The 72,089-nt window shown below is 32.8% G+C and overlaps 2 protein-coding genes across 2 annotated transcripts in view; both read left to right on the forward strand.

The window, feature by feature from the left end:
- Nucleotides 1-3,675, forward strand: part of LOC139494838 (uncharacterized) — a 5,116-nt gene extending 1,441 nt beyond the window's left edge. The window contains exons 2-3 of the mRNA XM_071283003.1: nt 435-632; nt 1,397-3,675. Of these exons, the coding sequence (XP_071139104.1) occupies nt 435-632; nt 1,397-3,576 (2,378 nt within the window). The 3' untranslated portion in view covers nt 3,577-3,675. The remainder of the gene's footprint in view (nt 1-434; nt 633-1,396) is intronic.
- Nucleotides 3,676-11,194: 7,519 nt separating this feature from the next.
- On the forward strand, nt 11,195-18,776 carry LOC139495552 (uncharacterized). Its single transcript, XM_071283820.1, has 4 exons — nt 11,195-11,661; nt 12,701-12,815; nt 13,412-13,633; nt 18,286-18,776. The coding sequence occupies exons 1-4, from the start codon at nt 11,368-11,370 to the stop codon at nt 18,501-18,503; spliced, it is 849 nt and encodes a 282-aa protein (XP_071139921.1). The 5' UTR covers nt 11,195-11,367; the 3' UTR covers nt 18,504-18,776.
- Nucleotides 18,777-72,089: the final 53,313 nt, after the last annotated feature.

Below are 72,089 nucleotides of genomic sequence, written 5' to 3' on the forward strand. Positions count from 1 at the left end.
TTGAGGATGAACACTTTCATTTTTTACCAAAAAACATCTGAAAAGAGACATTTTTTGGATATTTGATAGATTTTTCATATTTAAGCTTGAATCGGAGCGTTTTCATTGACTAAATCAGTTAAAATCTTTTACATAACTAATTGATTTAACTGAAATAGACATTTAAGTGTTAAACAAATCTTTCGTTAGATGAACCTGAAAAAGAACCTACTCCTTTACTTCTATTGTATGTTAAACATTATATAAATCTTAAGAATAGAATTATAATGCCAGTGTCTGATTGTACTTGTTTAGCATTATAACTATTTTGATCTGAGCGTCACTGATGAGTGTTATGTAGTCGAAACGTGCGTCTGGCGTACTAAATAATCCTGGTTTTTAAGAAAACTAATTTTTGCTGTTTGTATCAATACCTGATTATAATCCGATTTTAGCTCCAGCAAACCAATTGTGTTATGATGAAGAAGATGACAGTGTTTGGCTGTTTGAAATACTTGATAGTATTGGGGCAAATGACGATTATAGAAAGACTATTCAACGTGAAAGCATAAAACAGGAGATTCTTGAAACTTTTGGTGGATATTTAACATGTTATTACATGGGAGGTACATTTGAAGGTGCAGTTACACCAGGTAAATATATAAATGGATAATGCTTACATACCATGTTTTTTTTCTGATACTTGCCAAATATCAATAGAACTGGTTTGTTAAAAAGAGAATATCAAATGGCCTTTACAATATCACATCCGTACCAATTTAATCTCAAGAGATCGACTTGTTATTTTGGTTGTGGGTTGATAAAGTGTGTGCTTTTGAAAAGGCCATATCATAACACTGTTGTATATACCTCACATATATATTTTTGTGACATGACGTCTCACATATAGGGGTTCAGTAAATCTGACTGGTATTGATACCTTCACCACGGATGGCTGATATAGCACGATTGCAGTTAACTGTGTTACACATACAATGCATTTGTATTTACTACTAGGTATATGTTAATCAGTGTGTTTAAAAAAAAATTCTTAAAAAATTTAGCACATGTCCATTAAAACAAAAAGGACATGCATACGTATAGTTACTAAAGGGTTATATGGTACCAACGGCAAATTTCACATTTTTGAAAGATATTGCCCACTCAAAAGAATTGATGTGTAACTGCAATAAAATCAGACTGAGTTATGAACATCAATTAAGTTTTGGTTAATCTGTAACGTCTACTTTATTAATCATAATGTATTCATGATTTGCTTTGTTTAAATTTGAGGCACCTTTTACGTGATTTCATGATATAATGTTACACCATCGAAATAGATCAACATAAAATGGTATTCGCTTTATTGTAGTAAAACTAATTAGGGTGTTATAACATCGTATCTATACATTTACAGATGAACCGAATGACATCGATGTCATGAAATGTGACGAAATGTTCCCGGTCATCCAGGACATATCAGAAGCTAAAATGAACTGTTGTTCGTTGTTGATAGTACAAGAATTAGATACACCTGATGGATACGTAAAACTACAACTAGTATATAACGGCATACCATGTACATCTACAGACTGGCATCGATTTATTGGCATGCACAAATATTTAAAAATTGATAGATTTGGAAGGATTGTTTTATTTGATTTTTTAATGGAGCCATATAAAGATGATTTATTTTCAAGACCTAAAAACAAGCCTGCTGTGAAGTCTGAAAAGTATTATGATCTTAACATGGATACTGTTATATCTTACCGATGCAAAACGTGGCCAAAAGAGGCACAGGAATGGCTTTCCCGTAAAAGACATCACTGCTGGCCCTCAACAGATATGATCCAAGAGCTTCAAACACTTGGATTTTTTGTTGTTAGAAAAGGTCATCCTTTTTCACCAGAAATAGATGTGGAGTGGAGAATATCTCTTTCGTTACAAGAGCGAAAACTAATGTTCAATTTGACAGATGTCCAACATAAATGTTACATTGTTCTCAAAATGCTTAATCGAGATGTTATAAATTTGGAGTGCATAACTACATACCATTGGAAGACGTGTTTATTCTATGTTATAGAAGAGAGTAGCAGCAATGATTGGGAGAAAAACAAACTATGGCATTGCATTATACGATGTATTAAGCTTATGTTAAGGTGGGTTAAACGTGGGTTTTGTCCTAACTATTTCATTCCAAGAGAAAACTTATTTGATGGCAGGATGAATGCGAGTTGGAGACTTATATCAGTAAACGTACTAGAGGAAATTTTAAATGTAAGATTTGAATGCTTGTTGTTTGTGAAACGAAACAATATAGGTGACTATGTCAGATCACGGGGATCTTCAGACTGGTATAAATGGCTTCAGTTAAACAGTAAAAAGGTGTACAACGAAGCCTTATACTACAAAAACACTGCTACTATTGAAAAGACACTACATGTGTTTAACACAGCAATACTTGAACAACTATTCAACTTGGCCAATGGAAACGTTGTACATTTCGTAAAATGTATTTGGAATGTTCTAGGATGTATTCGGCATGCATGCAGTAGCCCTATTACGGGACATACACACTACGAAACTAAACAGTCATTATCATTACTTTTACCCTATATGTACACTTGTTTGGCTAGTAATGTATCTGCAATGGCTATTCATAATCAAAATTGTCAAGTCCGTGATTTCCTTTTATTCGGGTCTTTTATATACTTCAGAGGTGGTAAATTATCTGGACACCTGAAGTTTATTTCAGTGTTATATGCAATTGGAAGGTATAAAGATTGTGAATGGTGGTTACATCAATTAGACGAGGAATCTTTAAAATACAGTACATCATTCTGTAATTGTAGATACATCAAAAGTGATTCAACAATGGCATATGAGTATATTATCAATACTTCAAATTTGAAGGTGTTGACATGCGTCTCATTTCTTCCAACCGAAATTGCTATCATTCCGAATGCGTTGATCTTTGAAATGTTCAGACATTTTGGTATCTCTTTAACACACGAAGACAAAACATACGCGTATTGTTGTTGGCATTACAGGGCTGTTGTTGACTGCAACATTTTCTTTTTCTTACTAAAATACGTTACAAAAGAGAAACTAAGATGTTTTCAAGAGTGTGAAAACGCTAGACTCTGCATTGCAATTTTACTTTTTGTTAAAAATGTAAGACATCGCGATGTTGCTAACAACTTGTTGGCTTGGACTTTTCGCTCGAATTATGAAACACCATTAGCGCTAATGTGTTTGGCAAAGTCGTGGGAAATATCTAACTCTTGGGATTTATGTTTTATGATCTTCACGGATGAAATGAAACAAAGACAATACCAATTCAATTCAGCTAAATTACATATGTTAGTTATTCTGTATAGTATATGGTATGCGCGAAAGCCGTCTATCATTCACTTTTGTTTTCAGTGTTTCTCAATGAGTGAAGAAGAGATTCCTAAATGTAGTAGATGTAAAATATCTACGTATTGTTCAAAACAATGTCAAATAGCAAACTGGAAAAAACACAAACGCGTTTGCAAAATTGTAAGAAACTATCATACTGTACAGTGTTTGATATACGTATATACTTCGAACTGATTGCATAGCCATAGCAATGTTTTATAATGATTCAAAACTATTGTTTATTATAAAGTAGATTTCAATATTAAAACAAAAAAACATCGTGTGAAAACAAAACGATTTGAATTCATTATTGCATTTTACAAGTATTGATAACGCTCAATTGACAATCGACTTAAAATGTCTCATAAAGCTTTGTACTAAAAATTGGATAATGTAGACACAATGTCCATGTTAAGATCTAGGCTAATTATAATTTGTGAATAGTAAAACTGGTTCCCAATACAGATATGTTGATACTGGCAGGTTTATATACCTTACACAAAAATTACCCAACAAACTCATTAGGATGAATAAAACATAAGCTTTACATTCAATGTCACCCTTTTGTTGACTGATACCCTGTGTTGGTTTCTCAACATTCTATTGACATGATGTCGTAGTCTGCGGTCCTTTATTTATTAGATTTTATCTTTCTCCCGATTGTAAAATTTGACCGAGTTTTAATTAGCATGTTTTTAAAAACATGCATAGCAGTGAACGCATCTAAAAGTAAAAGCCAAAATAATTGATTGTCACCGAAAATGAACATTAAATGACGGATAAAACTAACGTTTCATTATCATCTAAAGACCATCCGGTCACCTGAGACATACATCCATAATCCGGATAATTAAGTGGGGTTTCAATTGCTCAGTTTTTAGTTTTGATGAATCTGTTATGAGCTTCTTTTTCCTTTCTTTACTTTAGTTTTGACCATAGTTTTGATAGTTTGTATCAACTTTTATGTTTTGAATGTACTCTTATTATATTCAGTCTATCTTTATTTCAATTTTCTCGATAAATGTTAATTGATATTAACATGTGTTTTCCAAGATAAAAACAAAAATACTGAAAAAAAATATTTGATATCCAAACGAAGCATGACCTCCACGTCGACAGCGAACCCGTTACCTGCTTGGCATGGGACACTTTGCTAATCAATTAAGACAAATTTCAATCATGTAACAAAAAGACGAATGTATCGTAAAATGATCGCTCAATCGATCGCGCAATTCCAGATGTATATTGCTTAGAATGATTAGTTTTTAAAATTTCGAATTACCATTTGCATTTTATGCAGTAGCAGAATGTAAATATCAGGAGTCACTTCATTCTTTATTAAAACTATCGACGTCTTAAAACGTTTTTGTTGTCGTGACTTTCAAGAAGTAAAACAACAAAGATACCGAATTCCGAGGAAAGTTCTAAACGAAGAAACTAATAATATGGCAAAATCAAAAGCTCAAACACTTCAAAACGAATGGATAACAACAATCAGTAGACCTTAAAGTGATTGTAACAAGTATTAAAATTGAGAATAAAATGGCGAATATGTCAATGAGACAATAACACAACTAAAGAGATGAGGACGGCCGAAGTCCACTAGTAGGTCGTTAAAAGACCGTAAACACAAATCCATTCGTTTGATGTGTTTGGACTTTTGATTTTTGCCTTTTGATTTTGGTCTTTCCTTTTTGAATTTTCCTCGGAGTTCAGTAATTTTGTGTTTTTACTTTATACATCAATTATTAAAGGTCTAATAACAGTTAATGACATATCAGCTCAAGATCTCAATTATACAGATTGAAGGATTAGTCTTCGTCATATAAAAATCATTTTTTGTCGCAGCCGAGAGATAGGTAGACAGATTTTGATTGTTATGTTTTGCAGACATATTTCCTGGTATCTATGATGAGTTTATTTACAACCACTGGGTCGATGCCACTGCTGTTGGCGTTTTAATTCCCCGACGGTATCACCCGCTCAGTAGTCAATACTTTTGTGTTGACTTCAGTTATCATTAATATGTTCATTATTATAAATTAACTGTAAAAAATATTTTTGGTTATCAATGCTCTTCAACTTCGTACAATATTTTGCTTTTTTTTTAAATTTATTCGAGCGTCAGTAATGAGTCTTTTGAAGTCGAAACGCCCGTCTAGCGTAAATATAAAATTTCAATCCTGGTATCTATGATGAGTTTATTCTGCCTCACCAGTTACAAAATTCACCTGTAAATTAATTTCGAAGACTCGGCTGTGACAAAAAAGGATGGCAACAAAAATGAACCATGCACACTGAAAAGATTCATGTGAAGTGGTACCTCCACCAGAATAATTCTGCATTACGTATAACAAAAAAATCCTGAATATGAAAAATGTAAAACAGCCAAACAAAAACAGTACAAAAGTTGGAGGTACGGAAATTACCTTAAGCCTAATGCTTTTTTTTTAATTTTTAAGCAACACATGGTCCTCTAACTTTGACTAATTTGTTACAGTTAATTCTTGTTCTTGGGATGAGAAGTAGAAAAGGGATCTTAAATTTCGAGATATATATATGCAAGTAGACTCCCATGGTTAGGAATATATGTGTCCTTGCACTGAGCCTCAAACACAGACAAGATAAGAAAATGATCATAAGTACATGACGCAAATCAAAACAAAAATCCTGATAAATTCTGCTGCCCTGTAAATGCATTCTGAATTTTCCAAAGTAAAAGACAAACTAAATTAAACAAAAGATGACTCGCCTTTTTTGTTTGTCTTGCCCGTGTTCATGTTGTCAATATTATCATGCGTGGTTTAAGAATAGCCGATTGGAAGAAACAATATGTATAGTCTAACTTCAAAACTGATGAATGTTTGTCCAACAATGTGAGATGAAACTATCTAATAATAATGCCCTCGCACATCTTATCTAATAACAACACGCTAGAAACAAAGGTGATTTAAATGCTTAAAATATGCATACAAGTGGTCACACATCCTATTTGATAACTACAGACTAACGCAAACGGTTGTAAGTGCTCTAATTATGCATATAAATGGTCATAAAAATGATGCAAGTGTAAACAATCATTCGAGGTTGAATGAAGACAATACAAGACATATTTAGATGTCATAAATGATACTAAAACTCAATACAAACCAGCTATACATACAACATGTCATATCAATACAATTGAAGCACCAACTGCTGTTTAAGCACATCATCATATCCATCGTGTAGTCAAACAATTTTACCAGTCTCCACACAGATAACCTCCGATAATAGAATGTTCTTGTAATTTCCAAGGGATGAACTACATCCATTGGGTAACATTCAATATGTTTGGGTATTTGGGAAATAAGAAATAAAAGCATAAAACTAAATCTTCAAAACAGGCACCACGGAAGAAATTCAACAGAACTCTTGCCTCAACCTTAATGAGTCTGACTCTGGTTAATGCGTGACATTCTTAATGACAATATGCAATACAATGTTATAACCACTTCGAACTATAACATATTGTGCATTGAAAAACAGTTTTTAGTTTCTTTTATATCATTTGAAAACAAATTTCAGAGATAAAGTTAATTTCTCCCTGTACTTTTAATTCCCTTTATCTATGAGCAACATAAATTTTTTTTTTAATTTTATGTTTGATACATGTACAATGACAACGTATAATAAGAGTGCATTTATGTGTTGATTTCGACCATTTAACATATGTCATTAAAAACGTCAATTTTAGTGAGTTAATAATAGAACTCATGGCAGTGTCAAAGTAACAATCAAATTACAAAAAAAACAGCAGACATTAAGAGAGCAACATATAAGCTGCATTGAAGACCTATTGGTGGCCTTCGGTTGTTGTCTGCTCTTTGGTCAGGTTGTTGTCTCTTTGACACATTCCTCATTTATATCTTCAATTTTCTGTACATGAATAAGTTCTTACCTAAACTTCATCTGGTAAAATCAATGAATTACCACATCTTCCTATAACTATTGTCACAGACCCAACTTTATATAACTGTCTTACAACACGCATTTTTCCTTAACATGTCCTGTACCTATATAAAAAAGAAGATGTGGTATGATTGCCAATGAGACAACTGTCTACAAGAGACCAAAATGAAACAGACATTAACAACTAAATGTCATCGTACGGCCTTCACCAATGAGCAAAGCCCATACCGCATAGTCAGATATATAAGGCCGCGATAAGACAATGTAAAACAATTCAAACGAGAAAACTAACGGCCTTATTTATATAACAAAATGACCGAAAAACAAATATGTAACACATAAACAGGGTCCAGATCATGGCAGTTGTTAGCTTATAGTTCTTTTCTGTGAGTGTTACATTGCCGTTTGGGTTTTTGTTGCATTTTAGTGTTTCTGTTGTTTCGTTGTTTTCCTCTTATACTAGTAGTTGATGTTTTTCCCTCGGTTTTAGTTTGTAACGCGGATCTGCTTTCTCTCAATCGAATTATGACTTTCGAACAGCAGTATACTACTGTTGCCGCACTACTACATTGCCCGCCATGCAAATCGACACTCAGTAAAAATGTTAAAATAGAGAATAGGACAAAGTCAGCAAAATTATATATCAAACGACTATTGTAAACTACCTTACTTTCTCAATTCCAGTCTTTTAGGACATCAATTCAATTATGCGGCGATGCTTTTTCGCGATAAACACCCTTGCTAGCGTGAATCTTATATTTACCACAAAAATCGTCACTTTCATTGTCAAATTTTAAAACGGGATTGAATAGAAACTGACTTAACGCAGCTGTACAACTCCAAGATTGTTTATATTTATTCCACGATGACACAGTGTGTCATAGTAAGGTAACCCTTTATGAGTCCCATATACCATATTTTCGACTAAACACCTACTCAGCTATGCATGTGTTTCAATGAATAGGTATCATACCACCCAATATCTAATTCAATACCAAACGCATCATTTTGAAAAGGATTTATATGTGGCATATTGCATTAGAAATTGTTCAATATCTGGTACATGTTTTTTCGCAAACAACTAGATATCGCTTTCAAAGAACTTACAGGCACAAATGTACAGGGGCCAATACTGTTTCAGAACAGATTGTTGTAAACAGGAAAAGAACGTTCATGGAGTCCTTATTAGGAAATTAATTAAAATGCGAGGCAAAAATTGAGGACTCACATTTTATGAACAATTTTTGCTGAATTTAATTAGATCATTAACACATATTTTCGCGTGTCTATATATAAAGAACAATACAAGCCAACTTATTTCAAAATATTATCAACAAATAATAGAACCTGGCAGGAACGATATTTTAGTGTGCTAGTGACCTATTACGATATATATGGGGTTAGTAAATTCCATAGTGGGTGAGAGCAAAGCCCAGTCTACTAACAATTATTTGTGTCCTCACTCTTGAATTAATGGTTTCTTACAGGATGTAATTTCTGAAATTTTAATTGAATCATGACATCACTTGAAACTAAATCTTAATTGACTATGGTTTGTATTTTTTTCTAATTGACTTTAACAGATATACACCAGATAAAAGACTATCCCACAAAAATTGTACCAATTGATTGCAAGTTAATATTCAAAGGTCAAAAGAGACGTTCGTATGTTCCCTAGTATCTCGTTAGAATGTTGAATTGAAATATTTTGCAATTATGACAAGAACCAATTTACCAAAATGTAACTTCTTCGTGAATATTGCAATGTTAATATTAGATGTTCTTTGCTATTTGGAACGGGTTTTTTCTTTTATTATTACGTAAAATTGTAATTATCTTTACTATTGATATAAAACATAAAACGATTTCTTTCTCCATTTGCGTCAGTTTTTGACTTTATACATTTATGTATAAATTTTACTCTATCAAATGATCAACCAATAAAGCATTCGTATATTCTATTGAATAACATCCACGTACCTCACAATGGGGTCGGATTGGGAAGGGGGTCTTTCATTTGATCAATCCTGATATCCCTCGGTGTGATCTACGACAAGAAAAACCTTAAAATATGCATTATCTATAACTTATGGAATGTGGAAATTTTATTTTTGTTATCTCTATATGCCACCTGAACATTCGCCTTGATATCAGTATTACTAGACTAGTAATTACGTAGTACATCAATTCTATACTTATTCAGTGTTTCCGCAGGTTTTGTATAAATAATAAAGATAAATGCATTATATTGTGTATAAATTAAACTATGACATTGTAGTAATGTATTTCTCTTGCAAAGCATCTGACAAGTGCTTTATAAATATATTGATCAGCATAAATGGTTTCGTTGTAACATATTTTTAAGTAATTTTATCATTATCATAATTCCTCCCGCAGAGTATCTATAATTCAGATATATGTTAAAAAGTTACCTCGTTACATAATACGGCAATTACGGTAAAAACACCAAGCATTTATAATGTCTATGTGGTTATATGAATTGGCAATAGTTATTATTTTTCTACAAATTGAAATATTCCAAGGGAATATTGATTACGATGCAAACTGATCTACTAGTTACATCAAGAGTGAATATAAAAAAAGAAGATGTGGTATGATTGCCAATGAAACAACTCTCCACAAGATACCAAAATGACACAGATATTAACAACCATAGGTCACTGTACGGCCTTCCACAATGAGCAAAGCCCATACCGCATAGTCATCTATTAACAACTATAGGTCACCGTACGGCTTTCAACAATGAGCAAACTCATACTGCAAAATCAGCTATCACAACTATAGGTCACAGTACGGCCTTCAACTATGAGCAAAGCCAAAACCGCATAGTCAGCTATTAACAATTATGTGTCATCGTACGGCCTTTAACAATGAGCAAAGCTCGTATCGCATAGTCAGTTATTAACAACTATAGGTCACCGTACGGCTTTCAACAATGAGCAAAGCCCATACCGCATAGTCAGCTATTAACAACTATAGGTCACCGTACGGCTTTCAACAATGAGCAAAGCCCATACCGCATTGTCAGCTATTTCCAACTATAGGTCACAGTACGGCCTTCAACTATGAGCAAAGCCAATCCCGCATAGTCAGCTATTAACAATTATGTGTCATTGTACGGCCTTCAACAATGAGCAAAGCTCGTATCGCATAGTCAGTTATTATCAACTCTAGGTCACCGACGGCCGTCAACAATGAGCAAAACCCATACTGCATAGTCAGCTATTAACAGCCTGAAAGGTTGAAAGGTTGGGAAAGAAAGAAATAAACATAATCTTTAGAGACACACCATTTTGATTTGTTTAGACCAAGTCATGAAGTATCCGATGTTTGGAATTTGCACATAATATATACTTCGAAATTCAAGAAGCGTTTATGTATATGAACTACATATGATCGGCTTCATTTGAATCTCCTTCGCTGTGTAAAGACTAAAAATATTTCTATAATTTGACTCTCAATCTCTACATTTACTAGCTTCTCTAACTTGAATTTTTCTTTTAAATATGTAAAAAAAAATAATAAGATATTGCCATCCTGACCACGAACACCAAAAAAGAGGGGTGAAATATACCAGAGGGACATTCAATAATTTATCATCTAATGATTTTATTGTATAACATATATGACCATTTAAAACGCAATTAAAAGTCCTCACAGTGAGTATATATTATTCAAACATCTGTTCAAAATTACACCGTTTAATTATAAGGCTTTGTTTTTGAAATAAATGCAGTCTCTTATTTACGGCTATCATGTCTCTTTCGAATATATACTACTATTGAAATAAGCAACTATAAAATATTATTTCATAATTAGGTTGATAACCACGCACATAAATTTTCATTACTTTCCGAACTCATATTTATCGGTTCCCTGCCAACAGCATAAATAGAGACTCATTTACTTGTCGACATTGTCAGTGTTATGATATTAGATTAAACACACCCAAAGTATTTTGGAAAAAGTGGGGATAACATTAACTACTGTTCATTGTAATAAAATAGGCTCAATATGTACAGTCCGGTATTTTTGTTAGCTTTCTTAGTTACTTGGACATTATGTGAAATAGTTGTTATCACAAAACAAAAAGATACAATATATAGCGGTCACGTGCTGTTTACGTTATATATGCCGATGTGGTCATTGTGCGCCCAGTTTTGTTCAAGAGTGCAGGTATGCAAATCTATCAACTTTATAGCATCGAATAAAACCTGCCAGATAAATGATGCTGAACCCGGGGAAAGTAAATGTGGACTCATTGAAAGTACAGGGAATAGCTTTGTTGCTGCCTCGACCTTTCCACAGGTAATTTCGATATGAGATCTATCAAAACCGATCATTGCCAAATATTTTCAAAACATTAAAGATAACGAAATATTTTATCTTATAATGCTTATTTCGAAATTAACAATTGAAATTAGTAATTTCTTATTACAAATTAGTTGTTAAAAGTTTGTTGTCATTGACTTGCTCGTATTCATTGTTAACTTATATTAGTTTTTAGATAGACAAGTTTTCAAAAGTTTTTCATATCATCTGTAAATTCAGAAGTTATTGCGATATTTAAGACATCTCAGTGCAAAAAAAGCGACAGTATCAGGTTTAGTGTACTAAATGAATAAACAGCATTTGAAACTTCCCCTTCTAAGTCGAAAATTATACATTTCTAATTAAAGTTCATGTTGCAAATAAACCTGATTATTTGAAGTATAATTTAAAATTGATAACACAATTATGAAATGACTCATAAACGCTATAAGACATTAATTGCCTAAACGTCATTTTGCTGTCTATTCTGCATTTCAGAATATGTCAAACATTGATGTAAAATAGCAATGGTATCGCAAGACAAACGACACAAAGGGGGTTATTGTTTGACATCAATAGGTCAAGTGTTAGAATTTTTAAGTATTTTGTGAACATGATGATTTGTTTGAAATACTAAGGCTTTTCAACCTCAGGCATAGATTACCTTAGCTGTATTTGGCAACACTTTTAGGAATTTTTGATCTCAATGCTCTTCAACTTTGTACTTTATTTGGCTTTTTTTAACTATTTTGGATTCGAGCGTCACTGATGAGTCTTTTGTAGACGAAACGCGCGTCTGGCGTATATACAAATTTAGTCCTGGTATCTATGATGAGTTTATTCAATACATATCTAATTTTTAGATAAACAAAGTCTAAATAAATAATTCAAACATTCCATCATACAAATCTAAAAACGCTTTTGTAATTTCAACAAGAAAAGTTCAACTAGGCTGAAAAAGTTAAAAGCGGAAGACATTTGTTCAAAGTATTGAAATCTGCATGTTCATATAATTGTTTGGTCGACCAATTTTCAGAACCTAGCTGGTCAATGCGAAAAAAATGATTGTTTGTGCAATGAGGCCTGTATGCCACGGGGACGGAAATACTATTGTGTCCCAATACCTATTAAGTTATCTGAATGTAGCACACGTAAGTTAGCTTAATATTTCATTACATTTACATCTACACAAAAAAATCTGATCAACACAATGTGTTCATTCATGAGTTTAAATATCTCAACCCTCCACATTTATTGTTGGAGTGAAATAGCATTTTCCTCGTGTCTTTGCAGCATGTTATAAATAGCTTTTAAAGAATGAAGTTTAATTCATGTGAACCTTATACTGTTGATTACTTATAAATTATGGGATACCAATTTTCATGGGTTTCGATGGTACAGATGAACCACGAATTGAAATGTTCAATGAATTAGAAACTGTCTATTGGTCAGTTATGCACAGATTGGAAAACCACGAAATTCAATATCCACGAAAATACAAATTTGCCTTAATCCACAAAAAAATAATACCCACGATATAAATGTATAACCAAATCATTAATGCTGTATAACAATTTTTGTGTGTCATAACATATTTTACCTGATATCAAAACGAAACGAATTTGAATGATTTAAGCCGAAATTAAATGAACCCTTTAAATTAGAATTCATTAATTACAATAAGTAATAAAAATAATAAAGGCAATTCTAATTGCAGTTTCATAATATGAATTTTATATCAATATAGGAGAAGGATCTCTAATTTCTCATAAGAAGAAAACTGGTCAAAGCACTATTTTCTGTGGTAAGGGATACCTATGCGAACCAGAAGCAGGGGTTGACGGAATTAAACAGCTTGCCAACATCTTTCATACAAAACCGGAACTAGAACCTTTCTGGTGGGTCGATCTCGGACAAGTGTATACGGTACTAAAGGTGGTCAGTACCAATCGGATGCATAGCTGTTGTGGTAAGTAAAAAACTATATTATAAGACAGGCGTGTGTATGACAACTACATATATCCACTGAGATACACCATGAGCTGTTACACATAGAAACGTAAAAGTCTATTCAAGTCAATGTAGTATTAAGCTGTAAACTTCGGTTTATTAAATTAGTAAATTTAGCAACGGTGTATTCCAAAAAAGTACAACTTAATGCAAAAAAAAAGGTTGGCATGTTTGTATAATATACCATCCATTATCCTAGTCAACTTACTATGTACAACCTACCAACCGTTATCCTGGTCATGTATATTATACTATCCGTCATCTTAGTCAATTTACTATGTATAACTTACCATTCGTCATCCTTGTCAACTCACTATGTATAACCTACCATCCGTCATCTAGACAACTCATTTTGCATAATCTACCATCCGTCATCCTAGTCAACTTACTATGCATAACCTACCATCCGTTATCCTGGTCATGTATATTATGCCATCCGTCATCTTAGTCAATTTATTATGTATAAATTACCATTCGTCATCCTTGTCATCTCACTATGTATAACCTACCATTCGTCATCTAGACAACTCACTTTGCATTATCTACCATCCGACATCCTAGTCAACTCACTATGCATAAGCTACTATCCGTTATCCTGGTCATGTATATTATGCCATCCGTCATCTTAGTCAATTTACTATGTATAACTTACCATTCGTCACACTTGTCAACTCACCATGTATAACCTACCATCCGTCATCCCGGTCAACTCACTATGTATAACCTACCATTCGTTATCCTGGTCAACTTAATAGGTATAACCTACCATCCGTCACACCGGTCGACTCACTCTGTATAACCTGCTATCCGTTATCCTGGTCAATTTACTATATATCACCTACTATCCGTCATCCTGGTCAACTTACTATGTATAACCGTCTATCAGTCATCCTGGTCAACTCACAATGTATAACCGACCATCCGTCATCCTAGTGAACTCACTATGTATAACCGACCATCTGTTATCTTTGTCAACTAACTATGTATGACCTACCATCCGTCATCCTAGTGAACTCACAATGTATAATCCACCTTCCATCATCCTAGTCAACTCACTTTACATAATCTACCATCCGACATCCGAGTCAACTCACTATGTATAACCTACCATCCGTTATCCTGGTCATGTATATTATGCCATCCGTCATCTTAGTCAATTTACTATGTTAACTTACCATTCGTCATCCTTGTCAACTCACTATGTATAACCTACCATCCGTCATCTAGACAACTCACTTTTCATAATCTACCATCTGACATCCGAGTAAACTCACTATGCATAACCTACCATCCGTTATCCTGGTCATGTGTATTATGCCATCCGTCATCTTAGTCAATTTACTATGTATTACTTACCATTCGTCACACTTGTCAACTCCCCCTGTATAACCTACCATTCGTCATCCTAGTCAACTCAATATGTATAACCTACCATCCGTCATCCCGGTCAACTCACTATGTATAACAAAATTAACGGTACCAATTTTCTTGCACCAGATGCGCATTTCGACAATACATGTCTCTTCAGTGATGCTCGTTTCCAAAACATTTCAAATCCAAAGCTTATATAAAAGATGAAGAGCTATAATCCAAAAGGTCTAAAAAGTATAGCCAAATCCGTGAAAGGAATCAGAGCTATAACCTACCATTCGTTATCCTGGTCAACTTAATATGTATAACCTACCATCCGTCACACCGGTCGACTCACTCTGTATAACCTGCTATCCGTTATCCTGGTCAATTTACTATATATCACCTACTATCCGTCATCCTGGTCAACTTACTATGTATAACCGTCTATCAGTCATCCTGGTCAACTCACAATGTATAACCGACCATCCGTCATCCTAGTGAACTCACTATGTATAACCGACCATCCGTTATCTTTGTCAACTAACTATGTATGACCTACCATCCGTCATCCTAGTGAACTCACAATGTATAATCCACCTTCCATCATCCTAGTCAACTCACTTTACATAATCTACCATCCGACATCCGAGTCAACTCACTATGCATAACCTACCATCCGTTATCCTGGTCATGTATATTATGCCATCCGTCATCTTAGTCAATTTACTATGTTAACTTACCATTCGTCATCCTTGTCAACTCACTATGTATAACCTACCATCCGTCATCTAGACAACTCACTTTTCATAATCTACCATCCGACATCCGAGTAAACTCACTATGCATAACCTACCATCCGTTATCCTGGTCATGTGTATTATGCCATCCGTCATCTTAGTCAATTTACTATGTATTACTTACCATTCGTCACACTTGTCAACTCCCCCTGTATAACCTACCATTCGTCATCCTAGTCAACTCAATATGTATAACCTACCATCTGTCATCATGGTCAACTCACTCTGTATAACCTACTATCCGTTATCCTGATCAATTTACTATGAATAACCTACTATCCGTCATCCTGGTCAACTTACTATGTATAACCTGCTATCAGTCATCCCGGTCAACTCACAATTTATGACCTACCATCCGTCATCCTAGTGAACTCACTATGTATAACATACCATCCGTAATCCTAGTCAACTAACTATGTATGACCTACCATCCGTCATCCTAGTGAACTCACAATGTATATTATACCATCCATCATTCTAGTCAACTTACTATGTATAATCTACCATCCGTTATCCTGGTCATGTATATTATGCTATCCGTCATCTTAGTCAATTTACTATGTATAATTTACCATTCGTCATCCTTGTCAACTCACTCTGTATAACCTACCATCCGTCATCTAGACAACTCACTTTGCATAATCTACCATCCGTCATCCTAGCCAACTCACTATGCATAACCTACCATCCGTCATCTAGACAACTCACTTTGCATAATCTACCATCCGACATCCTAGTCAACTCACTATGCATAACCTACCATCCGTTATCCTGGTCATGTATATTATGCCATCCGTCATCTTAGTCAATTTACTATGTTAACTTATCATTCGTCATCCTTGTCAACTCACTATGTATAACCTACCATCCGTCATCTAGACAAATCACTTTACATAATCTACCATCCGACATCCGAGTCAACTCACTATGCATAACCTACCATCCGTTATCCTGGTCATGTGTATTATGCCATCCGTCATCTTAGTCAATTTAATATGTATAACTTACCATTCGTCACAGTTGTCAACTCCCAATGTAGAACCTACCATCCGTAATCCCGGTCAACTCATTATGTATAACCTACCATCTGTCATCATGGTCAACTCACTCTGTATAACCTACTATCCGTTATCCTGGTCAATTTACTATGAATAACTACTATCCGTCATCTTGGTCAACTTACTATGTATAACCTGCTATCAGTCATCCCGGTAAACTCACAATTTATGACCTACCATCCGTCATCCTAGTGAACTCACTATGTATAACATAACATCCGTAATCCTAGTCAACTAACTATGTATGACCTACCATCCGTCATCCTAGTGAACTCACAATGTATAATATACCATCCATCATCCTAGTCAACTTACTATGTATAACCTACCATCTGTTATCCTGGTCATGTATATTATGCTATCCGTCATCTTAGTCAATTTACTATGTATAACTTACCATTCGTCATCCTTGTCAACTCACTATGTATAACCTACCATCCGTCATCTAGACAACTCACTTTGCATAATCTACCATCCGACATCCTTGTCAACTCACTATGCATAACCTACCATCCATTATCCTGGTCGTGTATATTATGCCATCCGTCATCTTAGTCAATTTACTATGTATAACTTTCCATTCGTCACACTTGTCAACTCACCATGTATAACCTACCATCCGTCATCCCGGTCAACTCACTATGTATAACCTACCATTCGTCATCCTGGTCAACTCACTATGTATAACCTACCACCCTTTATCCCGGTCAACTCACTATGTATAACCTACCATCCGTCATCCTGGTCAACTCACTATGTATAACCTATCATTGCGTCATCCTGGTCAACTCACTCTGTATAACCTACCATCCGTTATACCGGTCAAATCACTATGTATAACCTACCATCCGTTATCCCGGTTAACTCACTATGTATAACCTACCATCCGTTATCCCGGTCAACTCACTATGTATAACCTACCATTCGTCATCCTGGTCAACTCTCTATTTTTTTATCCTACCATCCGTCATCCTGGTCAACTCACTATGTATAACCTACCATCCTTTATCCCGGTCAACTCAATATGTATAACTTACCATCCGTCATCCTGGTAAACTCACTATGTATAACCTACCATCCGTTATCCTAACTAACTCATTATGTATAACATATTATCTGTCATCCTAGTCATCTCATAATGTGTAGCTTATCATCCGTTATCCTAGTCAACTCACTATGCATAATCGGCCATCCTTTATCCTGGTTATGTATAGTATACCATCCGTCATCCTAGTCAACTCTTTATGTATAACCTTCCATACGTCATCCTAGTCAACTCACTATGTATAACATACCATTCTTCAGTTTCATGTTAAAAAGAATAACTGTTAAACAATTGAAAAATATGGCAACAGTAACATTATAGTTTGTTAAATCAGTACCAATAAGATTCTTTATTGTAGGTGATCGACTCAGAAAAATGCTGATTCATGTCGGGGTAAACTTAGATACATGTAACATGGAGCTATGTGGTCAGTTCATAGGTCCAGCTATTAGTGGACAGGTCATAGTTACACAGTGTAACACATTACCAAAGGGACACATGGTTAAATTAACAAGTGTAAATATCGTTCCAAGGGCATTTCATCTAACAGAAGTTGAAGTGTATGGTGTTGAGTGATATTATTTATGATCAAAATAGATTGTATTTTTAGTTCAATTAAAGATATTCATGATACTGATGGTAACAGCGGGCCTAGATGGCCGAGTGGTCTAAGTAGCTACTACTGTAATAACTAGCCATTCAACACTGAGGTTGTGAGTTCGAACCCTGCTCGTGTGGGTGCACTCGACTCCAATCTTAATTGACTAGGATTTTCATTTTTCCTATCGAAGTCGGTGGTTTTCTCCAGGCACTCTGGCTTCCTCCACCAAAAAAAATCGCCTCCACGAAAAGGCCTAAATGAGGTGATAAAAACACAAAAAATTAGTCAATCTGATGGTAACAAGTAATATATAGTTGTGTTTGTCTTTAAAGGCGGGAACAACATCAGAAATATACCATATAGATTAGACCTATAACGGTTTACTTTTAAAAATTATGGCTTTGATAGAGAGCTGTCTCATTGATAATAAAAAATAATTTAAAGGTGAATGTTGAAAAGGTGAGGTTCAAAATATGTTTGCACAACATCTAAATCATAAACTGTCTACCTTTTTCTCTTGGTTGTTACAAAAAGGATGGCAACCAATATGAACCTTTAACACTGAAAGGCTTCATGTGTAGTGTAGATAGGTATCTTCATCAGAAAATTTCTACATTACGTATAACAAAAAAAAAAATCCTGAAATTAAAAAATGCGGAACAACCACAACAGTTAAATAGTATTGGGTACAGAAATAAGCGTAGTCCTAATGCTTCAGATGAGTAGACCGACTCAGACATTGATTAACTTTATAAACATGTTTTGTAAAGAACGCATGGTCCTCTACCTTTGCCTAATTTGTTACATTCAACTCTAACTATTGTTCTTGGGATGAGTGAAGGAAAGAGAACATAAATTTAGAGATATCTGTATTGCAGTATACTTCCTAGCTTAGGAATATCTCCGTCCTTGCACTGAACCTTAAACAAAGAGTAGCTATATGAGGAATACTCATAACTACCTGAATCAAAACAAAAGCCTGGACCCGTCCTGATAAAATCCGCAGTCCTGTTAATGCATTCTGCATTTTCCTAAGTAAAAGACCAACAAAGTTTACAATTAATGTTCTTGCCCTTATTCATGTTGTCAATAAAAGATGGATGAAAGATACCAAAGGGACAGTCAAACTCATAAATCTAAAATAAACTGACAACGCCATGGCTTAAAATGAAAAAGACAAACAGACAAACAATAGTACACATGACACAACATAGAAAACTAAAAAATAAACAACACGAACCCCACCAAAAACTAGGGGTGATCTCAGGTGCTCCGGAAGGGTAAGCAGATCCTGCTCCACATGTGGCACCTGTCGTGTTGCTTATGTGATAACAAATCCGGTAAATAGTCTAATTTTGTAGGTCACATTCATGAAAGGGAAGGGGATTGTTGTTACGACGTAAGGAACATATCCGATATCATTTGTGAAACGGTTATTCCATAACGGTCAACCAACTCGTGATGGCGTCCGTAAAATTTACGAAGGGATGATTTTAACTTCACCATTTGGAACTCTTGGTTTAATAGCTTCCTTGTGAGCAGCAACCCTCTATCAAGAAATTCATGATAGGAAATGCAAGCACGGGAATTTCGTATTAATTGGGAGATATATACCCCGTATGCAGGTGCTGCTGGAATGTTGCTACTTAGAAATAAACTCATCATAAAAACCAGTATTGAAGTTGTGTATTTGCGTCAGACGTGTATTTCGTCTACAAAAGACTCATCAGTGACGCCCAAATAAAAAAAGTTTAAAAGTACTAATAACGAACGAAGTTGAAGAGCATTGAGAACCAAATGGTGGTTTAAAGAATCGCCAATTGGAATTACAAATATATAAAGCCTTACTTAAAAAATGATGAATGTGTGTCCAACAATCATATGTGAGATGAAGCTAACTAATCAAAATACCCTCACACACTTTATTTAATAACTTCAGACTAAAGACCAAGATGTTGCTAATGCACAAATTATGCACACACGTGGTCATACATCTTATTAAATAAATACAGACTAATGACAAAAGTGATGTTAATGCACAAATTATGCAAACAAGTGGTCACACAACTTATCTAATAAATATAGGCTAAATACAAAGGTGTTGTAAATGCTAAGATTAAGCACATAGGTGGTCATACAAGTGTTGCAAGTATCAACAGTTGCCCGAGGTTGAATGAGGGTCATCAAAGACAGATATAAATGTCATGAATGATAATTCTGTAAAAAAACTCATTACAAGCCATCAATACCTACAACATGTCATGGTAATGCCATTGAAGCACAAACTGCTGTTTCAAGCACAAAATCATATCCATCTTGAAGTCAAACAATTTTTCCAGTTTACGAGGAAGAGTACAACAGGCATATATGTGCATCGTACTGAACATATATGAAATATTTGACACTGACGTAAATCGACCAACAATCAATAGAGCATAGACAAATTTTTGTTTGGTAGATACCCAGGCAGAGTTTTGGGTAACACAGATATATCATTATGCAGAAACCACGACAATGGTGAACAAATAACTAAAGTCAGTCAATAAAGGGAAATGCATGTATTTCTAACGAATTACATGTATTATCCAAGATTCGTACGGTAGGAAATTTAATCGTATACGACACTAAGTCAGTAACCTGAAACATTTTGAAATCCATCGTTCTAATCTATACATAACTTGAGAAACGAAAAAGACCTATGAACCACACCAACAAACGACAACCACTTCATGCATTAAGATGATATTAAGTACAACCAGCTTACTACACATCTTACCTAATATCTTAAAGTTTACCATTAGAAACAATTTTATTTTAAATGTGTGTCTAAGCTTTGTGCATCTTAATACTCTTCCATGTTAGTCCAAAGATGTTATCCGGTTTTTTAATATAAACTGATTTTCTTTATTCTCTTAAATCACATGTTATGTCATGTTGTTTTCCTTCTTTCTTTCTTTCTTTTTTGCTGTCTTTGGTGTCTTACCCATTATCATTATTTACTTATTTTAGTAATAATGAATATTTGAATAATGTGAGAATTTAGTAAAAAATACTAACCAATCACAACCATTAATAATTTAATTTTGGATGTTACGCGTCTTGGAGTGGCTAAAGTTATTTTGTTTATCAGCTCATAGACACAATTTTGTTATATGACCGTGACGTCATCAACGTTTTTTCATGGTATACTTCGGATTAAAATGGAATTGATAATTAGATTATAAGACATGACTGTAATATTTTTCTGTCTATTCGAAATAACATAAAAAAATGTAGTGTACACATTAAAATTACCCACTACGCGGGTTATTCAATGTACAACACATTTTTTATGTTATTTCTTAATAGACAGAAAAAATATTACAGTCATTCCTTAAATATTATTAATTCAAGATGAACTAACCGTGCAATGGCATAGTTAAACTACTAAATTCTTGAAATTGAATATAAACATAATAGCTTCTTTGGGTCACTTTTGGTCATCAGGTTTCGAGACTTTGGAGAGGTAAATTCAGAATGCGTCGGTGTTTAACATGTTTTATGGCATCCGCCCCCTATAACCTGGGACAAATAGATGTAAATATTTTGCATTTGCTACATTTAAGTAGCTTTGTTTCGCCACAAGTAAAGCATTGAAAGTAGAAATCAAGAGTACAATGACATATAGTTGTTCATTTCTGTGTCACTTGGTCTCACGTGGAGAGTTGTCTTATTGGCAATCAAACCATATCTTCTTATATTTATATTTAGCGCATTTTTTTTAGAATTGTTGTTATCTAAATAAAGGCAAAAGTCGTATACCACTGTTGAAGATCTCGTATTTGATTAAAGTTTTTTGTTAACGAAACACGCTTCTTGTTTACTGTTGTTTGTCATTTGATCTTTTTTCCTTTTTTATCCATGACATTGTCAGTTTATTTTTGACTTAAAATAATCTTTCGCCTCTCATTCTCTACCCAAGGAATAGATTAACTTAGCTATATTTGGCAAAATCTTTCGGAATTTAGGGTCCTCAATGCTCTTCAACTTCGTGCTTTGTTTGACCTTTTAATTTTGTTTTATTCGACCGTCATTGGTGACTTTTTTGTAGACAAAGTACGACCTCCAGCAATAAGTTATACCCATATAAAGCAATCAGCTATATTAGGCACCTGCATGCAAAATGGGGAACAATTTTAACCTAAAAAAATAAGCACCTGATTACAGGAAAAAATCTTTAATAGACAGCTACAAACGATAACCACTAAATAACAGAACAGGTCACGGACTCCTGACTTTTAATGTTGTCCTTATAAAAAAATTCCATGTATTCTTTAAAAAAAATTAGCCAGAAATAGAATTTGACCCCGATTATAAAGTTTACTGTAACAAGACAAAAATGTTTTAAGTTGATTTAAAAACATGTGCGAAAGTTAAATAGATCTATCTGTGTCAAAGTTTTATTCTAAAGCGTTGAATTTTACATACCAAATAAGTCAAGATTAAAGATTTTGGCAAAATTGGACATTGTCCAATAATCAATGTAAAGTTACCCATTTTCATTGATTTTTTTAGACGTAAGGAAATAAACTCAGGTACGTTAATTTTCAAGAAAAGGCTTTTCCCCTATCTAGTCACTGTATTAGTTTTGATTCATCATCACGATAACAATAAACCCTAATTTGAAATTTAAGCTAAAAAAAAGGGGCAATTTTAGGGCCTTTTCGAACCTACTTTGTGAACAAAACAAACAGACATGATAGTTAAAAAAAATTTAATAAAAATATAGGGGTACAGCAGTCAACAATGTGTTATAATCTTAATCACTATTAAGACAAACAAATATGTAACAAAAAACACAAAAGCACATAAGTAAAAATGAAAGACAAGAATACAAAAATCATCATAGAACAATAACACAATGACGGGATGCATAAATACAGAGCTACATCAAATGAATACCACCAGACATAAACTAAACAGTAAAATTATTATTTATAAGTAGTACTTTCTTCCACTCTTCTAGAGTAACGGAGAAATAAGTAACAAGGCAAGTCAAAATGAAGAAAAAAGTGTACTTTGCCTCAAATGTGTTTAATTCTCATTAAATAGTGTATATTGTACAAAATGTATGAAAAGAAGATATCAACATTGAAATTGCGAAACTAGTCATTTAAAGCGTCTCAATGTTTGTATATATTTGAATGGAACGAAACAATGGACTATGTCAAAATGGAAGGACCCCGTATTTCTCATTGTATAGAACCCAGTTTTCCAACGACAGCTTTATAAAAAGCAACGTTATATTTAAAAAAAAAAAGAAGATGTGGTATGATTGACAATGAGACAATTCTACACAAGAGATACGTATCTGAACATTTCCGTCAAACGAAATTCAATATTTATTTTATTGTAAAGCAAGCAATTCGTGTTGAAAGGAGTAGGTCCGGTAAGGACCGATTTTGGCCTCAAATTTCAAGTTTATCTTACGAAAGATTTTGACCACTTTTTAAACACTTAAGTGTTTATTTCATTTGAATCAATAAATCTATGTGAAAGATTTTAACTGATATAGTCATTAAAAACAACCCGATTCAAGCTCAAATATGCAAAATCTACCAAATATGCCGAAAAATGTATTTTTTCAGATGATTTTTGTCAAAAATGAAAGTGGCCGCATCCGTGTTCATCCACAACCTTTATATATGTTATGTATTATCATAAAATACAACTTACATTTCAATATTAAGGATGAACACGAATGCGGCCACTTTCGTTTCACACGAAAACTGTCTAAAATTTAACTAAAATGCTAGAATTGTGAAGATTTCAGTAATTTAGCATGACTTAATGGTGCTAGTACCCGATATATGTGCATTGTATTGTCAAAAACAGCCCATATTTATGTAGCAGAAGCATTCTACTGTCCAATAAGTAACTAAACGTTTACATTTTAACAATTTTGTAAAACTGCTATATTTTGGGGCCAAAAAGGGGTCTTACTGAACCTACTCCTTTATTTAAAAAGGAATCTTTCGAAATATGTAATTATTTGTGCATGTATCCCCACCTTGATTTATTGGAATATTTATCAAGAAAATCGCATACAAATGTGTGTCATTCAATTTACAAGGCCGAACAGTTTTTATACACTGTATGAAAACTTAATTCTTAATTTAAGAAAAAAGGTATTCGTTTCTCTCTATTTCGCCGTAAAAGTTTTCGTTTTTTTCACAGCAGAATTATTTTTATGTTTTTTGTCAATAAAGCAGGAATTCATGTGTTTACGGAATCAAAACAATGATACGTTGTCCTCTTAATGAAATCGTTTTCCAACAAGGCATCATACTCCTGTTGAACAATTGATTTTAATTTACGTTATACGGTTTCGCAATTTTTCTATGACAAAACCGGATCCTGCTTTGGTAGATTTTTGGAAGAAACCGGGTCATACACTTTGACCGGGTCTTTCAATGTTGTCATGACCCATTATTTCGTACCCTGAACATAATTACAAATATGGAGATGCACATTAAAACTAGCCATGCAATTTTCCGTCTTAGAATTTTTCTGTCCTTAACTTTCTAGCTTAAGTACAGTTTTCATTTGGGGACACTCACACGAATAAAAATGAAAGCTAATGATGTATAAAAACCTTAATACGTTCTTAACAATGTGACTTTGATAGTCAAGATATTATCTATATTATGGATTGGTAATGTAGGTAGTGTCCTAAGCAAGAACAAGATAACATACATCTGATTATGTTAATTAATGTCAAGCTCCAATCTACTTCTCACATACATATTGCAACAACGATGTGCAAGAACCATCGTTCCATCGGTACGAATCGTATTTCAACAATTCTGCACAATCCTGATTGTAATAATTATTAGGCTGGTTATTGTCCCAGTTCGTGAAATCTACAATTGTGTCATCAGAAATCCATCGCCATGTTCCTTCTTGGATAATATCATGCGCACCAATTCTCAGTTTATCAATGTTTTTCTCTGAAAGATAACATAGATTGATTTTTGTAAAAACAATGAGCTGCAAAGATATGATGCATTAGAAATATCTTATAGTTCCGTAATAAAAACTGTATGTACTACTTCTTGTGATAGTTTTTGGATTATTCGTTAAATCATGGTGTTTATTAACTGGATTTGCACGAGTGTAGCACTATTTGTTCCGATGATATAAGATTTGACCAAAATCAGCCAGTATAAAACATGCATAAATTATATAACATGGCTCCGTGTTGAAGACCGTACTTTGACCTTTAATGGTTTACTTTTACAAATTGTGACTTGGATGGATAGTTGTCTCATTGGCACTTATACCACATCTTCTTATATCTATGTCGTGCGCTCACAATTCAGACGTTGACGTTTGGTGCTGTAAATCATGCTTGTTTTATTTGTTCCTTTGTATCTTCCTATTATCTTGAAAATTATAATTGAACCAGTAACCAGCAAAATTTATCAGCAACACTATGTCTCCAACTAATGTACAAGACTGAATTTGCCAATCGTCTGATTATTGCGGTTCTTCTTATTGAAATAAATAAATAAATAAATAAACATTATTCTTGTCATGTTCTCTAGATCGCTTCATCCGAAGCATAGGCAATTAAGTAAACCAAAGTGTTTTCATGATCTCCAGAGTGTATGAATTACTTGTTGATCTATTATCCTTAGTAATCGCCATGATTGAAAATATAACAAAGGAATAAGGTAAATAATAAAGAAATATAAACATCCTTAGTAACCGCCATGATTGCAAATATAACAAAAGAATAAGGTAAACAATAAAGAAATATAAACATCCTTAGTAACAGCCATGATTGCAAATATAACAAAGGAATAAGGTAAATAATAAAGAAGTATAAACAGTCTCGATCGATTGTAATTTGAATGAAAGGATGCAACAGCAATTCAAGGAATAAAATATTCAAACGTCATTCAGCGGTACACACACTCTTCTCAATCAGATACACAATATACCAAGTTATACATCGATCGTTACGAGTGTATACTAACCAATCATAACATTTTGCAGCCAGAGATTTTCAGATGCATCCTCTATTTTAACCAAGTGAGAACCTTTCATCTGGCAATCAGTCTGAAACGATAAAGTCGCATCAATATGTGTGTCATTTGTTTATCAAAATTGCCACATCAAAGTTTACACTTGCACTATATTTTAAGTATTACACAAGAGATCTTCCAAAACCATTTAAGGAAATGTGTATGCATAATTTAAGGTACATGCACAGCACATCAAGATGAAGGACGTTTTCAGTCCTAAAATTATGATTTTTCAATAATATGGTATAGTTCTTTTTGTAAAAGCACTATTTGTTATACACAGATGAATCATTGTAATTTAAAAAAAAAATAGAAATCAACAAAAAACGCGTAATTGAAATATTACGATAGTGGTATCATATTTGGTAAGAATTGTAAGGATACCCGTACCTTTGCTAATATGCTAGAAATTTAAGCATGTGCATATTCAAGTTAAGATAAATTAACAATTTATCAGTTGCTCTAAACAAAAATATCAGTTGACCTAGAGAACGGTGCATTGCTATAGAAAACCGTAGGGGAAATGTTTACGGTAAATGAGTTTGGTAAAGTTCAAAATAAATAAGGAAATGTGCTAATACTTTCATTGAGACAAAAAGACAAGAGTACTTTATGTACAAGGATGCATAAAAACTTTCTTTAAAAAATGGGAAGATCTCTGTAATAATGATTATCTCAAAAGGTCAGTTTTAAATTCAATTATATATTTTGTGTACAGATATACTAATATATTCTCTTTTATAGCTAAGTTATTTTGATTTCATTAGAATCATACAAAAATTTTTTTAGTAAAAATTCTGCTTTGTGAAATTTGAAATCATGACCAAAACATAAAAGAGTAATTATATTCTCTGTGATTCGGTTACAGCAGAAAAACAAAAACAAATATTCCTACATTTTTCATCTTAAGACTTTAGTTATGTGTAGCCGCTTTCCGCAGTGAACGTCAGGTTTCAATTAGAAAGCATGATATAATATATTGTTGCTGTAAGGATTTGATTTGTTCATCATTGTTCAAGGTAACATTTGTGTTGTAGTAAATGTTAAGATAAGGAAATTTGAAGCCATCTGAAATGAAAAAGGCCGTTTTTAAAATTGAGAATGGAAATGGGGCATGTTTCAAAGACACAACAACCCGACCAAAGAACAGAAAACAGGCGAAGGCCACCAATGGGCATTCAACACAGCGAGATAATCACGCACCAGTAGGCGTGAAAACATCAGCGTACAGTAAGACCATCTCCAAAATTGTAGTACGCCTAATAAGCCTGAGAAATCAGAAACATGATACAAAAAGGCAACAGAAGTATACCGGTGTACAAAAGTCATAAATCATTTGAGAAAAAAACAAATCTGGGTTACAAACTAAAATCCGGGTTACATGTCAGTTACCGGAATCAAAACATGTTTAATAACTGAGGTTTTTCGTAGAAACAACAACCCTCTTTGTTATGTGGAATATATATCTTGAACTCTTGATCATTAAACAAAGAATTCTATTAGCTTCGAGTAGTTCAAAACTGTATAATTAATGACATATTGTATTAAACGAATTCTTGCGTCTTCCTGCTTGAGATATTATAACTTAAGTGAATCTGCTTTACATGTCAGTTACCGGAATCAAAACAAACAACAACCTTTGTTGTAATGTGGAATATATATCTTGAAATCTTGATCATTAAACAAAGAATTCTATTAGCTTCGAGTAGTTGAAAACTGACTAATTAATGACATATTTAATAACGAATTCTTGCGGCTTCCTGCTTGAGATATTAGTAACTTAAGTGAATCTGCTTTACCCTGGTAATAAATAACTGAAAAAAACCATTGAATTGCGGTAGAATACACTATGTTGTTCTTTGCATATGATCAGAGCCGTACGGAACCTTTTTCTAGTTGATGATGATAACCTTAAAAACCTACACATTCCTGATCGAACGAGTTCACTACAAATGGGTCAAAACATGTATATATGTGTAAAGTCATTATAAATCAATAGTTTATTATACCATTCCCTAGCTGACCCTGCCTGTAATAAGAGATTAGTTTGTACATGTTGTATCCCCAAGCAGGAATACAAATTTCATTAACGATTCAGAAGTAGCGAAAAGAGCAAATGTATCAGTATGTATTTGGTGTACTGTTTTGAAAATATTTTTATTATATTTTAAAAAGTTTTATATCAATAGTTATTATTCATAACAAATACTGAAACGCCTGCTAAACACTTTAAACGTATTATGATTTTCATAGGCAGCACATGTATTCGATTGAGAAAAGAAAAAAAACGCATTTCTAATTTGCCAATGATTGAATAAAAATCAGATAATTTCATATAAAACTATCTTCACTTGTTACAAAAACGTAAAAAGAGTACATACACAACAATAGTATCATTAAAAATAATGCACGATTGTCACCTCCTTAAATAATTACAAATGTTATGAGACCTGTTTAAAAGTATTTTGGCCTTGAAGGTAGCACGGTAGTATTTACCCTCCGGGAAATGTGTTGGTTTTTATGTACATTAGTTAGGTCAATGTATCAGAGCACTCTGAAAAACAGGTTCTAGTGAGCGATCGTTTTCCCAAGCTATGGGGTGAACCAGGTGTAGAAAAATATGAAATATTTTTACATATATATGTTTTTTTTATGTTTTTATGTTGTATTCAGTGCATGATAAAATACATAGAAACACTACTGGGGCTAATACAGATACATATTCAAATTCGTTTTTGAATATCATAATAAAAGTATTTCAGTTAACTGTGTAAATAAGTGCTGCTCATTGAAAGAACGTGGTGGACATTTTTTATAGGCTATGATTATCCCTATGACCCAGTAAGTACTACCATGCCACCTTGAAATAATCAGTTTCGTAGAGAAAATTATTAAACCGACCATTTAATGTTGGTATATGTGTGTGGCGGTGGTGGGTGGTATCATTTGGTTCCAAATTTCTTGAAAACAGACAATTGTCCATCTTTGGACTAAGAAACACTTGTTTCAAATTTATTAACTGTAATAAATGCAAGGATTGTCAGTTTTTCAGATTTTTTCCAGGCAATCCGGCTTCTTTCACCAATAAAAATTGAGCACCAAGAAGTAGCCAAAAGTTCTTCAAGTGTAGTATAAACACAAGTCAATGAATCAATCAACCAATTAATACGTTAATAAGCGTGTTGTAGGTATGACAAATGTGAAGAACACAAAGGTGATCAAAATCGGAATTAATTTACACCGTGCTGAACTTTCATTTAGTTTCGCCGATTAATACAACTTGCATAGCTTGAAATCTAATTCCTCAACGTAATTTTTACAGTAGGGCTATTTATTGTTCATATTATCGTTACTCAAATTAGTGTAAAATTTTCTACCATAAGACACTTACCTCAGAATCGTCCCACGTTTTTTTATCAGGTCCGATGTTATAACAATGGCCACCAAATTCTATCCATCCGTTCTCACATTGTATTTCTGAGAAGAAAAAAAAATATAATACAATACCTTAACTGAATTTTCATTCTGGCATAATACATATAACAAGTTCATTTAATGTTTTGCCCTGAATATATTTACTATATTTCACACATTACAGGTATCTACTTATCAGATGGAGAGGTTTTTGATAGTTATCAGTATACCAGACAAATCCATATAATTTAATTTTGGATGTAACGCGTCTTCTAATTGGCTAACAATGTTTTGTCTATCAGCTCATAGACATTATTTTGGTCATGTGACCGTGACGTCATCAACATTTTTCATAATTTAATCCGGCTTAATATAAAATTGAAAATTAAATTATAGGAATGACTATAATATGTTTTCTGTCTATTCGAAATAACATCAATAATGTGATGCACACTTTAAAACAACCCTAAAATAAAATAAATATTACAGTCATTCCTTAAATAACAAAAGCAATTACAGAATAAGCTCTGCAGGATAAGGAGATTGACCTCCTTGAACCTGCATTTCTATCACCTTTGGTATCGTAACTCCATTTCTGTCGACGACCAAACGATGACATCTGATTTTGTCAGGTGTTATGGACCTCCCCCTTTTTGGATTAAATTGTAGTTTTGTATTTTCGTTCATACATTTTCACAGATATTTGGTGACAGAACAATTTGTTTTGCCCTCCCTCCTTATCCAAAATACATTGTCAATGTTGTTGGTGTCATGCTATTTTTGTTTGCTACTTATATTTGTCTTTTCTGGATCAGTTGTTTAGACTGAAATATTGGTAAAATAATATCAGCTTAATTTACAGAGTATACATTTACACTGTGTAAATGTCTTACCACAGATAAACATAGATCTCCATTGTCCTGTTTCTCGACAGACAGCAAAAGGTTTCCCAGATATTTTCATTCTCTTCTTACACTTATACATCATGCCGTGGCCCAGATCTCTTGAAAGTCCAAATGGTTCATTCAATAGAGCATTCGGGACATTAGGATTTCCGATACAATCTAAAATTAATTTTTTTAAATTAATTTATCAACTTTATTGTCACAAATAGACTAGTACAACATGTATGAACAAAGGTATACAGAGTGCCATATTCACAGCAAGGAAGTATCAATATAAGGGTATATAATGGTAAAAATAAGGTTAAACATGCATACATATATCATAAAGAGGGAATCTTGATTCGATTTTGAATATCTAACTGTGGTGTTTAGATTGATCGACCAAAACATACATTTATTAGTAAGCCTATAATCGGAATCAAGGGAATCAGTATTTGTTAAATTCTTCTTACGAGAGGTTTTTGGATGAAATGTACTTCTTTAATTTCATGTGTTCCTATAAATATTTTTTAAAAGCATATACATTTTGCAATATTTCTTGTCATTTTGTTAGATAAATATAGTATTTTGAAAGCAAAAAAATCTTATTTGTAACCAAATTAAAGTTGATATTTTCGAAGTTACTAAGTAGAATAATCTTAATATTCACAAAGGTAGTTTAATATTTGTATGTTTAAAAATGCAGTTGTTTAGTTCATGCCAGGCACAGGAGACAATATGATGTGCTATAGTCTCTTGGTCTTCTTTGCAAAATTGACATATATTGCTACTATTTATTTTCATCTTGTAAAGTGGTGTATTAGTCCACAAATATATATGTATAATTCTATATTGGAAGCAGCAACCTTTGTGCTTTTAGTATATTTTGTACTTGATATTTGTATTTTCCCCTCCAGGTAATACCAGTCATATCAAGATGAAACATATTAGATATCATTTACCTTAGAAAACAAATAAACATCACATAATGAACATCACACATTGGCTGTCCCTCTGGTATCTTTCGCCCCTCTTTCATAATGCACAGAAACCATGCATTTGTGTATAATTATATAGATCTCTGTCTTCCTTATTTGTTTAACTGTTTTTAAACTTACATGCCAATTCACATGTAGTTTTATCTTCTATCAAAACACATTTGTGTCCTTCTGCACAATTGTGTCTTGCACATTTGCCGATTAGGGCCTGAAATGAATAAATAATTAAGAGTGTCAAAACAAGCCCTTCTTCTTATTTCGTGTCCTTCCGAATTTGTTTTTTCTTAAAGGTACTTGCAATGCCAAAATCCTGTAATAGTTTTAATGACAGGAACGTTAGTTTACTGACGCCAATGAATTGCATTTTGTCTTACTAGGTCTGAATTTGCATGTATGAGAGTTGATGTAGGAGAAATCGCTTTAGCAAAAAATGTCCTGTGGATTTATTCGTTGGTTTCGTGGGCACAGACGAAACAACAAAATCAAAAATCCAAAGAAATGCACGTTTTCCTCAATCCACGAAAATTGATACCCACTAAAATAAACGAATCCACAGTTGATTAACTTGATTGCAAATTAAAAAAATATTTTTTACAATTGGCGCCCTTGTAATATATCATGTTTAATTCAAAATTAGGAATAATAAAGCTAGTAATTTTGCCCGTTTTTTTAGATGTAATCAAGTTCAAATTGGGAATGATTGAAAATGACAAATAATGAAGATGCCCCTTGATTTCTGATACAAAATTAATTGGAAGAAATGATGTTTGTCTGTGAGACAAATATAATAGTAATGCATGTAGCGAATTGTACAATTTTGTTTCAAAGTATGAATAAAAATATGGATAGACAAAGGTATTTTGCTGGAAATGTTATTACAGACAAATTCAGATTCGTAAAGGAGCAAGACATATTCATGTCCAGCTTGTGCAAGGGAACATAAAAATTTACACTTCCGTGTATTCAAATATCGTTATCAAATGTGGTTTGAAGTTTCATTGTTATAATTGTTTTTCCAATGGATTAAGCATAAACTTCTTCTTTAAAAAAATCAGTATTTCCAAGTTGTTTTTATTGGGCCATGACACTGTTGCGCCCAAAGGTAGCATTAAAACTCCCGTATATTGCACTTGCCGGACTCAAATCAGTCTTCAGCCAATATTGTATATCAGTTGCTCGAAAAACATAAAGAAAATGTGAAACAATAGACTAAAGAGGTTACTTAGTATTAACAGCAGGTCAAGTTTCCATAATATACCATGTTTACGCGATACTCCATAGGAAGAAACCAACCTATTGTTCAAAGTAAATTGATTCGATACTCTTTACCTTTTGTTTGTAAGTTTGCAGTCATGTTGATTGATTTATATTAACGTCTTGTTTTTTTTTTTATACATGCATTTCAGACAATAGGAACTCTTTTAACATTATCTTTGTTGATCGGATGAATGGCTGTTGCAGTGGCAAACTAAATTATCTTCAAGCCAGATTCTGCAGGTGCAATGTTGATCGTTGTTATCTTTAAACAGAAACTATAGTTTTCAAAGGTGTACTGTATTGATTTGAGTTACCTGGTTGCTTTTAATCAGAAAGATAAAAAAAAAAATCTTTTTTTCTGTTGTGTGGACTAATCAGTGAAACATGGTGAAATGCTTTGTAATATTTACCGTAGGCCATGAATTTATATTCGATGAAAAACATCCGTGTTCCTGTACCAGTTTAACATCCGAGTTTAGATTTCCATTTATATCACACATTTTCCAGCCACGTCTATAACTGACATTAAAGCAAGTTGATGTTTTCATACATTCTTTAAGACATGTAAGAAAACTGACTTTCAGTAATCTACGAAGTGCAGCGTTGCGGTAACATTGTCCGTAAATTATCTTCCCTGGTTTAGACATTTGTGAATTTTGACAGTCAATGGCATCATTGTTACAAACATTTTTCAATGACCAAGACGACATTGACATCACATTGAGTAAAACATGCAATAACGTCTCTTTTTTCATTTCAGAGAATCATTTCTATATTTTATCCGATCAAACTACATATATTTTCTTGTAACATTAGAAATTTGTAGTGAAAAATGTAAAATGAAAAACGGGATTACATTATCAATACTATAGAACTAAATATATTATGAGCCTATGCAGTCAACCAACACAAGGAAATAAACATGACAGAGAAAATGCTGATGAACATTTAAAATTATATGACGTTAAATGCCATTAACCTTCAAAGCTCGTTGATATGGTTTAATAATATGTCGATATTTACTTTTGTTTTTGTCACGATTAAACATTCTAAATACGGAAACAAAATGATTTATTCATACTAATGATAACAAGTGAAATTCATCATTTAAATAACCATTAAATGGGAAAACCCTTATTTCTAGTTTACAGTACGAGCTGCCAAATCATTCGTGCAGAAATTTTAAACTCTTGTTTTTACAGTCAAGGGTAAAAATTGTCACATCTTTCAGATCTAAATACAATGTGTCACGTTAAAATTATAAAAAACAACATTTCACTTGTTTCACAATTATCATTACAAGGTGAAAAAAACTCATCGTAGATACCAGGACTAAATTTTGTATATACGACAGACGCGCGTTTCGTCTACAAAACACTCATCAGAGACGCTCGAATCCAAAAACGTTAAAACGTAATGTAACCTTTCATTTGAAAAGGCCAATCAACAATATTAATAACAATAATACAATATGGACAAATAGACAATCACAATTGTGCAATGTGGTAATTGTACACGCCATGTAACTGTTTAACTTAAACGACCAAATTGCTTCCCACTTTTCCGGAACCAAATGTTACTTCACTATCTACACAACCTTATAAAATAATAAAGGTTGAAGAATTCAAATCATTGTTCATATGGATAAAAAGTACAAATTTTATTTCGAATACTTTAAGTAAAACATGGCAATTAACGGTTACTAAAGTAAAATGAAAGACTGTTATTTCTTGATTTTTAAAATATAAATTACGTATTACACATTCAGGTAATTGATGATGACTCCAATAAAGTACATTCATCGAAAAGATTTCCTTCGTTTACTACTACTTACCAATCAGGTAACTCATGTTTTAACCATGTAATTCTGTGTAGTTTTCTCGTTATATGCATACAGAAACAACATTTTTGTTTATATAAATTGTACTTTATAAATAAAAAATATAAGGCAAAAAAAATACAAGGTGATATTTTCTACCAGGGAAGCGAAATATATCAAAGGAACGTTCAAATTCAGAATTCGAAAATAAACTGACAACGTCAAGGCTAGAAAGAAAAGACCAACATACAAACATGGGTGAACAAAACGGTAACAAGACATTTTCTCCCTTGACCATTTCGTACCTCTGTCATTTCGTACCCAAAATAACCATTTCGTACCCATAATTACCATTTCGTACCCAACATTTACCATTTTGTATCCACGATAAAAACCAAGTCGTACCCTATGGACCAAATCACATCATATAAATCCAAAGACTGAGGAATGTGTACATTGGGGGATATATCTTGTGCTACAGAAGGGTAAACAGATCATGTTTCACATAGGGCACCTGTCGTGTTGTTCATGTTAGTACAAACCCGGTAATAAGTATAATTCGGTGGGTCAGCGTGTTTTTCAGTGTGCACTACATTTTTTATGATTATTCTTTATAGACAGAAACAATATTAAAGTCTTTCCTTCAAGAGTCCTCAGTTTTGTATTTTACTTCGATATTTTATTTTTTCTATACTATTGGAGGCCGATATTAAGGCATTTGAAAGTTATTTCCTTCTTTCGTTTTTCAACAGATATGTGAATAATGTATATTTTCTTCGAGGAAAATTATTGCAATGTACATTCACAGATAATTTGCAATACAACGGCTTTGCATTTGAATTCATATGTATATTATGACCGCTAAGGGAGGACAAACGTAGACAGTTCATTACTGCTGTGACAATATTCCCTAATTAATTTTAAACATTCCTGTTATGTTAGAAACAACGTTAGAACATATTTCAAAAACATATGGGAAGTTTTTAATCTGGTGGTAAGATCAGATATCACGAAAACATGCAAAACAAATCGAACTGAAAAGCATTTTTGAAAAATCGATTAAATTTAAAGTGCTAATTACCATACTGTACATGATTGTAAATGCGTTTTTTTTTTTAAGTATATATTCAATAAATGTTATACAAACAACGATATATAGACATAATAAGGTGTGGTATGAGTGCCAATGAGACAGCTCTCCATCACAGTTACAATTTGTAGAAGTAAACCATTATAGGTCAAAGTACGGTCTTCAACAAGGGCATGCACATCTTCCATTTAACATCATAATAATACGCATACAATCATATGTTTAAAAAAGTGAGGTTTACTGGTGTAGTCATTTCTTAGATTTTAGAATACTACTTTTTTTATATCATGATATAATTCTAAATATATATATTTATCGCTATTTTGTGCATTTTTCCTTTGATCTTTTTTGTGATAATTTTCATATCATGCTTCTATATATACAACTCGTCTAAACATCAACCCAACAATGTTAGATCTGTAAATTTGCTTTCGCAAATTTTTGGTTCTTCCCTCGCCGGGATTCGAACCTATGCTACTGTGATATCGTGAAACCAAATCGCCTGCACTGCAGCCGTCCCGCTAGACCACACGACCACCTGGGCTCTAAAAAAGAAGAGCTTTCGGTGGGCATGTGTTACCTGTCCACGTCAGTTTTAATCTAGCGTCGTACTACAGTACTTGATATATAAGGCATGAAGATTTTATTGTTACAGATCAGCTAAATTATTTAGCTGATCTGTAACAATAACATCTTATATATTCTTATATATATATATCATGGTTGCATGTCAGTGAGACAGTCATCCCTGTATCAGAATACAAAAATAAATGCAATGAACAACACATAAGTGATTAAAACAAATAGTAAGATAAGAATATATTTTTTATTAATGATTGAATCTGTTGTTAATCAATCTTGTACGAATAACTGCACCGTCGTTTTTTGGTGTCCAACATATTGCTGCCCACCGATGTTTCCATGTTCTCTTAGATTATCGTTTCCTGAAGGCAATGAAATTATATTGTCAATACACATGTTATGCGGAACAACAACATGTACTACAATGTCACAACATCTAACTGGGCTGCACAATAATGTTTCTGCAGTTGTATCGATACATCGGAACCGAGATTTTAACACTCCGAAACTCCTCTCACAAGCACATCTTGTTCTCATATGGGAACTGTTGTAACGTTGGTCCTTCTGTTGGGTTGATGGCTGGTGTAATGATCCAAATTCGAAGGGGATATCCACCCTCTACGTATGAGTCATCCATCGCCTATGTTTCAGTCTTCAGTCTGGAATAGCGCAACGCAAATGAGTCGTGTGTACTACCAGGCCACTTTGCTACTATGTTTAAAAACTTCATGTTTTAGACACAAACTCCTTTTACAAGAAGCGAGTGATAATGATTTATCATAAGTGCTCATCGACAGCTCGTATTTTGATACGCAAATGAAATAAGTCGTGGTGTAGTAGCAAGCGCATCGAACTAAAAACTTAAAGGTTCCTGGTTCGATCAACGTTCCAGAAGAAGATTTCAGGGACTGAATTTTCGGCTCTTTCTTGACACCATTTTCGAGTATGGTCTTGAGAAACTATGATAGTCTGTACGAAGGGGACGATAAATGAATGGCCTGTGTTAAGAAAGAGCAATATCTCTTGCACGTAAAAGACACCCTTGTAAGTTACGACAAAAATTCCGCTACAAGGCAGCACTCGCACCAGCAAAGTGGTCTTAATGTGTCGGGATGTATAAGTACCCGGCCACGTCCACTTGTATTTTTTGTCTATATGATGAGTTAAGCCTTTTTCAACTGATCTTTATAGATCGTTCTTATGTTGTACTGTTATACCACTGTCCCAGGCAAGTGGAGGGTTGGGACCCCGCTAACATGTTTAGCCCCGCCACATTAGTTATATATGTGCCTTTCCCAAGCCTTTAATTCGGTGGCTGTCGTTTGTTTATATGTTACATATTCGTTTTTCGTTCATTTTTTTACATAAATAAGGCCGTTAGTTTTCTCGCTTGAATGGTTTTACATTGTCTTATGGAGGCCTGTTATAGCTGACTATGCGGTATGGGCTTTGCTCAATGTTGAAGGCCGTACGGTGACCTATAGTTGTTAATGTTTGTGTCATTTTGGTCTTTTGTGGATAGTTGTCTTATTGGCAATCATACCACATCTTCTTTTTATATTGTTACCGCTTCGTTGACACGGCCCCTGGTGTCTGTTAAAGTTCATAGACGTTTCAAGATACAAACTATAGTTAATTCAACTTTAGTTTTATATTATATTAAAAGCAAGATGATATCATCATGATAATGCTTCGTTTAAAATTTCAAAAAAAGAAAAAATACTTCTGAAAAGAAAATAAATTACTTCCAGTAAAAACCAATAATTCACTGGTTAGGGTAAAAAAATATCTGTATTGCCAGGTTCCATTGTTTTTCATTAATATTTTGAAAATGAGTTGGCTTATATCACGCATTATTAAAAAAAAAGACACATAAAAGATATGTGTAAATGTACTAAATTCAGAAAAAAAAATTTCATGAAAATATGAGTCCTCGATTTTTGCCTTGCATTTAAATAAGTTGTCCTACTTAGGACTTCATCAACGTTCATTTCTTGTTTACAGCAATCTCTTCAAAAACAGTATCCCCCAGACCTCTTATAAAATTATACATTTGTAAGTTATTTAAAAGATATATCTACACAAAATGTGTAATAAACATGTAAAAGGAAATACAGATGTATCAATTACATATTATTTCAATATTTCACTGGTCTATCTGATTTTACCATCAGAATGTCGATATTTTTTCAACTTGCATTGTCACAATAAATTACTGTATTGTCGTGTTATTATGCAGTTTATACATACATATTTTTTGATGATTGTGTTTGTATCTGTAATTTAGTTTTATAGTCTTTGCAATTTGGATTTTTTGGAGTCATAAATCATAGGTAGATTTTTTTATCTAATTATGTTACCTGTTAAAATCAATCAGGGTTAAAGTTTTCAGCTGGTATGTTTCTTAAAATTTACCTGTACAGGTAACGTGGTTTCTTTTAAAATTGACATTTCACTTTTTTGGGAAAATGTAGAATAAAATATTGTTTTATTAGTCTGTTAATTTATTATTATTTTTTTGTCTTTAATTTTATTTATTTTTTTTATTTTTTATTGTTTTTAATTTTTATTTTTGTATGTTTTGTTTCTTATTCTTTTAATTTCTTCTTAGTAAGAATCTTGAGTAGAAATGGCAAAAAGTTAAAAATAGAGTTATTGACTAGCATTTGAAATACTAAAACAAGACTTTTAATAATTGTTTTTTTAAGTAAAAGGTTTATATAAATGTACATGATGTACATTGTATTCAATTACTTGTTGAGTTATTACTATTAATGATAACTAATAATCATGCAAGTGATATTTTGGATAAAAAAATGAAAGTAATTAAACAATTTGGTTTCTTAACAAAATAAGATGATCAATATCAATCCTTTTACAATAAATTTTGATAACATCTAATATTATTCAGGAAAACTACAAGTACCATTATATGGTTTAGGAAAAAACTAATTTTGTTTATCTTAATTTTCTTCAAATGTCATAACAAGAGTTGTGCACAAACAATCACTGAAAAGAATTATTTTCCAAATGTCCACCTAGTTATCATCAAATTTTTATTAAAAATGCTAATCATAATGAAAAATGTTCTTATACATCTGAATCAAGTGAATCTTATGAAAAGAAATTGTCTTGAAACTTATTAAATATGTTATCTTCAGATTGGTTTATTTCATTCAAAATTTTTCTCCAGAAAAAAATTAATTGCACTTCTAAAGATGGTGACACTTTAATGGTCTATGAATTAAATCATTTTTTTTTTCAGTGTATTATATTGTTAATAGTGCTGGACTGGCATGATACATATTCTTGGTATACATTTACAAAGAATATTTCAATCAAACTAGGCCTTTTAGATAAAGTTAATAATTGCAGGGACTTGAACGAATTAAGACTTTTAAAGTCCTTAATAACAAATGAATTTGAAGAAAAATCTAAAAATAAAAAAAATTATAAAAACTGTAAACTTGATTGTGTCAATAGGTATAGATTTTGTTGTCATAATTTAGAAATAAGATATAGTGGACAATATAAAATTCCTAGAAAGGATAGAATGTGTAAACTGTGCCTCTTGTAGGTCAATGATGAACACAGCTATCCTTGATTGTAAAATTAACGAAACAACTTTGAAATAATCAATTTGAAAATTATTTACCTTCTCATTATAATGTCTCTAACCCAAGAACAAAAAGTAAAAGAAATGCTTAACCTCTAAAACATAAATCATGGATCATGTTTAAAATATCACATGACAATAAAAATATTATCAAATTTTGTTGTAATGAATATTTCTAATACTTATTAATATTTTATTCAATAAAGAAATAATGAATTGCCTAAATTTTATTTAGCGTATGAGTCCTAAAGACAATCTTTATCATTTGTTAAATAATATTGAATGCAGATCAGTCTATCTACAATAATAAACCATTTTGATTTTAGAAAATTAATTTTTGAGAATCACCTTGTCAATAGAAAAAGGCAGGCATTGTAAATGTTTGCAGTATATTTGAAAATGATATTCATTTATTTTTCACTACCAAAAAATAACTTAAATTGATCAAAAATTATTTAAAAGGTATAATATCTAAACTAATAGTCAGGGGACAATTATTTTTTAATGAAGCTGTTTTGTTTTTTGTCATAATCACAGTTATTAAATTTGACAAACACATGTATATTTTACCTGAGACACCTGACCTGTAAGTTATATAATTTTAACACTTCAATGCATTTAAGATTTCCATTTATCCTTGACTAGTTTTTGAGTAATACCTTGTGTATTAAAAAAGCAACAGGGGTATGATGATGAACATATAGGGCCACCATGGTGAACATATTTTTTATGGCCACCATTATTAAGATAAAGTCACTGTAGTACTGTAATTAAACACGTGTAGATAAAGGGAATCATTAAAGACAAAGCACTTTTTGTTTCTTCTATTGTATGTTCAGTTATAGCTTCAGTATTGTGCATACGATTTAGTATACTCAAAAGATCCTTAATGAACAGTAATACTTCTTCATTGGCATAATGATAATAACGGTCAAGTATTCTTTTATTGAAACGATCCAATGCAATGTCATTTATTGAATGACAGCTCAAATAAAGTTCCTTTTTAAGACTTACATGTATTTACTGTGTGACAGAAGCAATTGAAAATCGTCTAATGATTCTCGTGTTCTATAATAGTAGCAGATTTTGCCTGCTTTAACGTTAAGCAAACAATCAAATCCGTCTTGTAAAAGGTCATCCAATTTTCTTTCCAATAGTGCATTTTTGCATTTATTTAGCGGTCCAACAAATACATTCTCTTGAGGAATGAAACAGTTAGAACAAAAATCTTTTTCAATCCATCTCAACATTAGCGAGATACAAAGCTAGATACATACACATAGAAGTTTCTTTTCCAAATAATTCCGCTATTCTGTTCAATAAAATAAAATAGACAAGTCTTCCAATGGTATGAAGTTATAACGTCTGAGTCAATAATTTCTCGATTGATCATTTTGATTACAGTGTAACATTTGTATTGTACATCTGTCAGACTAAACATGAGTTCCCGTTCTTGCAAAGAAAACGATGCTCGTCATTCTAAATCTGTTTCTTGGAACAAAGGTTGACTTTTTTTTACAACGAAAAATCCAAGTGAAGTACCATACTATTTGTCGGCCATCCAAATAATCTATCACGGGAAATCCATTCCTGTGCGAACGTTGGTTATTGTTTGCATCGGAGGGCAATATTATTATGCACGCATGTACCATAATAGTTGTCAGTCTTAATATTAGTTTTACTTTGTTTTATTTAGTACACATTGAATATACTTTTGACAATTGGTAAACCATAAAGAAAATATGTTGTAAGTAATTAATTTGTCAGTTCAAGTTGAGATGATAATATGCATCCTGATACTTAATATAAATGTTTGACTTATTCTTAAACAGAAATGGCCATGTTAGATAGCGGGTAATTCAATATATTCAAAAGTTTGTTTCGATTACCTTCTAAATACCTGCAATGATAGTTTGTATATCCTTTTCTTTTAAGTTTTCTTGTTTTTCAGAAAACTGCTTCCCAGCGTTTGCACCTTTGAGAACTCTTTAAGAACTTTTTTGGCAACACCTTAAATCAAACATAAAAAATCTTAGGTAGCTGTGTCCATCTATGCTTTTCTGTTCTTCTAAAACTGAAATGATGTAAAACATCAAATTCAAATGAATTGATTGAAAAACATTGGTGTCTGCTGAACAAAGCTTACTTACAGAACATAAAAGTTCGACAAAAACGTTTCCATAAATAATCGTTCTGATCCAGATACTATTTATTTGACATTAGCATGTCAACATCTATCCATTATCTAATGATCGGCAGTTTTTTAGTGAATTAGATGGTTTCATTGAACATTATAACTCTTTTGCTCAAGATTGTCCGCGCCTCATTTGGTATTATTAACGAAAAGATACTAAATTTACTCATCATAAATGCAAGGATTAAAATTTGTATTTACGCTTACCGCCAAATAAAATTCGAAGTTGAAGAGAATTGAGAACTAAAATTCCTAAAAGTTTTGCCAAATACAGCTGAAGAGGGATGAAAGAGACCGGCAAACTCATAAATCGGAAATAAACGGACAACGCCATGGCTCAAAATAAAAAGACAAACAGACAAATAAAAGTACAGAAAACATAGAAAACTACAGACTAGGCTAGTGTAATATATTCCAGAGGTAGAAAAGCCTTAGTATTTCAAAAATTCAAAAGTTTTGTAAACAGTTAAATTATACGCATTACCGGGATATGCCAGATGGTTTTGAAAATATTGATCAAGCGTAAAACTCTGTTAGTGAGAAGGAAAAGACATGTTAAAGAACGATAAACAGATAATCGTTTTTTTTTCGTATAGATATCGCCAATTATCGGTCGTCCAACTGTCTATATCACTCTGTTCAGCTCTTAATATTATTCCGTATCATGTCTTTGTGACGTCAAATACGTTGACCCGGCCTGAATAACTTTGACCCGGACATATCAGCGACGTCATAATGTTTGAACCGACGTTAATAACTTTGACCCGAACTTATCAAGTGATCTTTTGTGTGCTGGTGAAACAAAGAAAACACTTCTTAAACACATACAGCCCGATAAATCGATTATCAGATTATCTGCATATTGATATTGTAAAATATCAGCTGCTTGACATTATATGAAGGATTTTTGATCTCGTTCGCTACGCTCACTCGACAAAAAGCTTCATATTATGTCTCGCAGCTGATATTTTACGATATCAACATTCAGATAACCTGATAATCGGTACTTATCGGTCGTCCCACTGTCTATATTACTCTGTTCAGCTCTTAATATTATTCCGTATCATGTCTTTGTGACGTCAAATACGTTGACCCGGCCTAAATAACTTTGACCCGGACATATCAGCGACGTCATAATGTTTGAACCGACGTTAATAACTTTGACCCGAACTTATCAAGTCATCGTGTGTGTGCTGGTGAAACAAAGAAAACGCTTCTGAAACACGCAAATATAGCCTGATAAATCGATTATCTGCATATTGATATTGTAAAATATCAGCTGCTCCACAAAAAGCTTCATATTTTGTCTCGCAGCTGATATTTTACGATATCAACATACAGATAACCTGATAATCGGTAAATATCAGCCGCTCGACACAATGTGAAACTGTTCAGCTTATTCGCCAGAAAGTTTCACATTGTGCCTCGCGGCTGATATTTTACGAAATCAATGTTTAGAAAACCCGAAAATCTATTTCGGTTGGTTACAAGCAGAGTTATCGCCAACAATTATCTATTTTAAAGACTAAAAATTGTACCTAACCCTAGTGTTCTTAGATCCTCATCAATACGAAAGATACATGCAATCATCATTACTGTTATCAAATTTTGTACATGTACGTCAAGTTTGGTAATACTGTTTGTTTAAATAATTATGAATGGGGAATGTTTAACATTTCCTTTACATTTCCTTATTTGCTTCTTCTATTTCAGTATTTCATATTGACGGTAAAATACAATAAATAAAATAGGTCAAACTGGTAACAGCAATTAAATTCTAATCCATAATTTTAGTTTGCGTAGCTGCAAACAAACATTCTTTTTTATATTGATTATCATTTTAAAAATTTGGTATATGCTGAATTTATCTCTTAAATTTTTATACAAGAGTGGTTAATGCGCAGTAAAATATTGATTGATCCATATACACTTAAAGTGCCAAGGTCATTACAAACCGATTTAAAATGCTACAATAAAGATAAACATTCGTTACTATGGTTGGAACTAAAACGTGGAGAATGTGTTCATGTTTAAATGTTTAATGTATAAATCATAAAGACATTACACAATATTGAGGGTACGGAATAAACATTTAACTACGGAGAATATGCATTTTTAAATTATGTTATGGTGCGGAAAAATGTTAATATTTGACACTAAAAAAAAGGAATACGTCACTAAAGCAAAAGGCGATTAAAACATTATTAGTCAAACAGGTATAGACCTGATGTTTCTTTTTTAATCAAAAAGTGTTTTGCAACATACATACATTTTGTATTATTCGGGTCATATGAGTATTTGGAACATACGCGTATGGTTTTGACCGTATGAGTATATACTCATAAGGTCTGACTATACGGGTATGGTGCAAACGTACGCGTAAAGTCGGGGTTATTACGAAAGTTTGCAGTCAATACTTATCTCTTCGTAAGGTATGGCTCTTCTAGTTGTCACAACATTGAAAATACGATATCAAAGGTCATATTATAATAATAAAACTATTAGCTAAATAAAAAAGGCAGTTTCACGCATTCGATTTTAATCACTACTCACAACTATAGTAATAAAATTGAGAATGGAAATGGTGAATGTGTCAAAGAGACAACAACCCGACCATAGATGAAACAACAGCATAAAGTCACCAACAGGTCTTCAATGTAGCAAGAAATTTCCTGACCCCTTCAGCTTGCCCCTAAACAAATATATACTAGTTTAGTGATAATGAACGCCATACTAATTTCCAAATTGTACACAAGAAACTAAAATAAAAAAAAAATACAAGACTAACGAAGGCCAGAGGCTCCTGACTTGGGACAGGCGCAGAAATGCAGCGGGTTTAAACATGTTTATGAGATCTCAACCCTCCCCCTATACCTCTAGCCAATGTAGAAAAGTAAATGTATAACAATACGCAAATTTAAAAATCAATTTAAGAGAAGTCCGAGTCTGATGTCAGAAGATGTAAACAAAGAAAATAAACAAAATGACAATAAAACATAAATGACAACAGACTACTAGCAGTTAACTGACATGCCAGCTCTAGACTTCAATTAAACTGATTGAAAGATTATGATTTCATCATATGAATATCAGACACAATCCTTCCCGTTAGGGGTTTAGTATCATACCATCATAACATATATGAGAAGCCTGTGTCATGCCAACATGTTTTTTCAATAAAATATTAGTTCAGATGCAAAGACCCTATAAGTGAATCAATATTTACGCATAAATATGCAATCTTTAATGACCTGACAACAGTATCGTAACTATATCCCTTCGTGGTAAGTCTATTTAAAGCTTGTGTTAGTTTCTGAGGTGAATACTGACATGTTTGTGCTTTATAAAGAATATTTCCATAAAACGTTAGATGTAAATTTCCTGAACGTATAAAAAGTCTGCATGTAGAGCTATATTTACGAATGATGTCCTTATACCGATAATAAAATCTAGTAAATGTTTTGACTAGTTTGTGATATCGAAAACCCTGGTATAATAATTTTTCAGTAATACATAAATTTCTATCGTTAAAATCTAAAACATTGTTACATACACGAGCGAATTGTACATATTGAGATAAATAAACACCGTAAGATGGTGACAAGGGAACGTCACCATTTAAAAATTGATAATTAACGATAGGAAATAAAAAAATCCTCTCTTTTATCATTAATTTTAGTATTAAGCTTTCACTTAGTCATATAGATATCAAGCGTGAGGAAAGAGCAGTGGTCATTGTTAGTATTAGCTTTATTTAAAGTAAGTTTAACAAGATAAATTTCTTTAGTATACATACTGAAGTCGTCATTATTGAGAGCCAAAATATCATCCTCATATCTAAAAGTATTATTAAATTTGTTTATGAGATGTTGTTTCGATGGGTCTTTTGCCTTTTTGTGTCATAAATTGTAACTCATAGCAACACAAAAACAATTTGATTGTATAATACAATACTCAAAAACACATAATTATACAGGTAAACTTGACATTTATTTTTTTACCTATAATTTTAAATTAAACAGACTTGGAAAAATATAGTTGCTTGATTGTATAATACGATGCTCAAACACTCATTCTCAACAGGTAAAACTGAGTTTTATTTTTTAACATTAATATTAAATTAAACAGGCCTAGAAAAATATAGTTGCTCGGACTCTTCATTTATTCATATCTATATTTATGTTTATATCAGGTTATATGACCTGCTGTAGACTTTGGAGGTCATCTCAATGTATAATCAGATTGCGTCTAGACTGAATACACATAAATGCTAATACATATTACCAAACCCATGTTAATGTTTTTATTTTATACGTTTTATAGTGGTCTGAATACAAGTTGTACACATCCAATTTTGCGTAGGTACTTTTTAGTACTTGAAATATGTGGTATTGAAAATTTACTTTCTCTATCAATTACTATTTCTTTACTTTAACATTATTGTACTATTAACGTACCTGTATTTTACAGTAATTAATTTGTACTAAAAAGTACAAATCAAGTACTGTAAAATACTGGTACCTAAATATTACAACAATTTTAGAGTAACATATTGATTGATTGTTGGTTGCTTTTCGCCGCATTTGCACAAAAAGGCTATATCGCGGCGATAGAGTAACATAATAGTTCTGAACATTAGAAGTTGATTTCCAGTACTAAATTTTTGGTACAGACATAGTACTTATGCAAAAGTAGCTGTGTAGTATATAATTAATCAAATTTGAGAATTTAATTCAATTAATGAACATTTTTAGAAGTACAACATCATAAATCGTAATCTATAAATTTATTACTATTCGTTGAATTTCGTGGTTACCAGGGAAAACTAATTCTAACCTACAACAAATAAAAAATGTTTTATAAGAATGCATGCAGATTTTCATACATATACAAACGTTGGTACCCACATCACAAATATTGAATTCACGGTATTTTGTGGGCTGAGAAAGATCACATATTTGATGTGAATATCCTAAGTAAGGTTGATTAATGGTTTTCGTTTAATAATGTGGTTCAGAAAAGTTTTCGTTTCTCGTTTCTCGTATTTCATTTAGATAAGATTGTTGGTTTTCCCATTTGAAGGTTTCACACTAGTCATTTGTAGGGCCTTTAAAGCGTGGCCTTTTAAACTTTTTTTGATTCGAGCGTCACTGATGAGTCATATGTAGACGAAACGCACGTCTGGCTTATATACTAAATTTAGTCCTGGTATCTATGATCAGTTTATTCACTACCACTGGGTCAATGTCAATGCTGGTGGAGATTTTTTCTCCGAGGGTATCACCAGTCCTTTAGTCAGCACTTTTGTGCTGACATGAATTATCATTTATTTGGTTATACTTCTAAATAGACTTTTAACAAAATTTTGAATTTTTGAAATACTAAGGCTTTCCTACCTCAGGCATAAATGACCTTAGCTGTATTTAGCAAAACTTTTAGGAATGTTGGTCCTCAATACTCTTCAACTTCATACTTTATTTTGGCCTTTTAAATTTCTTTGGATTCGAGCGTCACTGACGAGTCTTATGTAGACGAAACGCGCGTCTGACGTATATACAAAATTCAGTCCTGGTATCTATGATGAGTTCATTTTCTTTATGAGCCATGAATCCGTGTTGAAGACTGTTGTTTGGCCTTAAATTGTTTTCTTTCACAAACTATGACTTGGATGTAGAGATGTCTCATTAGCACTCATACCACATCATCTTATAAGTTATAACTGTATATGTTTGTTTTATAAACTTCTAGTCAACAATATTAAAGATAGTTCGATTATGATATATTTCAAATCAGTCATATTTTCATCAGTTAATTATTTAAATGAACTTTTTTTAAGTATTGCATAGTTTATTTATTTTAGAATATATTAATATTCTTGAGAAACAACAGGTTTTAATAATCTGGGTAATAATGTCGTATTTTTAGGTTTTGGAAAATCTTCAATTTTAGATTTTTACTTTTTAAAAAATGTTTCCTTTTGTTACTATACAATCAAAATCTAAATTGAATACCTGTTTTTTTGTATGAAGTAAAATAACTGACACGTAAAATTACGTGTGAATATCATTATCAAGTTACAAAAAATAACATTACTATAACAATATTAAGCACAAAAAAAAACACATAAAATGTAACTGTGTAAAAAAAAGTCGCTTGTAAGTCGTTCTTTATTATCATGTAAAAGAAAATATTTTTTTCAACAATTGCAGTTCAAAATAATTGTTTTCTATGATGTTTGGCAATACATTTGTGTTTAAATATATGACTCTGCAGCCATCCCTCCAAATAACGTACATGCATTATACTCTAAATAAAAATAAAAACAATGTTCTCAAAATAAATTCTCGTCAATAAAGTTTTTATTTACACAACACATTAAATGATAGGAGTTTGAGGTTTTGGGCATATTCAATGATGTTTCTGGTATTTCGAATACATATTTGAACTCATCAACCACATCTGTTTGTCAAAAAAAAAGTCAAAGATTCAGGACTTTATGCAAATCAATTGTCTACCATTTAGGTAAGCAGGTATTATTCAGAAAAGAATTGTTCAGTAAAAAGATTGACGTCATTTTTTTATATCACCCAGGTAAATAAAAAACTATAAGGTTGGATGAAATACAGAAATTGAAGTTTCATAAATTGGAAGTTTGAGTTATATATGTAGTACCAATACTAGAATGATCCTATGGTCTGTTTGTAGGCCAAGCATTAATTCAGTCGAGGAAGCTAATTAAAAATGGCTATTTAAAATTCTCAATATGATTGGAGTGAACCATTTTAGAAAGACTTGCCATCGACTATATATGCTAGTGGAGATTCTGAACATTTTCAAAAGTGATACAACTATTGAATATATAATGGGAAGTAAGAGCGAAGGCACGTGCACACCAGGTAAGCCTTATATATTGAAATAAGGTTATCAAGTAACACCAAACGGCTTGAGATTTCCTTTATTGTATATATAAAGACTGAGTTGAGATCTCATTAACTTGTTTAATCCCGCCGCGTTTTTGCACCTGTCCCAAGTCGGGAGCCTCTGGCCTTTGATAGTCTTGTATTATTTTAACTTGTATTTTTTTGTGTTTAATTTGGAGTTTAGTATGGTGTTCATTGTCACTGAAATATTATGTATATTTATTTAGGGGCCAGCTGATGGACGCCTCTGGGTGCGGGAATTTCTCGCTGCATTGGAGACCTGTTGGTGACATTCTGCTGTTGTTTGCTCTATGGTCGGGTTTTTGTCTCTTTGACAAATTCCCCATTTCCATTATCAATTTACAACAATGATTTTCACATGTAAATATAAATGGAAACTCATCACATTGCGAATAGCTGAGGAATAAATCTTGCCCTGAATACACTACGAACCTTTGGAGATTTATTTTCATACTTTTTAATGATGTTTACATTTTTGATAGCTTTTCAAATTTTGCGTATTTCGATGAATATATAATCGTATTAATAATATGTGTTTAAATTAAAAGGCATAATAGTGGATATTGATTTGTTGTATTGTAACGAAAATTAAATGTTCCTGTCATCGTAGACTTATCGTTTGCTGAAACCAAAAACAGTTCCGACATAGACCAGATGGACGAGAAATTTATTAAAAATAACCCTTCATTTTGTTTTTGTATATACATGAAAAATAAAGACGTAGCAATGAACAACATATTAAAAACTTCACACATGAAGGTGTCTTCGTGCATTTCGTTTATGCTGTCTGAACTGCCAATTATCCCGGATGCTATAAAGTATGAATTGTTCAGACATGTCGGTATCTTTTTTGCAGGAAATAGAATGTCGTAACGTATATTTCCGATGGAACTATAGAGCTGTAGTAGACACAGATGCTTACTTTCTCTTGCTAAATTGTTTAATCAAATCGAAATTAAGAAGAATATCGGAGATTGGGTACCCTCTCCGTGATATCATCTGCCTCTCAATGAAACCACACAATTTAAGACATCCTGATGTAGCTTTTAACTTATCAGCCTGGATTTATTCTCAGATATTTACACCTACAGCGTTATAATGGTTTAAAATTTCATGGAGAATAATGAATTCTTCGGATTTAAGTTTCATTTTCTTTACAAAAGAAATGAATCAGAAACAATACCAATTCAATTCAGCAAAGTTGCACGCGTTAGTTATTTTGTACAAGACGTGGTTTAAAAATAAGCGATTTCTCTTCCCCTTTTGTTTTCATTGTTTTCTTGACAGTTCTATAAACTTAGAAAGATGTAGCATATGCAAAATTTCGACATACTGTTCGAAGCTTTGTCAAAGATTAAACTGGGAAATTCATGGAAGGGTTTGTAAAATTGCTAGAAATTATCGTACCGTTTGAATTTTGCATTATAGAAATGTCTTTGACAGTGGTCATACTGAAAACCATCTAATTTTCGCGAGCGATTTATTTTTTTCAGAAATGACGAGTAAAAAATATATCTCAAATATAACTCATCTCAAAGATATATAACTTTGATAATTCATTATCCAACAAAATCGAATAAATTTGAAAATCGCTAAGGAAGATTGCTGCTGAGTGGGCTCGAATAGGCTAATCACGAAGGAAAAACTCTTTAAAAATAAATTTGAATAAAGAGTATATAACATTGAAACATGAAATCTACAGTAAACAAATTTAAGAAAATTGAAATGAAACCTGAAATTTAAATTTGTGTGGCAATGTTTTCAATTAAAGCATCAGCATTTTAAGGATTGAAAAGTACAATTTTCGAAACAACGTGGAAAATATATGATTTTAAAATTTAATCGAAATCGGATATTTTCTTGTATTGTTGAATTTCTAATATTACTGTATTGCTTTTGTTTTTGCTGATACCAGTATCGATTATTAATTTATTCATAAAAATAAAAAAAAATCTTAAACAGTCTATATTTTGGCAAACCTTGCTTTAGATATGTTAGAGTTTACGATTGTAAATGCTTTGATATTGCTTACTATGTTTTTTTTTTTGCTTTTTATATTACCTTTTTAATCTTTCGGATTATACATTAAATTGTTACTTAATTTTAGTGTGTTCGTGTATACATATTTCATTGATCAATGCAGTGAATATATTATGTGTTTAATTATGTTTATATTGTATATGATTTGGTAAATAACTAAATATATTCCAATTATTTTCGTGTCAAAATATTGTACCAACGTACAGGCAGTAGATTATGTCCCTGAGCCTGTAGTGTATGCCCTTGTACTGTACTGTTAAGATTTTTTTAATGGTGACCGTCACTGAGTGATCTGTCTGAGTATTCCATTATATTAGTGGTTTTTTTTCTTTTCTTTTAACTGTGTTCCATGTCATTACGTCTTTTTCGGAGAGATGTCTTATTCGCAATCACTGCTGGTGGACGTTTCGTCACCGAGGTTATCTCCAGCCCAGTAGTCATCACTTTGTTGAAATACATATGAATATCAATATTGTGGTCATATTTATATTTCCTGTTTACAAAACCTTTAAATTTTGCGAAAAACTAAGGATTTTCTTATCCCAGTCATAGATTACCATAGCCGTATTTGACATAATTTTTGGTAGTTTTGGATCCTTAATGCTCCTCATCTTTGTACTAGTTTGACTTGATAGATATTTTTATATGAGCTTCACTGGTGAGTCTTATGAAGACGAAACGCACGTCTGTCGTACTAAATTATAATCCTGGTACCTTTAATTTTTGATAATTGAAATAAAAAAAGTACAAAGAAGATCAAGTAATTAGATAACTAAATATATATCATCATCATATATACAAGGATTGAAATTTTATATTTGCGTGTTTTGTTTACAAAAGAGTTACGCTCGAATAAAAAATATATTAACAAGGCCAAAAACATTACGAAGTTGAAGAGAATTGAGGACCAAAAATTCCAAAAATAAGGTACATCTAATAATTCATTGTAGAATTTGAACATTGTCATTTTTATAACTTTCCTGCATGTATACAAAACTTTAAAGTGTTCTAAGGATTTTCTTATTCCAGGCATAGAGAAGTTTAGCCGTATTTGGCACAACTTATTTAAAATTTTGGATCCTCAATGCTCTTCAAATTTGTAACTGTTTCGCTTTATAAATATTATTAATCATTCGTTGAGACTCCAGAAAACAATTAGAACTTCAAAGGAATCCCAATAAGGGGCATGTTTTTGCAGGCCGAAAAAATAATTAAATCTGTTCGACGTCGTCCAGCTTCTTTATTCATGTTATTTAATTTTTAATTATTTCTCTGAATTTTCCACTATTAGTCGATATCGGCTCTTTCACCTTAAATTTATCATATTATTTGATTTTGACAGGAAATCAATAGTCACCTGATTTTTTAAAAATATATAAGCATTAGATTTCTATCGCCAATAAACTGATCAATAGAAATGTTTTACTTTAATGATTTTATCAAATTGTAGGACCAAATGTCATCGAATGCCTATTTTTTTCTATCACATACAAAATTTAACGTCTTTATAATATAAAGAGACGTTTAAATGAACAGGACATATCCTATATACTGATTGAAAACATTGCAGGATGAAGGTTGGATTTTCTCATACAATTACGAGTACACCGAATCTGCAAAACAGAATAACGAAAGCAAGTTGTTTTATAAATAAACTCGTCATGGAAACCCGGGAAATAAGTTGGCACGACTAGAATAGAAAAATTAGAACGTCCAAACACAGTATTCACATAAAGACCATTCATGACTCGATTGAAGAGTCAATTTCCATAATTGTTAATAAAATTCATTATCCAAATTAAGTGTTTATCAGGAAATTATAACATCCTAATTCACCGATTCCGATATTGTGTACCTGTCTATATATGTATTGTGAGAGAGCTAGCGCTATAAAACCAGGTTTAATCCACCATTTTCTACATTTGAAAATGTCTGTACCAAGTCAGGAATATGACAGTTCTTGTCCATAAGTTTTTGATGCATTTTGTAACTTGATTTTGCCATGGGATAATGAACTTTCCGAATTGATTTTCAGTATTTTTGGGATTTTACTTTTTGTAAGAAAGGTAAAATCAGAAATCGTCAAAGTTGATACAATAACTTGGGTTTCATATGATGTTTTTCTTGGAAGAGGACTGCTGCATGCTCGAAAGCTTATGAATCAAGAGGTAGAAGAAAATATAGTTATTCAATCAAACATACCGACGCCATACCAAGTTGGATGAACAATATAGAACATATATTGTCACATATTACCACAGACATCCTTAGAATCTGACGGGAAAGATTGTTCTTGATTTTTATTTGATGAAGACAACATCTTTCAATCAGTTGAATTGAAATTTTGAGCTGATATGTCAGTAACCGCTACTAGCTATAGTCTTTTGTCAGGTTATGTATCATTATATTTTTGCTTTGTTCCGTTTGACACCCATTGGTAAGCTTCGGCTGTTATCTGCTCCTTAGTCGGGTAGATGTCTCTTTTGAATATTCCCCATTTCCGTTATCTTTCATTTAAATAATATCCCTCAACATCATTCACGACTGGACCAATGAACTGACTACATAGCTTCATGATAAATGTATCTGAGTTTTCTCCGACATGATTCACAGTGAAACTATGACCTGGCCACTAACGGCTGGACCAATGAACTCACTTCATAGCTCCATGTTAGATGAAACTTATTTTCCCCCGACAGGTATCACGGAGTGATTATTATCTGATCACTTGCGGTTGGACCAATGAACTGACTTCATAGCTCTATGTTAGATGTATCTTAGTTTCCCCCGACATGAATCAAGGTGTAATTATGACCTGGCCACTAACGGCTGGACCAATGCACTGACCACATAGCACCATGTTAGATGTATCTTAGTTTTCTCCGACATAGATCACGATGTAACTATGACCTGGCCACTAACGTCTGGACCAATGAACTAACTTCATAGCTCTATGTTTGATGTTTCTTAGTTTTCTCCGACATAAATCACGGTGTAACTATGACCTGGCCACTAACGGCTGGACCAATGAACTAACTTCATAGCTCCATGTAAGATGTATCTTAGTTTTCTCCGACATGAATCACGGTGTAACTATGACCTGGTCACTAACCGCTGGACCAATGAATTGACTACATAGCTCCATGTTAGATGTATCTTAGTTTTCCCCGACAAGAATCACAGTGTAACTATGACCTGGTCACTAACCGCTGGACCAATGAATTTACTACATAGCTCCATGTTAGATGTATCTTATTTTCCCCCAACATGAATCACGGCGTAACTATGACCTGGTCACTAACCGCTGGACCAATGAATTCACTTCATAGCTCCATGTTAGATGTATCTTATTTTCCCCCGACATGAATCACGGTGTAATTATTATCTGATCACTTACGGCTGGACCAATGAACTGACCACATAGCTCCATGTGAGATATATCTAGTTACCCCCGACATAAATGACCATAAATGGCCAGGCAAACTCAATTTGCGACAGTAAAACTACCGATGGACGTCCTCAAAGCTTCTAATAAAATTGAGAATGGAAATGGGGAATGTGTCAAAGAGACAACAACCCGACCAAATAAAAAACAACAGCAGAAGGTGACCAACAGGTCTTCAATGTAGCGAGAAATTCCCGCACCCTGAGGCGTCCTTCAGCTGGCCCCTAAACAAATACCCGTATATACTAGTTCAGTGATAGTGAACGCCATACTAATTTCCAAATTGTACACAAGAAACTAAAATTAAAATAATACAAGACTAACAAAGGCCAGAGGCTCCTGACTTGGGACAGGCGCAAAAATGCGGCGGGATTAAACATGTTTGTGAGATCTCAACCCTCCCCTATACCTCTAACCAATGTAGAAAAGTAAACGCATAACAATACGCACATTAAAAATCAGTTCAAGAGAAGTCCGAGTCTGATGTCAGAAGATGTAACCAAAGAAAATAAACAAAATGACAATAATACATAAATAACAACAGACTACTAGCAGTTAACTGACATGCCAGCTCCAGACTTCAATTAAACTGACTGAAAGATTATGATTTCATCATATGAACATCAGGCACAATCCTTCCCGTTAGGGGTTTAGTATCATACCATCATAACATATATGAGAAGAACATAACCCGTACATTCATCTCTTGAATAGCCAATAAAAAGTACATGGTTAAAAAACATTTGATACGCTAGACGCGAGCCACGTCCACACAAGGCCAGATGAAAAAGTTTAAAAGCCAAAACAATCACAAAGCTGAAAGGCATGTTAAACCATGCATGATAATATAGACAACATGAATAAGGACAAGACAAAAAGCGAACTATATTTGGCCAATCTTGTGGGTTTTTTTTTACTTTGGAAAATGCAGAATGCATTAACATGACAGCTTGGTTTGATCAGGACGGGTTCAGGCATTGTTTTGATTTGCGTTATGTAGTCTTGATTTGAGGTACAGTGCGTGGACATAGAAATTCCTATCGCTGAGAGTCTCCTCCAATACGAATATATTTAAATTTAAGATCTCCTGTCCACCACTAATCACATGAGCAAGAGTTCGAGTTAGATGAAAAAAAATAGTCAAAGAGGACCAGGTGCTTCTTACAAAAATAAAATATATCAATGTCTGAATCGGTCATCACATTTACAGTATTAGGCTTAAGCTTATTTCCGTACCTCCACTTTTTGAACTATTTTTGTTTGGCTGGTTTTTTTTCAAATGTAGGACTGAATTTGTTATATGCATTGTATTTTTTTCATGCTAAATATACTGATCTACCCGGTTCATATATGTTGTCATTCTTTTAAGGCACAGACGATCGCGAGAGATAATTAGGCATTTTTTTATTGATTTGTTTTGCAAACATCTTGTTCCACATCATCTCACATTCGCACCTAATTATTTTAAAAGAGATTCATGTCTTTTTGTAATTCATTTGTACTTGCCTCAAGAAAATTTTCAGTTTAAATCTTGTAATATTAAATTTTGTTGATTTTTATATTTTGTTGAACCTGAGCCCCTTCAACGTTTTCTTGCGAAAAAGTAGTTATAATATCAAACTCTGGTAATTCCTCTCTTCTTAATCTGGACTATTCCCATGAAAATTGTATATTAATACTGAAGTGAAATCAAGATTATCGTGACATTTTCAATGAACACAGAGGATTCTTTTATCGTAAAGGTGGAGGTAGATTGGAGCTAATTCATCACAATATTTACTATGGCCTTTTAATTGCTTGTGGTGTTGTTTTCGATTCCAAAAAGAACACAACTGTATACTAGATACGGGTTATTTGTCGTTTCATATGTTTTATGATTGTATTATACTAAACCATAACAGGCGTGATTGTACTTGATGTTTATATTATGAAAACATTATTTGTCAATTAGTTTAGCTGAGATCTTGAGCTAAAATGTCAGTAACTGCTATCAGTCCTTTGTTAATTTATATATCATTGTCATGTTGCTAAGTTTCTTTCAACGATCCATTGGTAACCTTCGGCTGTTGTCTGTTCTTTAGTCGGGTTGTTGTCTCTTTGTCGTATTGCCTATTCCCAGTCTTAGTTTTACTACTTGTTACCACCACAATAAGGTCTAATGCTTTATCATGATTATCTTTAATTGAACTAAAATGCAATATATAATGATAATAAGGATTTTACTCAACACCATACACTTCAACTTCTGTGAGGTGAAATGCCGTTGGTATTTATATATCGATGTGGTTGTTTTCGAGATATTAGCCATTGAAATGTTGGCGGGGAAATATTCTCTCTTGATTTTGTATAGCTTTACCATTGACAAGTCAAAGTTATGAAAAAACAATATAAAGATAACAAATATTCTAAAAGACATTTACAGATGGCTGATAATTATACATGTAAGGCCACACTAATTTAATTTATTGTTCTACGGATTTTTGGACTCCAAAATTTGGGGCGAGAGAGCGATTTGAAAATTAAAAAAAATATATTTTAGGCGAAGCTTGAATAGTTTAGGGCGAGCGATTATAATTTGTTTTGTAAACATAAAATAGTATGTTTTGACAATATTAAAACTTGATTTATCACTTGTAATTTGACATTTCTTCAATTTCTGAACTATTTTTCCCCTGTTTACCGAGAAATAATTAAATCTGGTCTATGTATGTGTGACTCACTATGAGACAATTCTCCATCCAAGTCATAATGATCAGTTTGGGAGCAACCCATTAATGTTACAAACATCCCTTTTACATGTTTTATGAGGGATCAATTTCAATTATAATATATTTGTTTGTACGAAAGGGCTCATATTTTATCAAAGAACTATATCTCTATCCGGTATTAAATGGTCAAAACATGTCCAAGAATTTTGTAATGTTCCTGGACTTTAAACATGTTAAATTAACACATTTACTTTAACAGTTTAATTGCTGACTTGTTTCTTTATTATTATGAGGCTGACTTCATGCAGAAACTTTTTAGGAAGAAAGATAAGAAGTTAGCTTTATCCTTTAACTCTACTTTCCGCTATATAGATTACGTTCGTTCACTAAACAATTCAAAATTTGGTGACTATGTGGAACGCATCTTTCCCATCGAATTGGAGATAAAGGATACTACAGATACAGTTGAGTCGACTTCATATCTTGACTCACATCTAGAAATTGACAATGAGGGTCGGTTGAAGAAAAAAACAAAAGAGATGATTTCAGCATTCCAATTGCGAACTTTCCATTTCTAAGTAGCAACATTCCAGCAACATGCATACGGGGTATATATCTCCCAATTCATACGATATTCCTGTGCTTGCATGTCCTATCATGATTTTCTTGATTAATGGTTACTGCTCACAAGGAAGCTATTAAACCAAGAGTTCCAAATGGTGAAGTTGAAATCATCCCTTCGTATATTTTGGTTGACCGTTATGGAATAACCGTTTCACAAATGATATCGGATATGTTCCTTACGTCGTAACTATAATCCCCTTCCCTTTCATGAATTTGACCTACCGAATTAGACTATTTACCGGATTTGTCATCATATAAGCAACACGACGGGTGTCGCATGTGGAGTAGGATCTGATGACCCTTCCGGAGCACCTGAGATCACCCCTAGTTTTTGGTGGGTTTCGTGTTGTATATTCTTTAGTTGTCTATGTTGTGTCATGTGTACTATTGTTTTTCTGTTTTTCTTTTTCATTTTTAGTCATGGCGTTGTCAGTTTGTTTTATATTTATGAGTTTGACTGTCCCTTTGGTATCTTTCGTCCCTCTTTTAATATTATTTAAAATAAATGGATCCCTCTTTTAGAAAAAAAAATTGTTTAAAATATGATGCAACTCTCCTATTTTTAAGTACAAATTCTAATTTTCAAAGTTTTGGGAAAAAAACTATACAAATCCTTGTTAGTTCTATTTTCTTTTCTACATCATTATAATGACCCTCTGTATGAGGGTTGGTAGTTCTCAACCTGATAATAGCAAACACAGGTCCAAGTACGGCCATTTTACACAGGGCTTTGCTACAGACCAAACAGCAAGCTATAAAGGACCCCAAAATTATTAGCGTACACAATTCGAACAGGAAAGTCCAAAACCAACCATCTAATTTATATAGCCAAACGGGAAAATACCAATGAACAACATCAACAAACGATAACTGCTGAACGACAGGCCCCTAAATCAATCGGAACCGGTGCATAAACATGCAGCGGCTATGGATAGTTTTATTTCACCAGCACACAATATAATTGCAGTTGAAGGCAAACCCTTCAGTAGTTCTTTGTATTTTATTCGAACAACGAACATTTTTGATAGGGAAAAAAAGTAAGGGGGAAAGAAACCGTTTTTTTTTGTGTTCTTCACAGATATTTCCGATGTTATCAATTCATAACGGGGCACTCCCACTTTGGATGAATAGGTTTCATGCTGAGACAAATATTCTCTCAGATATTTACCGTGTAGGGGGGGCTGCTTTTCTGTTTAAAATCGTTATATGCAGGTTAGACTGTGCTTTTGAAAACAAATTTTGATATCTTTTTTTAATATATTTAAAAAAAAACGGTTCGGGAAATGGACCTGATTTCAATTCCGGATGCGGGAAGCGGGGATATAAAAAAATCAAAAAATTAAGTTTTTAAAAAAATTGGTGCTGTCGGGTCCATCGACATGGAGTCAACGTGGTGTGGTCTTAAAGATTTATATACTGAGCCAAAAAAGTTTAGCAACACTTTTTTTTTCAATTTTTCTTTTGTTGTCTCTGCAATATTTTTTTTAAACATCATTGATATAATCCTTAGATTTACCTGTAATTTTTAACAGTCTTACTTTTTTTCTGGATGATTGATTTCGCGCCATTTTAGCTTTCCAAGTGAAATTGATGTTTTCCCTTCTGTACCTGTACTTTTAAAACAAAATTATTTTTTTATGGTTCACTACTGTTCAAAAACACACCATTGGTCAGAAAAACACAAAAAAGTTTGAAAAAAATGCATGGGCCGTCAACCTGGCCTTCCCGAAAATTACCGTCAGAAGGTTATTGGAATGGTTGATGCCAGAATGAGTGTTTCTGATGTCGCGGCTCGATTTAATGTGCATAAGTCAACAGTTTAGTGACTAACAAACAGATATCAATAAATTGCAACTGCACGGGATAGGTCGATATGTCGTAGACCATGAAAAACTATCGTCACGGGAGGAGCGCTACTTTCGCTTTGCATCAACACGTGATAAGATTTTTCCGGCCACAAGAGTAGTGCATTGACTAAGTACAGCTGCTGGTAAGTCTGGCAATCCTTCATTGATGCACTTAGGGCATGACCGAGAAATTGATTTTGAATAACACTATACTCATTTTCGCATTTTGACCCTCCCGCGTTCCATACAAAGAAAATCCTAATGAATGTGAGTGATAAACATTCATGTTGCTTCTGACATGTCATAATTTATTTTTTTTTATTATTAAAATCCTATATTGTTACAATTTTGTAATAAAATAAAATTTCATATTTTTGTTGCAAAACTTTTTTGGCTCAGTATAAAAAGAAAAATGGGAGCAAATTGGCCTTTTTTTAAGGTATTCGAATGCTGCAAACCAGAGGATTCCAAAAATCTGACAAAAAATCCATAACATGAGAAGCGAACATCCTTAAAGATGAACACAAGTCATACTACATTGTACTTGTTACCATCACTATAAGATCGATAATTCTAATGCAGTATCATGAATATTTTTAATTGAACTAAAAAAAAATATCGATTATGAAGAATATCCCTTTACACCATTCACTTCAACTTCAGTAAGATGAAATGCCCTTGGTTCTGTATTTACACTCGTTAATTTAACTATTTGTCCTTTTGGTAATGTGTTACACGGTGTAACTATGACCTGTCCAATAACGACTGGGCCGATAAACTGACCACATAGCTCCATGTTAGATGTATCTATTTTTTCTCCGACATGAATTAGCATTTGTCTGAGTCTTTCACCTAAAATAAAGAATCGTTATTGGTACTGATTTGACAACATATAAAGTTGCTGCTGCCATTGATCTCAATTGTCTATATAAAAAGGGATGTCAACTCAGTAAAGATTTGCTAATCGAGTACTCGTTTGATTTACCGGCGATACTTGAGTACTCACTCGGTAAAACATTTACAAATGGAAACACAAAATTACATATATATAGGAAGATGTGGTATGAGTACCAATGAGACAACTTTTTGTTTTTGTACGAGAAACCAAGGCATACAAATGTACTGCGTTGAATTTGTATTGTTCACTCTTCACAGACGAATTTCCATGCCAATAAGTTATAAACCACATCACGATGTTTGGCATTATGTCCGTCAGACGAGGACAGTATACTTCAAGTGGTAAAAGTTATGTAAGAGTGGAAAATTTAAGATATGACAGTGTCCATAGAAACTAATAAAAAAAATAAAGTAGAACTTTTGATTTTTGCCATTTGCTTAGGAGCTTTTTCTTCGGAGATCGGTATATTTGTTTTATTTAATTGAATTATATCTAAATTAATCACTCCTTTCAAAATAACACAGGCATTATATAATAGTGACTGACTATAAAAAAAAAAGTGACGAAAGATTCCAGAGTGACAGTCAAACTCATTAATCGAAAATAAACTGACAACACCATGGCTAAAAATGAAAAAAAGACAAACAAACAAAAAATAGTACAAATGACAAAACATAGAAAACTAAAGAATAGGCAACACGAACCCATCCAAAAATAAGGGGTTAGTTCAAGTTCTCTGGAAGGGTAAGCAGATTATGTGTCACATGTGGCACCGTCGTGTTGCTTATGTGATAACGAATACGGTAAATAGTCTAATTTAGATAGGTCACATTCATAAAAGGGAAGGAGAAAGTAGCTACGACATAAGGAACATATCTGATATCATTTGTGAAACGGTTAATCCATACAGTCAACCAACTCGTGATGGCTTCCGTAAAAATTACGAAGGAATAATTTCAACTTCACCATTTTGAACTCTTAGTTTAGAAGTTCCATGTGAGCAGCAATCATCTGATTATAAAGTTGTGTATAGATGTTAATCAAAAGGAGTTAATGATACGTCGTAGTTCGAAAACATTTTCAAAAATTCGTTCTGAGTATCTGAATAACGATTTATTTTATCCCAGCAAGCTTTTAAAAACGTACTGTATTGCTCTGATGTATTTACACGGGGTGTGAATGATTTTTTTTTTACCTAAAATCGATCTCTTCAAACATCACAGCGACTTTGAAAAAATTACACCAATACAATTAAAGGTGAACCTGACTGAAATTTTGACCATTATTCTTCCAAGTACGTTTTCTATTTCGAGTTCATTATGATATCACTCAAATACAAAACCGGTTTTTAGACTCTTTATGAATATAGATATGAAACAAATAGAATGAATAAATGTTGCCTATATGTTTTATCAGTATAAATAAAAACTGTCTACGGATTTTTTTAAACGTTCTTTTGGTACTCTTTGCTATAACACTGATCGATATTCAAAAACTTGGTTAAGATCTCTAAAACTTACATGCACCAGGATCTTCCGGGATAATCATGGTTTAGTCCAAAGTGGGAGTTCACCATGATTATATATAAGATTCATTCTTTAAAAACTGTATATATATATATATATACAACTCGTCTAAACATCAACCCAACAATGTTAGATCTGTAAATTTGCTTTCGCAAATTTTTGGTTCTTCCCTCGCCGGGATTCGAACCCATGCTACTGTGATATCGTGACACCAAATCGCCTGCACTGCAGCCGTCCCGCTAGACCACACGACCACCTGGGCTCTCATATATATATATAATCATGGTGTAATCCCACCCATACGGAAAAATACTTCATTTAACATAGAAGGTGGGACTAAACCATGATAATATTTAAAATTCATTTTTTTTTAAACTGTATATATATATATATAATCATGGTTTAATCCCACCTATACGGGAAAATGCTTCATTTAACATAGAAGGTGAGATGAAACCATGATTATATATAGAATTCATTCTTTAAAAACTGTATATATATAATCATGGTTTAATCCTACCCATTCGGAAAAATACTTCATTGTATATAAAAGATGGGATTACATGATTATATATATACAGTTTTTAAATAATGAATTCTATATATAATCATAGATCTTCCTAGTTTGTTGTTTCGTTATAACGTTACATATAATTGTTATGTTGCATTGCGTATTTAGCAATGAATATAGGATTTTGATACCTGTCTAATTTCAATATCGCGCATGACTTCAAAATATGTATTGATTATTGTTTGAGTGTCCAACAGTGGTAATTAATTCCTGCCTTTTGAAAACAAAAGCAAATCAACAATACATCTGATGGATATGTTTTAGAAAGATTTATATATAAAATGTATTTATATACGTAAATAATGCAGTGGTCGTTAATTCTTTAAATAAAAAGTATCTATTAAAGTTTATATGTACAAACAAATAAAAACAGTTAGCCATTTTACCAAGCTAACAATTTGATACGACACGTATGCATGAAAAATTACATGGCAACAAAAAACAACCTATTCTATACGAACCCATTTGTCCGAGGACTATCAATCAGATTCAATCGCATTTAGTTATCAAACGAGAGGAATTTATATACTTTAAAGTGACTTGCAATTTGTTTTCCAATCTATTATTTTATCTATGCAAGTTTTATTGATCTATTATTAACTAAAATAGTGTTTAGAATAAAATATTACAACATCACATGTGTATGTGAAGACAAATATCGCTGTATAGTTTTACATGATTATCATTTTTTTGTGTATTTCATAAAAAGAATCCTCAAAATTGATTTTAATATGTTGATACACTATATGGTTTTTTATATATTGTGTACCTTTTTACTTATTTCGTAGATATTTTTTCTATAAACCACCACGCCATATGCTTGGTTTAAAATGACAGTAATTACTCTAGATGAAACAGATCATAACTAAATGATTTAAATTATAGAAATACAGATAACAAAATACAAAGTCATGGATTTTTGAAAACTTAAAAGTCAAAAGCTACATCTATGTATGCTGCTTATGATTTTTGTAAAGTTTCATGAATGTAAAGTTTCATGAAGTTTTCAGGAATTTTATATCATTGTCTTGTTTCCATGGTAACGGCAGCCATTTTGGAAATTCAAAAGTGATATGAAACATCTGCATTTGCCTGTTAACCGTTCTGCAAACTTTTCATACATTTTTAAAAATTGATTTTTTTTTTATATATCTGATCAGCTTCCATGGCAACATTGAAGATCTGATGATTCCCAAAATCATCCAAAACATGTATATAGAGGACAGCGTCAATGTTCAGGAATACTCAACACATCTACTAAAAACTAAAATCTTATTTTTGTCACTCTGTTACTGTTACCATGGTAATAATATCCATCTTGGAAGTGTCAATTCTCACTGCACTTCTGGCAATGGTGGTTAACATCTTTTTATTGTTCCATTACAATAGGTTTATAAAATTCTGAGAAATAGTACGGACAAACAGTGTGGAATAATAATTTTAAATTAAGAATAAAATAAAAAAGAATCGCACAATAACAATGTGTCACCCGTCCTCCGTCAGGGTGACATTATAAATAACTATTTAGCAATGACTGACATACCAACCAAAGACGTCAGTTAAACTGACGTTTTCATCATTTTTAAATCAAGCACAATCCCTCCCGTTAGGATCACACCATCATACAATGTATGAGACGAACATAACCCCTATCATGCCAACATCTGGTTTAAGAATAAATACGGTTAATTACATAAATTATACCAAAAAACCTAAGAGAAAATAAATGTTTTTACCAAAATATGCCATCTTTAATTATCTCACAGCAGTATCCCTTCTGCATAATTATGTGTTTTTTGTGATCTTTTGGAGTGAATGTCGACCTGTGTTTGGTTTGTATAGCATATTACCATAACACAATGGATGTGCAATACAATATTTGGATGTTAATTTCACCATAATTGTGATTGGGTTCGTGTTACTTATTCCTTAGTTTTCTATGTTGTGTGTGCTATCGTTGTCTGTTTGTCTTTTTCATTTTTTGGCCATGGCGTTGTCAGTTTATTTTTGATTTATGCGTTTGACTGTCCCTTTTGTATCTTTCGTCCCTCTTTTATACTTACAAATGATATCCTTGTACCGATAGTAGAATTTAGAAAATGTTTTTAACTAGTGTGTGATATCGAAAACCCGGGCATATTTTTGTACTGTAAAACTGAAATTTCTTTCGTTAATATCAAATCCGTTGTAACAAACACTAGGAATCGAACTAGTTGAGATTTATTAACACCATATGATCAATAAAACTGTAACAAGGGAACGTCATCATCTACCAATGGATAATTAACAATAAATTAAACAACATTTATTTCAATCTAATTCGTAGTGGATGTCTTTTGACACTATCAGCTAATCTTTGATGTATTCGTACCTTAAATATTCATATCTTGATAGTATTGTATTCTCATTAAAAATTGTTATACTATATATAATTCATTATATATCTATATTCATTATGTTAGCTCACCATCAATGTTAACATAAATTTTGCAATAAAAATAAAAAGAGAACACGTCAAACAACACAAAACGTAATAGTTTGTCTTGATGCAAAAACCTTTTCATACTTGCGTTCCCAAATTTAGACATTTTGATACATTCTGACAATTTTACAGCCTGCTTCATGAATCTTCCAGTTTTTTTCTTGACATTGTCTGGAACAAAATGTGGCTATTTTGCAACTGCTACATTTGATAAATGTATCCGGATTCAAAGCAAAGCACTGGTAGCAGAAATGATTGATGGTTTTCTCATTTGCAATCCAAATTTTGAACAAAAGTACTAAAGCATGTATCTTTAATGAATTGAACTGGTTTCGCAACCAGAATGAATCTTCTCCTGTACATATAACGGGCATTACCTCGGAAGAGTTCATTACTTTCAACGAACTTGCAAGACTCGTAAGTGCTAAATATGTCTGTTTTTCTGTATAAAATAACCAAACCAACAGGTTCCAAGCTACATCTCGATGGTTGACATTTGCCCCGTATAATGCGATAAACAAACAATAACCAACAGCTTTGATATACTCTTCCACTTTTCCGAGCTTTTTTTTAATCATGTATTTGAGTATGAAAAAGAAAATGTTGCTGTCTACAACAGCTCTGTAACGCCATTGGCAAGTCTTTTTTTCCCTCTCGGTTTGTGGTAATGAAATACCAACATATCTGAACATTTCATAATGTAAGACATCTGGAATAATTGGTATTTCTGTTCGCAGAAAAAAGACACAGGTAGACACCTGTAACTGCAAAGTATCACAGAAACTCGCATATGACGTGTCTGGTTCACTGCCATTGAATGCGTGTATACAACCACAAAAAGATGGATCGTCTTTTATATACTCTTCGTCTAATTGGTCTATCAACCATTGACAGTCTTCATACAACCCAGCAGCGTACAAGACTGATATAAGTTTCAGTCTTCCAGATAAACCACAGTTCATTAAGAACATACAAGATCCAAATAATAGGAAATCCCGAACTTTGGGATTATCATGCTGTATAGCCATTGCAGCAATGTTACTTGTCAAACATATATAAATGTGAGGTGTCAATAAGGAAAGAACGCATTGTGTGTCTTCTTTTGTATGTTCGGTAATTTTGTCTGTATGTTGTATAGTATGTAGCATACTCCAAAGTTTCTCTATAAATTTATTAATATTGCAATTGCAATTTCTCTCGGCATCCCCTAAAACACTAAGGTTCAGAGTGCTAAATACACAATATATCAAATTTTTGTAAATCGCGTGTACCTTTTTTTTGTATTTGTCTTTGCTATTTGCGTGAAGTTTATGTAATTTTTTCTCGCATCCTCCTGATTCAAAATAGTCTCTTATGTTATCAATATTTAAATACAGCAAATAATAAAATCCACCTTCTAAAAATTTTTCTAATATATGTTTGTCCTCTAACTTTGTTTCGTTACTAAGCCTTCCATCAAACAAATTTTGTTTAGGAATAAAGTAATCAGGACAGAATTCGTTTTCAACCCACACTAACATTTGTTTCATACAAAGCTCTACACAATAGTACAGACGATTGTGTATCCAGATAGATTGAGGGTTCTCCTCTATTACATGAAACAAACACGTTTTCCAATGATATGTAGTAATACAATCAGAAGGTAAATATTCGTTCTTAATCATTTTAAGGATAATATAGCACATATGTTGTATATCTGTAAGATTATGTATGAGTTTCCTTTCTTGCAAATTAAGTGATATTCTCCATTCAAAATCAGCTTCTAAAGAAAAGGGATGACCTTTCTTAACAACAAAAAATCCCAGTGATTTCAACTCTTGAATCATATCTTTAGAAGGCCATCCATACAATCTATCCCTTGAAAGCCATTCCCGTGCAACTGTAGGCCATGTTCTGCAGCGATAGCAACCCACAAGATCACAGAAGTTATCAACACTAAACATGCGTGTCTTAGCAGGTTTATTCTTTGCTCTAGCCATTGGTGAATCCATTACTTCTACTGACTCAATTAAGAATAATCGATCATTGTGGCCACGTTTTAATGGGAATATTTCCTTATCTAACGGTAGAGCAGAAGCTAAACATGGTACCCCATTCTTATACTGTTGCAGTGTAACGTATCCTGCATGTAAACTTGAGTTTTCTATTACGAATTGCAATTGCAATTGGCATTCGGAATTATCACTGCTTCCAACAAATGATAAGTCTTCGATGACATGAATTGTTTCGTCACAATACAACAAATCAGTATCCACTATCATACCTATAAAATATAAGTATGTTGTTAATACACCATCATGTTTTCCTCGAACTAGGTAACATTAGAAAATAAATCAAAAACTTTATCATGATTACAAAGTCCTATCATTTATTTGAAAGGTTCGCAGCTAAATCGATCACGTCGAAATAATTGTTTCGATCATACTACTTAATGCGGCGAGTTTCATATCTATGTTTGGAAACAATTGTTTCGTGTTTATATACATTTCATGTATCTCTTGTTTCAAATTTTGTACTGTTTAGCCACATGGCTGGTAGTTATTCTAGTACTTGCTAGGAGCTGTTTTGTACAGAAAAAAACCACTCAACGGCCTGAAGTCATTAACGATTTAAACTTTTCTTGTTTTTGTAATGGGCTATTTTGAAATTTGCATTTTAACAACATAAAATAGTTTGTATACAGCTGAATTATTCTCAAAATACAATGATACACGATCTACTTGATAATCCTTCAAAAGTATATCTTTAAGGCAGTGAGGTCGTTAATACAAATCAGAATTAAGAAACTGAATGGGTCCATCAATGCCCATGCTACGTCAATCTTTAAATATCCAAATGTTGCTAAACACCTATCTGACCTCCATGATAGATATGTTGTTGTCCCCGCAGACAAAGCCCCAAATAACATCGTTTTTATCTGTAAAAGTCCTTACATTAATTGCTTGATAAACGAATTAGGTAAAGACAATTCACTTGGAAACCCAACATATACCCTCACGACACTTACCAACGAGGAAATCCTGGATAATCATAGGTCTGTTCTTTGTTCCTTTGGTATTTCAACCAAAGATGAAGAACTGGATCTTCCATCACTGTATTTGATACCTAAACTACATAAGTGTCCTTACAAACAACGGTATATTGCTGGGTCTTCCAAGTGCTCCACGAAACCCCTTTCTGAATTATGAACATCCATTTTATCAGCAATCAAAGACGGGCTTCAAAGTTATTGGGAAACTGCCTATTCTAGAGGTGGCGTGAATCAGATGTGGATACTTAAAAAATCCAAAGATCTTTTAGAGTACATACAATCTAACTCTCTTTCATCTTGTAACAGTATTAAAACATTTGAATTTTCTACTCTTTACACAAGTATTCCACATTCCAAACTAAAAGACAAATTAAAAGAGTTGGTATTACTTTGCTTCATAAAAAAGAATGGCCAACGTAGATACAAGTATCTTGTCTTAGGGAGGGATAAATCCTACTTTGTAAAGAATCATTCTGATTCAAACAAAAAATTCTCTGAAACCGATATTATCAAGATGCTTGATTTCTTGATTGACATCATATTTGTTACGTTCGGAGGACGTGTTTTTCAACAGACTGTCGGCATCCCAATGGGAACAAACTGTGCCCCTCTACCTTTTGACTTGTTTCTTTATTATTATGAGGCTGACTTCATGCAGGAACTTCTTAGGAAGAAAGATAAGAAGTTAGCAATATCCTTTAACTCTACTTTCCGCTATATAAATGACGTTCTTTCACTAAACAATTCAAAATTTGGTGACTATTTGGATCGCATCTATCCCATCAAATTGGAGATATAGGATACTACAGATACAGTTAAGTCGGCTTCATATCTTGACTTACATCTAGAAATTGACAATGAGGGTCGGTTGAAGACAAAACTTTACGACAAAAGAGATGATTTCAGCATTCCAATTGTGAACTTTCCATTTTTAAGTATCAACATTCCAGCAGCACCTGCATACGGGGTATATATCTCCCAATTGATACGATATTACCGTGCTTGCATTTCCTATCATGATTTTCTTGATAGAGGGTTACTGCTCACAAGGAAGCTTTGAAACCAAGAGTTCCAAATGGTGAAGTTGAAATCATCCCTTCGTAAATTTTACGGACGCCATCACGAGTTGGTTGACCGTTATGGAATAACCGTTTCACAAATGATATCGGATATGTTCCCTACGTCGTAACTAGAATCCCCTTCCCTTTCATGAATTTGACCTTCCGAATTAAGACTATTTACCGGATTTGTAATCACATAAGCAACACGACGGGTACCGCATATGGAGCAGGATCTGCTTACCCTTCCGGAGCACCTGAGATCACCACTAGTTGTTGGTGGGGTTCGTGTTGTTTATTCTTCAGTTTTCTATGTTGTGTCATGTGTACTATTGTTTTTCTGTTTGTCTTTTTCATTTTTAGCCATGGCGTTGTCAGTTTGTTTTAGATTTACGATTTGACTGTCCCTTTGGTATCTTTCGTCCGTCTTTTAAATCTATTCACCATAAAACCGCATTTACATATTTTTACAATAAAAGAAATATTACAATATTTTTCTGATTGTTTTGAACTAAGCTTTGGAATCATAAGCCTTATATAGAAAAGCAATCTTACACATGCAATGACCTGTGAGTGGCGGTTTTGTATTACTTGAAAACAATATTTCAATTTCTAAGGGTTACCTGGTGTGCACGTGCCTTCGCTCTTACTTCCCATTATATATTCAATAACTTCATCGTTTCGAAAATGATTTAGAATCTCCACCATCATGTATAGTCGCTGGGAAGCCTTTCTAAAATCGTTCACTCCAATTATGTTGAGAACGTTATATAGCCATTTGCTATTCGCCTGTCCAGTTTCCTCTTTCGAATCCATGCCTTACCTGGAATATGAACACATGATAATAAATGTTAACAATATCTGATCTTCTCAGTAAACATGTGAAAGACATACCAATTTGCTGAATATATAGGAGATTTGATATTTTATTATTAAAAACCTTGATGGTCAGCTGACAATTTTATTTTTACACATTTTTTGAGAAAACAGATGGATTACTCTCCTGATTAGCATAGATAATTGAAAGGCAAAATATCAGCAGAAACGTGATATCATGCATCTTCAGAACAAATTTCGTAAAACATGTTATTGCGAATATGGACCCTAATGTGTATCAGAAAGACACGCATAGTTTGAATTGTCGTGTGCTAATCTTCAAGGAAACAATAAATAGCGCTGTTTTCCTATAAATACTTATATTCTTACGCCATCGTTCAATGACGTCGGGTGGCTCAATAGTGAAATAGCATATGACGTGGGAGTATGATTAGAACAGCCCAAGCAATACATGCATATCTTACCACGGGTGTGTACTCGAAGCGTTTGGAGAACGTCATATTAAAGGGATGTTCTGGTTTTTATTTGTTTTTAGTAAATTGTCCGGTAATGAAGTTATAAAACTTAAGAAACTAGCTTTAATGCATGATTGACCGTAGATAGGTTTGGATATTATGTTATTTTCTATTTTGTCATGTAGCTTTTTAGGTACTTTCAACGCTTTACCATTTACATATGTTTCACTTAGCATTCCTGCTAAGTGAAACATATGTAAATGTTTCACTTAGCATTCCTGCTGTATTAAAATCCATAAATGCCCTTCGGACACATGGATTTCATCAAGTATTTCTTTTCTTCACGGACACATGATTTTTATTCGAGACTATATTTTTCTTCTCTTTCTCTTTTATCATGATTATCCCGATTTGTATTCTAAATTTCAAGTGTTTTAAAGGAGAGAAGCATAAAAAAAATTACGCAAACAAATTAAAGGCACGTTTCTTATTCTATCAAAAGTAAAAGAACATTTATTATTTTTATTTTACTAAACGCTTATTAACTCAGCTTGTTATGATATCAATAATACATTGATTTATTATATCACATAACCAATAAAGGATTTTTTTTTATTGTCTATAAAGAGATTAAGCAATTACGTGTATCTTGTCTGATACTCGATACGTTTTACCCTTTTTCATTGTTAACTATTAATGAAAGTCAGCTACTGGAATTTAAAAAAAAAACCACATGGAAAATGCCTATTTTGAAAACATAACGATATTACAGACGGTTGATATATAAGATACGTTGATGATGTTGTTAGAGTTTATGAATAATTATTATAAACTTACAGTTTTTTAGTTTCAAATTTGCATTAGTTCTTGAACAGTTGAAAATTAAGTTTGACTACGTCTAATTAATTTTAATCTAAATTCATATAACTTAAAATCATCTTAAACAATTAACTTAAATACATAAAAAATGCAAATATATATCGACACAAATAAAATCGTATGCACAGGTCTTAGTTCTTCAATCCTCAAAGCCTCCATCTGTTAATGTTGAAAATTATAAATGAAATCCTTCTGTGAGTTTCCAAAATTGATAATGCAATAGTAATATTAATTATTATTATAGTCTATTGATATTTGTACCAAATGGTAAAATGCCAAAACATCAAATAGTTTTA

The sequence above is a fragment of the Mytilus edulis genome, chromosome 11 (genome assembly GCF_963676685.1).
Source record: "Mytilus edulis chromosome 11, xbMytEdul2.2, whole genome shotgun sequence".
NCBI lineage: Eukaryota > Metazoa > Mollusca > Bivalvia > Mytilida > Mytilidae > Mytilus > Mytilus edulis.

What these genes read in the sequence shown, in the direction of transcription:
- LOC139495552 (XM_071283820.1), top strand. Translation starts at nt 11,368, where the DNA reads ATGTACAGTCCGGTATTTTTGTTAGCTTTCTTAGTTACTTGGACATTA. An exon ending in GTTATCTGAATGTAGCACAC is followed by an intron (nt 12,816 to 13,411) that starts GTAAGTTAGCTT and finishes ATATCAATATAG; the next exon opens with GAGAAGGATCTCTAATTTCT. An exon ending in TCGGATGCATAGCTGTTGTG is followed by an intron (nt 13,634 to 18,285) that starts GTAAGTAAAAAA and finishes TCTTTATTGTAG; the next exon opens with GTGATCGACTCAGAAAAATG.